The sequence below is a fragment of the Meleagris gallopavo genome, chromosome 3, assembly GCF_000146605.3.
Source record: "Meleagris gallopavo isolate NT-WF06-2002-E0010 breed Aviagen turkey brand Nicholas breeding stock chromosome 3, Turkey_5.1, whole genome shotgun sequence".
Classification (NCBI taxonomy): Eukaryota; Metazoa; Chordata; class Aves; order Galliformes; family Phasianidae; genus Meleagris; species Meleagris gallopavo.
Window position 1 is genome coordinate 62,490,226 of NC_015013.2, and position 53,981 is coordinate 62,544,206.

At 37.1% G+C, this 53,981-nt stretch overlaps 1 protein-coding gene across 2 annotated transcripts; it reads left to right on the top strand.

Moving 5' to 3' along the window:
* The first annotated feature begins 3,419 nt into the window (after window positions 1–3,419).
* On the top strand, window positions 3,420–53,367 carry LOC100544232 (uncharacterized protein C8orf34-like). 2 transcript variants are annotated; one of them, XM_019614104.2, is made up of 7 exons: window positions 3,420–3,497; window positions 20,251–20,398; window positions 21,357–21,488; window positions 27,455–27,583; window positions 44,717–44,745; window positions 50,930–51,099; window positions 53,056–53,366. In XM_019614104.2, exons 2-7 carry the CDS (start codon window positions 20,257–20,259, stop codon window positions 53,255–53,257), a joined length of 804 nt encoding a protein of 267 aa, XP_019469649.1. In that variant the 5' UTR covers window positions 3,420–3,497; window positions 20,251–20,256; the 3' UTR covers window positions 53,258–53,366. The 2 variants fall into 2 exon arrangements, with proteins under 2 accessions (XP_019469649.1, XP_031408744.1); XM_031552884.1 differs by lacking the exon at window positions 27,455–27,583 and having other exon boundaries at window positions 53,056–53,367.
* Window positions 53,368–53,981: the final 614 nt, after the last annotated feature.

Genomic DNA, 53,981 nt, shown 5'->3' on the forward strand with positions numbered 1-53,981 from the left:
AAAAAAAAAAAAAGAAAATTAGATTAATTATGCTTTGACTGTTATTAAAAATAGCTCTGCAATCCAAACCTGAGCATGTCTTCTGAAATTACCCAGGTCTCAGCTTTGAGAAGTGAAGTACTTTTTTGTGCTTGCCTAAGCTGTTGCAGTCTTGATGGTAGAAGTCTCTGGTGAGAAAAGATGAACTGAACTACGGTTAAAAGTACAATTCAGATACATTCCCTTAAAAATTACATTTACTACCAACTGAAAGTTCTCAACCAGCATGGTAATAGTATCCTGACTTCAGCAGGAACAGAGTTGATTTTCTGCATGGTGTCTGGTATGATGCTGTGCTTTGGCTTTAGGAGAAAAAGAGTGTCAGTAATATAGCTATGTTTTAGCTGCTGAGCAGTGCTGCATGGAGCCAAGGGTGTTTCAGCTCCTCCTACTGCCCCTCAGCCTCTTTGCTGACATGGCAGAAGTAGCTGGAAGGGAACAGAACAAGGACAGCTCATCCAGACTGACCAAAGGAGTGTTCCATATCCTATGGCATCACGTGGAAACTATAAAACTGGAGGGAATTGGTAGGGGGGCAGCCACTGCTTGGGGCCTGGCTGGGTATCTGTCAGCAGGTGCTGAGCAGTTGTATTGCACATGACATTTTTTGTAAATATATATTTATAATGTTTACTATTACTTCCCTCTTCCTTTTCTGTATTATTAAATAGTTTTATCTCAACCTAAGAGTTCTACCTCTTCTTTTTTTTTTTTTTACTTTTACGTCCCCCTTATTCCCTTCTTTCCCCTATTCCCTTGTTTTTTGCCCCCTATTCTCTTCCCCATCCTGCTAGGATGAGTGGATGTCAGTGAATGGCCGTATGGTGCTGAGCTGCCTGACAAATTAAACCACAACAAATATTTATTTAAATACACTGCAAAGACATTCCCAGGTTTCTTGTAAGACAAGCTCCTCTCATCTTTTGTTTGTAAACTTAACCCAAAGGTCAGCTTGTGGATATAGCAGTTAGTGTCCTGTGTAGGTTAGCGAGAGCGCACTGACTAAATGGTCTGTGACAGGAGATACTCAAGACACAAATGGAGATTTCTGGAAATAAACTGATTTGCTTTATATGCTGAAATTACCTTGTTTGAGCCAGAAAGTTATTTCAGTAAGCTGATCCATGTAATGTAATTATTAGAACTCATAATTTCTTACGACTTTTTAAAAATATATTTTCCCCTTTTTACTGCCTATTTTTCTTGTAAAAATATTTACTCAGTAGTTTCTATATTTTTTTACTGCAGAGCCTTAAAGTTATATTCATAACTTCTTTCATGTTTATGTTCTGCATAATGTAAAAATTGCTTCACTATTGTGATCATATGTATAGCTTATTTAACCTATAACTCAGGCTGAAAAGAGCATCCTGATTCTGTAAGCTGATATTTATTTAGCTGTCCCCATTATCTCATGCCTGCTTTATGTGTGTGCATGCTATGATAAGTGTCAACTTTAAGCCTCTGCAACCAGTGCACTTGTCCTCCCAGAGGCCAAACAGAAGTATCTAACATCCCGTCGTTTCAGGCACATTTTTGGCTCAATATTGACATAGCTTGCAGTTCTCAGCTGCTTTTGATAGCTCGTGTGAGGGAGGTTGTTAGCATTTCTTACTTTAGTGAAGTCGCCATAAAGATTTGAGCATTCCAGGATCTTTTTAATGGAATGAATCATGAATAACCCATGAAAAAAATCACGAAGATAAAACTATATGACTGTTTCAGCTTTTTTCCCAATTACCCAATTTTCCCTTTACATATGAATCTGAATTTGAATGATTTTCATTTTCAGCTGTAAGTGCTGGTGTTATACTGTGAGGTACAAAAAAGAAGGATTCAGTAATACCATTAGCAGTAGTTGGGACCTTCATACTTCAGCTTATGTCTTCATGCATCATTTTTCACGTGTATCCTTAAAATGTAAGGTATGCTGTTTTAAAATCTTTCATAATGATGTGATGATGAGCAGGTGTAAGTAGATCTGAGAATGTAAAATGTATAGGCAACATTTTGGAAGACAGCAATTGACGACTTGCAACTTAAAGCTGGCTAGATATCTTTTTCTATTTTTGTTCTTGTTCTTGTTGAAAAGTGCTGATCCTTTACATCTTTCAATTTACTGGTCTGAAATGTTTTGTTAAAGCCAGCTGCAGTGTTTTTGTGATAGGCTGACTTTCAGCTATACTTCCTAATTTGGCTGAACTGATACTCTTGTTGTCTCTTTAAGCTCCTACAGGCTGTCTCAGCCATCAATATCAATGGCATTTCACCCATCCTCTCTCTTCATGGCTCTCTTTTGAATTGACCAGTAGTGTTTGCAAGCTCTAGGCCATGGCTGTCCAACGTCTTGGCTTGCTTGAGCTGCACTGAGTGAAGAATCGTCTTGGGCCACATGTAAAATACAGCGGTCCTTCCAAAAGTAATGCCTCGTTTTATTTCCATGGGAACTGCAACAGATGCAAAGAGCACATATTTGATAGAGCACATTATCAGCTTCAAGACACTCATTTTCAGTGTAGCCACTACTACTTGCTATGCATTTTTGCCAGCAATGAACAAGAGCCTGCATGCTATGCTTATAAAATTCTGCACCAGAGAGGTGACAGTGACTGGTCACCTCCAGCTGAAACACACCACCCACCACCTCACTCTGCTCTCATCTGCTCTTTGTCTCTGTAAATGTTCACCAAGCAACAATGAATGTCAATGATGCAATTATTTTCACACAGAGGACTTCAATAATCACCTTTTGCTTCAGATGCGCTCCTGGGTCTCATATTTGAACGTATGAAAATTTACCATATTATTACAGAAAATGGAATCTGTAAATCCCTGTAATTATAGGGTCTACTATAATAATCAAAAAGTTCTCTTTGTATCTTTTTACTCCACATTCAATGGAACACTGAGGATTTTGGTGTTTTTTTTTCTTCTGATTCTCTAACATCAAAGTAATTGTGAGATCCATACTTCTAAAGTACTTCCAAATTTCTGTAGTACTTGAGCATATTGTTTAAATCTGAAGCAGTAGTAACAGCTCTGTTGACTGATGCTGACACGGAAGAAACTTTGTTTAGGTGCCTGATAAAGTTAATTTATGGGAGAGAATTGGGATCAACCCTTCTTGGCGGGTTTTAGACAACCCACAATTTGTTTGTCATTTGAGTTCTGAATTATTCAATGATCCTGGTGTATATCAGTAATACAGTGTATGGTAACTGTTGAGTCACAGCCTGAGCCACTGTTTGCCTGAGCCACTGTTTGATCACCTGAGGCAAGCACTGAATCAGCCATGGGAGCACAGGTGTAGGTAATTCAGCTGTGTGACTGGAAGGGGTGGAGCCTGGCTGCACCCCTCCTAGACCCATTTAGAGGCTGACTGCCTCTAGGGAAGGATCTCTTTCTGGAGATCCCTCCTCTGTGGTGTCTTCCCTGTGAACCTAGATCTTTGGATACAGGTGAGCATTCCTTACCTGTTTGTTTTCCCATTTTCATCATGATAATCTTCCCAGCTGTAACACCAACATATGTATGTATATTTATGGAATAAAGGAATGCTTTTATGTGCCTTCTACCAGATGGCTGGTTTTTTGTTTTTTTTTTTAATTTATGCCAGTACTTAAGCATTTATTATATGCCTTACACAAAAACTATTCAAATAATGATGTTCCAGTTGAAAGACAATCTTTATGAGAGTTAGGGGATATGCTTTAAGAACACTTGATTACTGTGATTTATATAAAGCATACTGCAAGTGTGCTTCCGCAATTCAAGGTGTGGTACTTCTTTCAACTTTGACTATTTTAACATAGGAAGTGAGATTTGCAGAAGGAAAGCAAACAGGAAATGTACCTATTTAAAAATGGATAGGAGAGAATCCAGTTATTTGCTTTATAAGTTATAGCTTTTAGTTATAATTAAGGGACAGGTACAAGCCCAATCTGAAGAAAGGTCTGCAACAACCATGCAACTGCAGAGCTGTAGAGAATGTGCATTTGGCAGTGGACCATCTCTGCTGTTAAATCATGTCCAATATCTACTGTATGTCATCTGCAATGTTAAATATTTTTCCAGCGTGGAGTGCGACAGACACAGTATTCTTTTACTTCTGATGAACAGTTTTGCTAAAGAGAGATGTTATTTTCTGGGCATAATTTTAGGACATTTCACTTGCAAGGAAGGAAGTGTCCTGTCTGAGGTAAGTGCACCAGTGCCTCTTTCTATGTAGAAAGTGTATAGGAATGTGTTCTTCTCATACATAGTACTTCAGAGGAAGGAACTTGCTTTGTAATGAGCTGAGTCTGGAAGGTATGGGGGTAGGGGAAGAGGCTGCTGTTTTTTCTGATAGTGATTAGACCTCTTTTTGATTAGTAATGCCACCCGTGTAAATGCAATTTTGTGTTGGTTACAGGAATATTTTTTTTTTTGCTCTGATTCCAGTAGGCGAACCTAAGTGAAAAAGACAGTCAAATAATAATTCTGTGTGAGATGATGTAAATGTGTCTTTACTTAGGGAATTGATGTTTGGATGTGGAAATAATTAATGTACTGTCCTGATACAGTGTTCAAAATAATTTTTTTACATCCTTCAGAGTTAGTATAAAATTTGTAATTTCTTCTATGAACAGAGCTAAATGTTATTTCGGTAAGTGTTATTATGACAACTGAGTCATGGTTGCCATCTTCTGTCCTTCTGTGCCTTTTACTTCTTTATTTCCTGGTGGCTTTTTCTGGGTGTGTATCAAGATGTGCAAAAGGAAGGTAACAGGTTATCCTTCCTATATGTAATTTAATCTACATCAGCTGAAAAACTCCATTATCACTGTATTTTTATCTGCTGGGTGCAACAGTAGAAAGGTACCATACAGTGCTAGAAATTGTCCAGACATGTTGTGCATGTGATTTCTGGTAGATCAGGTAAGCAAATGGGGGAATCTAGGGGGATTGGCAGTATGAGCATGCCTTTTCAGAAGGTAAGCTGGGTGCCTGCTCTGCAAGTACGGATTTTAGTTCATAAGACCAGACTGTTGGATAGCTTACTGTTTGTCTTCAGTAGGCCTTGAGGATTGTTCTGTCAGCTTGGACCATTTGCAGATGGAGACAGGTAATGACTCTACTTTCTCAGGACTCAGGCAGAGCAAAGAACTTGGCAGTGCTAGCAGGAGACAGCCTGGGAAGCCCAGAAGGTGGCCCATGGGCAGCTCTGCACTCTGTTAATTTACCCTTCCCTTGATTCTACTTCTCTCATACTTGATTCTTCACTGTTCACGTTACACTCTACACCTCAATCCTTCTAGCTTGCACTACTTAGATCAAAACCACGATGTGTGTGGTTGGTTTTTTTTGTTGTTGTTGTTTTTTTTTTATGAGCCTCATCTTTAGTTTGTTTTGTAGTTTGACTGTGATATTCATATTTCTGAGATATTCATTCTCAGAAGTTTCTCAGCTTTAAGCATGGAAATATCCATTTTAATTTGACTCCAAATGAAGTGATTATCCATGAAGGCTAAGCATGTTATAAATCTGTCAGAACTTTAAAAATAATATTAAGGGGAAAAAAGATATAATTAAGGCAATTTCTCCATCGTCTTGCTCGCTAATGAGGAAAGTCATACAAGTAATTGTGGCTGAACTGATGGATGATAAATGTGAATATGGAAGCAATCAGAGGTGTATTTTACTTCCAACTGAACTAGAATTACTAATGTGTCTTCCAAAATGGAGCTGAAGTCATATTCAGCTACACTGATACTATTGCAGTTTCCAGTATCAAGTGGTAGCATGTAATAGATGATAGTACATAAAAAGATGAAAGATCCACTGGGGTATAGAAAAAATAAAAGGGTAAATAGTGAGTTTTTTATTGGTTATTACTTAGTAAACAAGGAGAATTTTATAATCTTCATTTGCAGTGAGCGCAGTGTATGAACTGTGTGGAACCAAACTGAACAGGGTTGTGCATTCTCAAATGAGAGCGCTCAGATATCAGCTTGCAGGTAATTATTCTGTTAAGATGCATAGTATCTTGTGTTACCTGTAGAAGGCAAACCAGGGTGACCTTTCCTGTAAGGGGGAAAAGGATACACTTAGCTTCAAATCAAGTAATTGTTTTTATGTGAAATGATTTCCTGTATTTTTAACATGTGATATTAAAATATCCTTGTCATTACTCATTAGCCTTATTTAAGAAGCTTCAGCCCCATGTACAGTGCATAAATTCTGCAGATGTGTAAAGGAAACGTCTGTGTTCTGCTGTGATGAGACTGAATTTCCAGATTCTTCTATGGCAACAAATTCTGACCTTTCCAGTTCAGACATCTCCGTTGTATTGGCACGTAATAAGCATTTAGTTCTATTTAAAAAACTGATTCCAATATTGGTATGAAGTCTTATGAGACCAAGTCAATCTCTCTCAGGTAAATAAAAGGAAATTAAGATGCATGTCTTGAATAGATATTCATCTATTCAAAGACTATAAACAAAACTTGTAATTGGACTGAGTATTACCAATAATAACCAACAAGAGTTGGTAATACTCCTCATAACATAATTTAAGGAAGTTCTGAGCAGCATGGAGCATCTGTTACCATTGGGGTTAAGCTACGTTGACAGCAAAATTTGGGATGATCACATCTGTGTTGGAATTCCTAATCCAGGACCCTAGTAAGTCCCATTCTCTATCTTGTGCTTCCATACTTGTTGGCTATTACTCAGACTTCTCTGTGAATTACTTAAATATTTTTGGTCAAGATCAAAAATAAAATTGTTTTAATGCATAGAAATAGCTGATAACTCTGGCTATACAACTGGAAAGCAGAATTCAAGCATTATTTTGTATTTATCTTTTTATACACCTTGAGTAAAGTAGATGTTGTATAAATGCAGTGGTACTTGTAGAACACATGTGGAAAACATTCAGTTGGCAGTTTCCAGAGGCAAAGTTCTTATTTTGGAATTATCATCAGGTCAGAGCTCCACTGAAAATAAGGCTTTAATGTCTGAATGCAATGCAACCTTTTTTGTGCGAGTGGCACTAACTTAAAAATATGCTGTAGCGTCCATGCTTCTGTGATTGCAGTTATGTTATTTCAAACAGGTCTTGAGAAAGACAGCAATGCAACAGTCATGGAGGGTGTCATCCAAAAAAGGATGTGTTTTTAATAACAAAATGGAGAAATGTCTATGGCATCCTGTCGGTGGCATTGTTAGACCCTAGTGCTATGTTGCTAGTACTTGTATGATGATCCGGAAACTCCACAAACAGAATAGAGCAGTGAGAACTAAACACAAACAAACAAAAAAAAACCTTCCACCCATCTACTCTCTTCTACCTTCTCTCCCTGAGCAGTGCAGGGGATTGGGGATATATCCATAATATTTTGTCTCTGCTGCTTCTCCACAGTCACTCTCTGCTCCTGCTCCATATGGGTCCCTCCCACGGGATGCCATCCTTTCCCAGCTGATCTCACGTGGGCTTTCCACAGGCTGCAGCTCTCCAAGCACTGCTCCAACATGAGTCCATACCACAGGGCCCACCTTTCAGGGCTGTGTGGGTCTCCATGGATAGCAGCTCCACCAGTCCTCCTGTGGGCTCCTCTCTGCTGCAGCACCATCCTGGGACCTGCTCCTGTGGGAGTTCTTCATGAGCTGTGGCTTCTTCAGCCACATCCACTGCTGCCCCATGGGCTCCTCCATGGCTTCGTGTGGAGCTCTGCTTCACAGCAGGCCTCTCCTGAGCTGCAGGGAACTTCTACTCCACCTCTGGACCGCCTCCTGCCCTCCTTCTGTACTGCCCTTGATGGCTGCAGGGCTGTTTCTCTCACAGAGCACACCCAGAATCACTTATGGCTCACGTCTGGCAACAGAAGGTCCCTTTTGGAGCAGCTAGAGCTGGCTCTTCTCTAACATGGGGCAGTGCTGGGCTGTGTTTGTGGGAGGGACCTCTGCAGCCCACCCTGCCTCCAAAACATTGCCACATCAATGCTCTACACTTTATCACCTCTCCTTCCTACATCTGAGGCTGCTTGCCACAACTTTGTATGCAGGCCAAGTACAGGCTTTGTTCTTGCTAATCTAAAACTCAAAGGTACTTTCCACCTATAATCCACGCTATCTATTCACAGTTTTTATTTTCATTATAATTCATAGCATTCTGCCCTGTGCCATTGTATTTGTGTGAAAGCATGAGTTGAAGCTTTCTAGGAAGGCAAAAAAAGCTTTTTACTTAGGGTTTGTGTTTTTATGTGGATTTCCTTTAAAATATTTTTTATTTATTTTCAAAGCACTCTTTAGAAGATTAGGATCTGCTGTCATTTAAAAGAAATGCTGATCAGTGCTTGCTTTTTGAGTTTACAAGGCAGTCAGAAGTGGTCAGAGGATCCTTCTGTTTTTCACTTGCTTGGAGACTGTGAGATCCTGTATTCAGTGTCCTGTTCAGCCTGTAGATCAGACTTGAATCTCCTTGCAGGAGAGTGTTGGCAGACTGTAGCATAGTTATTCAGGCACCTACCTTGAAAAAGCAATCTTGGATTCTGGTCACTTCCCTGTGATTGGCTTTGTTTGATCCTGAAGTGTTTGGATAAAATAAGTGTATTCCAAAGGTACATCAGATTACAAAAGTTCACTTACAGTTTATGTACCTGGAGTATTTTCAAGTCATACTAATGTTATCAGTATACCACAGAAATTGTCAAGATCCAATTTTAGCTTTGGATAGCTAAGTTTTTCTTTACTCTTTGTTTTGATTCTGTAATCTTTTATTGATCCATAGTGTTCCTAGTACAATCATGTATAAGCCCGGAAGTCTTAAAATTGTTATTTGAAATCTGGTAATAAAAACTTTAATTTTAAATGATTGAACTGAAAATTAAAAAGATTAACTCACTCTCTAATAAACTATGCTCCAAAAAAAAATAAATCCAAACCCATTAGATAAAAATTACCCATTAGGTTGTGCTTAAGCTTCTGAAATTTATATAAGCACACTGATTAAATAAAGTGGATATGTAAGTGAACAAACATTATTTTTAATTTTAAATTTATAGGCAGTGTATGATTGGTTTAATGAATAATTTCAAAACTTTATATATTAAAGGCACCACCTAATTACTGCAATTGATGTGATTTCAACTTTTGTTGAAAGCGTGAATTGGGTGACATCCTCAAGATGGCCCAAGAAGTCTGAAATGGAACACTGAAATTTGAGCATTCTGATCAAACCATAATTTATTTTTCTAGACCTGCAAGTTCTAGTACAAGTTCCTTGTACTACTGCTACACGCTCTTGTAAAAAGCCCTTCTCTGGTGGGGCAAAGAGCCTGGCTCTGTTTTCTTGACATTCTCCCTTCAAATGTGTATGAGGTCCCCTTGAGCTTCCTTTTCTACACACTGAGCAGTCCTAGCTCTCTCAGCTTTTTCTTGTAGGAGAGGTGCTCCTATCCCTCTGTCATTTCTGTGGCCCTTTGCTGGATTCTTCCTAGTGTGTCCATGTCTCTCTTGTACTGGGGTGGCCAGAACTGGACACATCACTCCAGGCATGGTCTCACCAATGCTCAGTAGAGGGGAAAGATCACCTCCCTCAACCTGCTGGTGATACCTTGCCTAATGCAGCCAAGAGTACATTCGGCCTTTATAACAGCAAGATCATACTGCTGATACCTGTTTAACCTGCTGTCTACCAAGACTTCCAGGTCTTTTTACACAGAACAGCTTTCCAGCTGGGTTCCTCCGTAGTTGCAGAACTTTTTCTCCTTCTTGATGTTCTTAAAATCCTTGTCAACCCAACCTGTCAAGATCGCTCTGGATGATAGCATGGTCATTTGGTAAACTAACCACTCCCCTTAGTTTCACATCATCCACAAATCATCCACAAATCCACATATTGAGACTACGATCTGCCCCATTGTCCAGACTGTTCAGATGTTAAATGAGACTGGATCTAGTACTGATCCCTGGGGTACTATGCTTATTACTGGCCTCCAACTGGACTTTCCACTACAAACTATGACCCTCTAGGCTTGTCTGTTCAGCTGGTTTTTGATCTACCTTACTGTCTGTTCATCTAGCTCATACTTCAGCTTCTTTCTGATAGTCTTACGGAGGACAAAGTCAAAGACCTTACTGAAGTCCAGGAAGACAATATCCACTTGTCTCTGCTCATCTATCAAGCTGGTCATTTCATTATAAAAACTTATTGGGTTGGTCAGGCATGACTTTCTCTTGACTGAATTCATGTTAACTATTCTGGATTATTCTCTTTCATGTACCTGGAAATGAATTTTAGGATTAGTTATTTCCTTACCTTGTTAGGGAGGGGTGAAGCTGAAGAACAAGTTCCCTGGGTCCTCCTTCTTGAAGATATGACCAACAGTTTTCCTTCCTCTAGCTTTTGTGCACTCCTCGCAGCTGATACAGTTGAGTACGTGTTATGTAGAGTGTCTACCCAGTCACATCAGCCAGCTCCCACAGCACTTGTAGGTGCATCTCTCCAGGGCCCATGGATTTAGGAATGCTCAGTTTGCTTAAGTATTTCCTGACTGATCCTCTTCCGTAAGGAATATGTTGTCTTTGTTCAAATTTATGCTTACTTAAAAGTGGAAATATCTGCATATATGAGAGATGGCTGGCAGGCAAGATTCAATGTATTAGAGCTTTAGGTATGTGACCCTGCAGTTTAGATTTTTTTTCTTTCATTTCCAATTATTTATATTCATGTATATATATTTATGCTAGGTACATTATTACTGATTTCATTTTCTGTTTGTTTTTTTCCTCCTTCATTCATTTATGACATCTGCCACAGAAATCTTCCTCATGCCTGCTGGTAGTAAATTATTTGGATAAACAAGCATTAGGTGGTTTGTTGTGTACCTTCTATGGTATGGATGACCAAGCTGAGTGCAGGGCCTAGGGTTCTGATACACATGTCCAGAACTCACCCAATAATCCTGTGTGTTTTTTCTTTCCTTCTTCATTGCTGGATGGGTGACTGCAAAACAATTTCCAGTGAGATATTCCTCTGGTGGTACGTGCCATTAACATACAGTAATTTATTCAGGAAATCTTTGTTTGGAAGAGTGGAAGGGTTCTACCCAGTGCTGGTGTTCTGCCTTAAGTGCTGAGGGTTTGCATACAGTTAGTAGCTTTTAAAATAAAAATGATAAAAAAAACTAAGCAAAACTCACAGAAAATCTCTTTTTAAGCTAAATTTTCAATACGAACAGATGATATGTAAATGTCATAAATGTTACATTGTCACTTTTTCTTTACTCTAGTACCGTTATCCACGAAGGAAATGGTCCAAGTAAAATATCAGGCCTTTCTGATGTGACTGTTCATCACCAGTTTTGTTATACAGCTAGCAAAATTTTAACAAGTTTTTAAGATGAAATATGAAGTGGAGAAAATTTAGCTTGTTCATTTTGAAGGCCAATATTTCACATATATGAAAAGCCATATGAAAAGCCATATTTTTTTAAATGTGTAAAGAATATTGACTTGACTGGCTTACATGGAAAATTCATGTACACGTTTGTTACTCTAAGATACATCGCAGCCTGTAATATCAAATATGTGTCAAAGTAATTTTACAGCAAATAAATGTCATCGACGAACAGAAGGAATTATTCTTGTATGTTTTATGTGGGATTTGGATTGCATATTATGAATACATTCATGAATATACGCTGGAGAGGATATATACTTCAATACTTGAAGGGAGCGTATAAACAGGAGGGAGAATGGCTGTTTACGAGAGTGGGTAGTGATAGGACAAGGGGCAATGGTTTTAAATTGAGACAAGGGACATTTAGGTTAGATATTAGGTGGAAGTTCTTCACTCAGAAGGTGTTGACACACAGGAACTGGTTGCCCAAGGAGGTTGTGGATGTCCCATCCCTGGAGGGGTTCAAGGCCAGGCTGGATGTGGCTCTGGGCAGCCTGTTCTGGTGGTTGGTGACCCTGAACATAGCAGGGGGATTGAAACTCGATGATCATTGTGGTGCTTTTGTGGACCATTCTCCCTTGTCTTATTGCTGTCAACCCATGTAAACAGTTGTTCACAGAGCAAAGAAAGTACCTGGAGCTCTTCCAGCCCCCACCCCATTGCAAAGAGGGTGTATCATATTACAGGGGCTTTCATATTGGGAAAACATTTTAATGTAGGAAACAAGTCAATTTACCTCTCACATAGTTTGGGCATTGAATGGGATTGGTATGTGCCTTGCCCAGAAGCTTGGGTATGACTTTTACTAGCTTTATGCTGTTGCCCGACTCTGGACTTTGGTAGTGCTTCTGCCAGAAAAATTTAAGAGTAGCTGTATTGAGAACTGGGATTTTAAATAATGTGAAATTAGAACTCTTAATTTTTAGACCAAGTTTGTCAATGTCATATTTCTGGTATTGTGAGTAGACATTATAATGAGATTCTCACTGAAACAAGTATTAAGTCATGTCCTGCATACTAATTTTCTTTAAGCACTGGTGTCAATCAGTTTAATTCCCCTGAATATTGAAAATAAGAACCAGAAAATTGCATTAGAAGTGATAAATGGGATGCATGTGTTTCTGATGATTTTTTTTCTTTGATAATTTATCAGCGCATATCCAATGTGTGATTTAATTTCAAAACATACATTTGCATTTTTTAAACTTTACTGGGATAAGTAGTACAGTTTAAAACAAAACCAAAACAAAATAAAAAGAGAAAAGCAGCCAACGTGTGGTTTGTAGTTGCATTACTTTATTGATTTTCAAAATGTTTGTATAGATAAATTCTAAAACAGACCTACGTTTGGGGGGTAGGCTTCTGGAAGGTAGGAAATGCTTAAAATTCTTCAGTCCTAAAGCACTGATCTAATTCTTTTATTATTATTATTTTATGCATGCACCTGACTTTATAGTTATTTACTTCCCATGCATCAAAACGATCTAAGCCTAAATCCTTTTCCAATTCAGTCTCTTAATGTACCATTATTATTATTATTTTTTTCAACTACTGCCTTTATCTAATCTTCAGTTATAAACTCTTAATAACCATTACTGTGTGGAACTGTACTGGGCCTGGCTGGGATGGAGTTGATTTTCTTCACAGCAAACCATGTGGTGCTCTGTTTTAGACTTCTGACTGAGGAGTGGTTGTAGCACGTTGATGCTGTAGCAGTTGCTGACTGGTGCTGGCACAGCATTAGGGCTGTCTCTGCTCCCTGCTCTGCCCCCTCAATGTATGAGATGGAGTAGGTAAGAAACTGGGAAAGAACACTGTAAGAACAGCTGACCTGAGCTGGCTAAGGGGATATTCCACAATGTATAATGTCATGCTCAGTAGTAGAAGCTAATGGATAAACAATCTTTATCTTGACCCACAAGTTTTTCTTGCTTTTGTTCTTCCAGTTCTCTCCACCATTCAGTAAGGGAATGAGTAAGTGGTACTGGATGCTTATTTTCTGTATGGGGTTTGACCTGAGGCAGCCATGAAAATATCTAGAGTTTTAATTCCTAGTATCACCCTCCCTCAAAAGATAATAATAATAAAAAAAAATTAAAAAAAATCTAGGTAGGTGTGAACTGTCAGTGACGTTTAAGCTGGAAATATGATATAATTTTTTAACAGTTACAGAATCATTGCACACTAAGGAAGAAATAACTTCACCTTACTCCTTGAAATTGGATTAAGATTACTTCAGTTGATCAGAGAAAGTCAACTATGACTTACTGAGTATTACAACGGTCAGTTTTAATTAATGCTCTAATTTAAGGAAATCAGCCCAGGTTGTGGTACTCTTTCCTAGCCCTGATCTGTGTGTTCCTCTCAATACACATCCTTCAAATCTTTCAGACGACCAGGAGTTTTTATTTTCTCTTGGTTGAATCATGAAGTGTTTTGTCTGATTGATAGAGTGGGTGGAAAGTGATGAATATTTCTGAATTACACTTGAGATAAACCTAACAGTATGTCTACTGTAATAGGAACTACTCTTGTTTGATAAATCCTCGTTGAGTCCAGATAATGATACGGTAGGCTTCCACAAGTGTGAGATTGTTATGCAGAGATAGAGGGCTGTGGAAAGAAATATAAGCTACTATTGAAAATTGTTGTGATTGAAAACTGGGAGAGAAAAAGTGGCACTGTTGACACGTGGCATGTGAGAGGTAATACCTTTACCTTTCATTCTGCTGCTGTGAAGTAGTCAATGTTTTGGAGTAACCTGATGCTGGTTACCTCCCTGTAAACAGCATTCTTGTCTAGAGTGATTGAAAGGAGGGGAAACTTTCAGAAATAAAGCCAGAGTAAAGGTATTTGAAGCTATTTTGTGGGGTTGAAAGTGATAGTGTTGATTAGGGACAAAGATATTTGAAATGTGAAGAATAAGATAAGTAGAAAGAAACTCTCAAAGGGAAAAATATAGTAAGAATTTCAGATAGATACTGCACATGCACATTTGCAGTGGTTTTGGTAAACTATTATGAGGTTACTCAGTGGAACTTCAGAATTGTCTACCAGAGCTCATATATGCTAAAGGTTTTTGTTTCTGCATCGGTAGGATCAGTGATGCATATTTTATTGGTCATTATGTGCGTGAGTTGGATTTGTATCAGACAGCACTGGTTCATCCAACTCAAGGAACTGACTGCATGATTTGCAGTGGGTTTGTAGTGGATACAATATGTTCTCTCTGTTTTGCTCTCCAGAGGCTCTCCATAGGTATGATTAGTAACAGTCCCAGAAATTGATCTTTTAGTATTGAATTGGTAAAGGTAACTAATAGTTGTGTGTCTAAGGAGGACTTTTAGTTATTTGGTGATGTTTGTTTTCTGAATCTCTCTTCTTTTCCTCATTATATTGAACTAATACTTTAACAAATTTGTGTATCAGGACTTGATTTGAGAGATGAAAAAAGCAGCTTGAGACATAGATATCTAAGTCCAAGGCTGTCCAAGACATCTGAAGTCTGAGAATGTTAGCTGCTTCACTTGTCCATATTGCAGTTTTCCTTCCCAGTAACACCTTCAGGGAAAATTTGTTTGTACCAGTTGAGGGCTATGATACCAGCGTAACACTTTCTGTTCTATTGTATTTCATCGTGTGCCATAGTGTGTAATGCAATTTTGTGGCATTAAATATACCTAGGACTGAAGTGGCCAAAATGAGTCGCATTTGGATACAGAAAGAACTGGTTGAAGATTTTTAAAATCAGTTCCAAGTAAATATCCTGGAAAAACCTTTCTCCGGTTGTTAGTGCACAAATCAGAAAGAGATTTTAGGGAATAAATGCGTCGATCACTAAAAGCCTCTATTAAAATTAGGTTTTCACTTGGTTTTAGAGTTTGTGTTCACTGATAGCCGAATGAAGTGGCTTCCAAATCTACATACAGATATCTGCCTGTCTTTTAGGTGTCTGAGCTCTGTTGTGGGCAATGCAGTCAATAGGCAGTGGAGCCTGAAGAGCAATTCTTATTGTAAGTGGACATACGCTGCCTGGTTAGCTGAGCAGCTCTCTGGACTCTCTTGGCTTCTTCAATGACTGACAACTGTGTGAATACTACTGTATTTAATTAATAATGTAATTATTTAATTTTGAACTGAATACTCTCCAAACCTTGTATTTTAAGCTGAGCCTTCTTGTCTTTTTATTTGGTCAGAAGAGAGAGAACAGACATCTTTTGAGGGTAATTTACTCTGCCAACTTTAAGCATTTGATTTAAAACATGAAGTGAGGACTTAGTACTGCCAAAATCTGTGCATGCTCTACCATACTCTGTAGGTGTCTATATAGTTAAAACCTGTGATTGTTGTCTACTTACTGTTATCAATTACAGGGTAAAATGGAATGTTTCTTAATTAACTTTATAACCTGGTAGGTACGTTTAGACACAGCTAATTAGAGCTTTTCTGTAATTGGGGCTATGATTAATAGACTATGAAGACTTCAATTTGTATTAAGTGCATGGACAGTCACAGGGAAATTGAATTTTGAGACTACGTTGAATAACAAGTAGAGGACCTCAAGACAGCACAACAGTGAACAATTATTCTCTTTGTAAAGAATTAATACATTCAGTCACTAGTTATGTCCTGACATACAGGTGTGTTTTTTTTCAGGTGACCCCCTCCTGCACTGCTCCTCCCTTCCCAGAATCTTTCATGCTATTATTAATGTGTGCATGAATCTTTGTTTTGGAAACATTGATAACTTTTTAAAACAGTCTAGCAATGTAGTTTAGTAAAATTAATGATAATGTGAATTATACTGGAGCTTATTTCACCTTTCTGCCCCTCTTCACCCCCCCCTTTTTTTTCCCCCCTTCACTCAGGGTGTCCCACTTATGGGTGGGACAGAACCTAACTTGGAGCAATTCAGTGAGAAAGCAGTAGAAATGAACTTATTTACCCAAGTGTTAGAATCATAGAATTGCTCAGGTTGGAAAAGACCTTAAAGATAATCAAGTCCAACCACAACCTAACCATACCCTAACTCTAACAACCCTCTGCTAAATCGTGTCCCTGAGCACCACATCCAAATGGTTTTTTAACACATCCAGGGATGGTGACTCAACCATCTCCCTGGGGAGCCTATTCCAATGTTTAACAAGCCTTTCTGTAAAGAAGTTTTTCCTGATATCCAACCTAAACTTATTCTGGTGCAACTGCAGGCTATTTCCCCTTGTCCTGTCACCTGTCACCAGTGAGAAGAGACCAACCCTGCTCTCGCTGTCAGCAACTTTCAGATATTGGAAAAGAGCAATAAGGTCTCCCCTCAGACTCCTTTTCCCCACACTGAACAGCTCCAGTTCCTTCAGTCTCTCCTCATAGGGCATATTGTCTGAGTCCTTTACCAGCCTTGTTGGGGGGTCTGTAGTAGTCTTGCAAGTTCCCTTTCACCTCTTTTCTGTGCATCTCTCATGACTGCAAAGGGAATTAATATGTACTGACCTTTGGACATGCTTCTTCACCTGTTAGGCAGCTGGAGGGGGAAGTCTGAGGGACTGCCACTGATAGAGAAGGCAAAAGGATGGAGGAAGGGACACGGAGTGAGAAGTTGTAGCAGTGGAAATAAGATAGGAGGAAAAGATTATGTGTTATGAGTTCATCTGGCATCCTGGAGACTCAGTCTGTCATGACTTTTTATTCACTATCATTAAGATACAGTGTACATGGAAAAACATACTGTAAAGACAGGCAACACCTTTGTTTTTTGAATTAGGTGAAATTGGGGAAAAGGGCAAAAAACGTAATTAATGTTTTTAGAGGCATGTAAACATTTTGCAGTGCTTTTTTCATGCATAGTCAAAACTTCTCTCTTGAATTTTTCATAAGAAATGAATCCCAGCTTTAGTTATCTTGTGTTATTTTTATTCTACTGTTAGTGCAGAGGCGGCTTCATTGAGAATAGTTGGTCTGTTTTCTTATTTTTTGGTGAAAACTTCTCTACTTAACATATTGTGAGTCAGATCAGACTGCTGCTATCCAGAAAGGAGTTTTATTTTTGTAACTTGTACATTTCAGTTTTTCATTTAATACCTTTGCCATCTCTGACATTATTTTTGAACTATTTCAAACTTGTAAGAATATATTTTAGAGTACTATGGAGTACGTTTATCCTGCTGTCTATTAGGCTGAGCAAAAAATGAGAGCATCAAGTGAGCTTCGGATAGTTCAAATGGAAGTTTAAGACCGTTTCTCTTTTAATAAGAAATGGTGCTGTAGTGAGAAATGTCTTTACAGTAGGCATTCCTTAACTACAGTATACACTTAACTGGAGAAAAAACAGGGTTTTTACCTAAAACGTGAGCGGAGTGCCAAGTACAGTTATTGCCTTTGTGAAGTTTTTGCTTTCCCTCCCTGCTGTGTCTTAACCAAACAACCAAAGACAGGCGAATAACCTATTTCCTGTGAACTGCCTACTTGCTAGGGAAGACAGGAGTCTCATCTTTACAATTGTCATGGGCATCAACAGCATAGGTTGGAGCCTGGGTGAGTGGAGGTAGACGCTTTGACACCACGTAAAGTAGCAGTAATGTTTTAGAATTGTATCCTAATTTCATTTTATGAGAATTCCTCATAAAGAAAAAACTTATCTTTCCTTCGTGTGTACAATATTGGCTCCATTAATTTGTGACTCCAGCTAGATAAAAATAACCTCTACCTAAAGGTCTTTTAATCTTATCAAGTTTGCTGTCGCAGAATGGCACTGATTAGCTGATGATGCTCTGGGACACCATTGATCTGTAGGTCACTGAGGTCCCTTTTTCAATATAACAGTGAAATAAAAAACTGGTCCTGAGTAGTAGCTGATGTCATATCACCTTTCTGTACAACTGTGTTTTTAAGTTTCATTGGTATATCTCAGTTTTAATTTATTAAATGCTTTTTTAAAAAAAAAGTACCTTTTTTTTTCCCCTATAAAAAGTAGGTTAGTGATAGCAACAATCAAGTAGCCTTGATCATACACTGATGTATAGATCTCCTTATCTTTTCTCAAGCTATATTTAATTTTGTAGTGTATTACCAACACCCACACATCTCTAAAGAAAATTAGTAGTATCAATGCATGTCTCTCAGTTCTTATCTAGTTTTTATTAGTCTACAACAGAAAAATTAATTTTTCAGACCATAATTCAAATAAATGATTTAAATTGCATCTTACAGGTTACAGATTGACACTTTTTCTTTGGTAATAGAATCCTCTGCAGTGGAATTCCTACTGCTATTGTGGTCCATTACAAGCACAAAATTGCATCTTTCCACTTGTCACTAATTTTGCATTTTGACAGGGAAAAGAAGAAGGTTTGCTGTTACTGTTGCTAAGCAACAAAAAGATGAATTATTCCAACTTCTGGATTTTTCTTATATGATGTGTGTTAGAAGGATTTTCCTACATTGGTGAAAGATAGTCTAGATGGGGTTATACGTTTTTGTTCCTTGTGCATGGTTGGTGTAAATCACACTGTTTTGTTTTCTGAAGCTTAATTTCTCTTTCTGAAATGGCAAGCTTGTTTCTCTTTAATTTTTCACTTATACATTATTTATATACTTATATATTTATACTATATATTTATTTATTTATAATATATATTACTATATATTTATATATCACTACTTGAATTAAAAAAAAACAGAAAGCATTGTAACACAGTAAGTTATAGTCCAAGTATTGCATACTATTACTTTTATTTACAAGTAAGTAAAATAATATAGTCCAGTTGGAAGTGACTTACAAATGGTATTGAGTCCAACTACCTGATCACTTAAGGGCTAATGAAACATTAAAGTACATTATTAAGGTATTAGAATTAGAATTGAAGATTAATAGGCATTTTTGTTGCAGTCATTCTAAACTGTCTTCTTCCAACACAGCTGATTTTAATATCAAGTAACTACTAGTATTTGAAGAAAATTATTCATCAAGTGATGTGTGAAAAAGATAGAGACTTAAGTGTATGGAAGTTCTGGTAAGATTTGTGCTTGAGGGTAGATTAGAGAATCAGAATGATTTTGAGTTGTAAGAAATCCTTGAAGATTGTCTAGTCTGTGAATAGGATGATCTTTCATGAGATTGGCTTTCTCTAAGCCCCATCCAACTCAACTTGAAACTCTTCAAATGATGGAGCATCCACAGCTTCTTTGGACAAGCTGTTGCAGCTTTGTAATGCTCTTAGTAACTTGATCATTTTGTTCTTAATAGCCTAATTTTTATTTTTATTTTTATTTTTGTCCTGGTTTTATTGTAGGTTGATATGATATATTGGCCCACACTAGTAATTGATTTTCACTCAAGATACGAGCCAATACATTACCACATCTTCCTTCAAAATTCCTTATATGTAAGAAGCCAGGAGAGATCTTCAACAATAAGGAGACTGCTTCTCTTTGTGCAGTGATTTGAGGCCACTGTGTACAGCAACAATAAGAAAGTGTCAATAAATACATGGGAGATTGGGTTTTGTATCCATGTCTGCAACAGTGTAATAACATAATTGCTTTTGTGTAAATTATATCAGATGAGTAGTGATAAAAAAGATGGAGATAATTTCAGATGTTAACACTTCTTTGGGCAAATAATAGTATTAGTTTGAAGATGGGTATTTCCAGCTGTTTGTTTAAAAGCTGAAAAGAAGCTTTTTATTAATGGTTCTTTATGTCGCTAAGTATAACATTACGTACAATATTCCTCTAATTTTATTTTTTTATTGTTTTCTCTAAATTTTCTAAAGGAGTTGATGACCAAGCTGATAACAGAGACACCTGACCAGCCAATCCCATTTTTAATTGATCATCTCCAGTCTAAACAAGGGAACCGTGGTCAGCTTCAGAGAACACTGTCTGGCTCTGCTGCCCTTTGGGCAGAGAGTGAAGCATCAGGTATGTTCTGTAAGATGGGAAAGGCTATGCTAATATCTTCCCACAGTTTTTGTGGGTTGTTTCTTGGATGCTCGTGTACTTACTGTGGAAGTGCTACTCTGTGGTTTTGAGCGTACAAATCCTGTTTGTCCATGAGAAACTGAATTTAATGTGCATAGACTGAGCTAATAGAATCATAGAATGAATCATAGAACGTCATGGATTGGAAGGGACCTTAACAAATATCCGGTTCCAAACCCAATGGATCAGGTCCATCCAAGCTAGCCTTGAATGCTTCTCTTTTAGTTTAAAACCATTCCTCATTGTCCTATCACTACTTACCTGTATAAAAACTCAGTCTCCATCTTGTTTATAACTCTCTTTTAATACTGAGAGGTGTTGGGTTTTGTTGGATTTTTTTGTTTTGTTTTGTTTTACTACAGTCATTTTTAAGAAGCCATCATTCTAACATTTAATATGCTATTACAACTTTGTGACCTCCACTGCAGATAATTTCTGATTGTAGATTTAAAATAATAATAATAATTTGTGATTCCAAAGCATTTCTGAGAATGTTGGTTTTGCATGTAGAAATTGACTGATTATCTCTTTCAGACTATAAGCGATCTCCAGCAGTTGTTTGTAGTCAACTGCCTGACAAATTAACTATTTATATCAATTTTAATGTTTTAGACATAGATTGTTAAATGTTATGATACAGAGGCTAATGACCTCTTCATTTAAAAAAAAGAGAAAAGTATGTTTTGAAATAAAAGGACGTTAAGGAATTTCTCAGTTTTAGTGTTTAGGAAAAATAAAAAAATATATGAAATTTAGCAAAAATCAGGAAAAGTAGTGCTAAAAGAGCTGTCTGTGATTTCCATTGATAAGACTGGGAATTTCTGAATTAATTGTTTATGACGTCTTTGAAAAATGACCCTGTGAAGATTATAATTACTGGATTTTATTCTTCAAACAGAAAATAAAGGAACAAGGAGAGATTTCAGAAGTTATGATAAGCCTTGGCAGGTAAATGCAAAGAAGCCTAAAAAGTCAAAGAGTGACCTTGCCGTGTCCAATATCTCTCCACCGTCACCGGAGTCCAAGTCATGTAAGGTTCACTACATTATAAACTTGTGCACATTTCTAAACCCATAGTCTGAGTTTCATCTCATTAGGTTTTTCTTTTCATTAGGTTAAGAAAGGAAAGTTGAAATGACTAGAGAGACATATTAGAAGAGTTTGAATCTTGCTTCACTGTCGTATGCATTATGAATTTATAATTATATCCTATATTTTCATCTAGCTTCAAAATTATATTTTATTCTAGCTTTTTATAGTTTTTTATTTATAATGTCCAAAGCTTTTAAGTATCTTTGAGTTTAATGAAGTGTCCCAGATGATAAATGTATTTAGTAATAGAAAGCTTGCTGATTTCCTTCTGAAGAGCAAGATGTGGAAGTCTAGATTTCAGTGGACTTCATGGAAAATATCCCAATGGCCACAGAATGTCAAAATCAAAGATAAAGAGATATTCAAGAAGTGGACAGTCACTCGTAATCTGCAGTCTTTGCAGGATAACAACAGTTTCTAGAAGCAATGGCCAAGAGTGTTCTTCTGTCATTTTTTTAAATTACCCTGCAAATATATGTGTGACTTTTTAAATATGTTAAGCACATCATTAATTTTCTTGTGCATTTGAACTACATTTTAAGTGCTATCGCAGAGGGTAGTTTCAGCAATGTGCCTTCTTGTGATATCTTGCTTCTCTTATTTTCTGCCAACAAACAAATTAATACTGACCTTTTTTTCTGGGTTTATGCCAAAATTAGTGAGTACTGTGTGCTCCTTCAACCACTCGGATCAGTGGAAAGCAAACATGTTCAGCAGCAATTCATTACTCTATCCAGACTTCCCACCTGCTGTGTGCCTTCAGCTTGTAATTTAAGACATTTTTTGGTGTCATTGTAAGTTGTTTTTTGCTTTTTTTTTTTTCAAAAGCCTCTTCAAAGAGGTAGTAAGGACTTTAAATAAGAAATAATATAGGGGCCTATTGAAAGCTAGAGATTTACTTTCAGATTTGTGTAAAATACCGAAAAACCTCTCAGCCATCTCCTCACTTTCCCTACAAGAACACACCTTACAATATACCTTTCCTGTCCCCAAATAAAATCAACCCAAAATTAAATGGAATCCATCAAGATATTCTCTTTCAGAACTTTTGTCTAAGGACTGTCTTTTTCAGATGATCTAGAACTTCTAACTTGATGAAATGATAATCATAGAATGACTTGGATTGGAAGAGACCTTAAAGACTGTCTAGTTCCAACACCCTGTCATGGGCAGGATTCCCAGCCTGTAGGTGAGGCAACCCAGGGCCCCATCCAACCTGGCTTTGAACATCTCTAATGGCAGCCTATCACTATCTGTCCATGCAAGAAGTTGATCTCGCTTCTGTTCATAAGCTCCCATTTAATACTGGAAGGCTATAGTGAGATCTCCCTAGGGCCTTCTCTTCCCCAGACAAAACAAGCCCAGCTCTTTCAGCCTCCTTTCATAGGAAAGGTGTTCCAGCCCTCTCATCTTCATGGCCCTCCTTTTAACCCGCTCCAGAAGTACCACATCTTTCTTGTGCTCAGGCCCCAAGTCTGGACTTAGTATTCCAAATGGGACCTTATGAGAGCAGAGTAGAGGGGGATATTCACCTCTCTTGCCTCTTTTGATGCAACCCAGGATATAGTTGTCCTTCCAGGCTGCAAATGTACTGAGGGTGCAGTTCATGGTAATCTTTGGAAGCATCAGGAGATTATGTTTAGTTAATTAGAGAGAACATCGTTTCTTTCTGGAAAGCTGATATTGAATTCAGAGTTCATGTTATTCTTGCACAGATCTCTCTTTCTTAAGCTTTCAATTTTTTTTTTACTAGAAAAGTTCTTTGAGTTCTTCTTTCTGGCTGTCAACAATCTCTGTCATACCTGAAACAAACACACAAATGGGAAACTGTGGTGCCATAGTGGTCTGAGTACTTGTTTGCAAAAATGTACCTGGGCTTCTGTTGTTGTCTGGCAAGGGAAGAGGTTTGAAGCTAGGCCTCAGTGTGTGTGTGTGCATGCATGCCTGTCCAATGAAATATCTGGATGATCACATCCAATATTTGAAGAATAATCAATTTTGAAGTTTCTAAGTAGTTTGTGAAACAGACTTCTTGCTATCCAGTTAGCTAGTGTTAGGCAAAGTAGGTTGATGTCTTTGCCAACTTCATATTAAATCAGTTCACAAGTCATTCTTTCCCTCTATTTCAGTTCACTGTTCTCTTTCCAGGTTTCTGTTGGTGTTGGTGTTATATACTTCTAATCACCAATTTTCTGTCTAGTACTACAGGCCTTTATGCTCTTAGCCTTCTGGTATCCAGATACTGTAAGAACCGTAATCTGAAACATCTTGTGAGATTTTAATACCTGAGCAATTTTATGTTCAATAATATCTGCATTTTTGTTCTTTCGGATGCAAAAATAATATACAATGTGTTAATGAAATGTAGCTCCTACATTTTTTTCCTACGATGAACAGTTGTGTGCATGAATATGTGACGTGGTGCCTTGTGATAGGTATAACTTTCCCATGAACCTACTGCTAGAGAATTTAATGAGCAACTAGTCTAATTTCATCTGCAAATTATGTTTTGAAATTACAAGTATATGTAGGTAAAAACAGTACCGAAACAATACTGATCTACTACAGTGAAAATGGTCAGGTGATATGACAGAACTTATAGCAAATTTAGAAATGAATCTGTTGTTGATGTGCATTTGTTGGGGGATTTGTATGTGGGGAGGAGGTGAATGGAGGACAACACCAGAGAAGCAGAAATACAAGGAAGCATGTTTTTGCTGTCTCCTTAGATGAGATGGGAAAAGGGAAACAGAAAGGGAAAAGCTAAATATTTCTACACAAATGCTATAAGTAGATGTCATAGATCTTCTACACGATAATCAAATAATCTCGAGAGTAAGTATATAAATGTCTCAAGGCAAATGAGTTGAGGCAGGTAATGTGATGAACGATTTAAAATTACTGACATGAATTTGAGGAATTAGTAAGTATAATAAAGGAAGAAAGTTGGAATGTAATGAATGGATTTTGATAAATGTGAAATGAGATACAAGTGAAATATGATGAACTTTGTAGAGGAAAAGATGCATTTCAAATGATCTTAGGGAAGGGTCGTTATAGTGTTTATGTGGTTCTGTATGCTTCACATAAAGTCATTTGCTTTGAAAAGGCTGGTTTTGTTTATCATGTTGTTGGGATGGTACAAGTTCAGATTTTCAAAGTATTTATAAGTTAGCAGAACATGAGCCTTGAAAGGAGAGATATTTGTCACATAATGTAACAAAGGAGTTTTTAATTTTAGTATTCAATCATTTCTTGGATAAGTAAGTAGGTAAAAAGAATTAAGTCTTCTAGAAGTAATAGAAATTTTTAATTCTGCATGTCTTCTTCCTCAGTTTTGTCTTAATAAAGTAAGTTATTGAAACAGAAGTGTTCCATAACGTGTCTGTTTTGGATGCATTTTCACCAAAGTACTGACAGTGGTTCGTTAATATACAGACTGTGCTAACCAACAGAGAAAATTTCTGCCAGGTTTTTGTTTGCTTTCCCAGTATCCCTCTAGTGAGATACAAAACAATCAAAGATTCTGGTGTTTGTAGGACATTTCCCTGAAACTGGAGACCAGACCAAACTAGGAACTGATTCACTCTTTCCAAGGCAAAAGTCTTGAAACTCTCGTGTTCCTGATGCAGGTCGTCCACATACCAAACGACTGCTGATCTTGGAAGCTTCACAGCTGTTGAGTGGAAATGGTTTTTGTTTCTTTCAGCACCTCTTTTGGATCTCATGACAGATTTTATTTGGAAATTATATTGTTTCTCAAAAAATTCTGCCCTTATGGATTTTGAAAAATATGATTTGTTTGAAAATGGCATGATAGCATATTCCAACCTGTTGCAATTTCCTGCAGCCTGGAAGCTCTAAGCCTTGGATATCTTTGTTCATGGTTTTACAATATGAAATTGTTCTCCATTGTATTTTGGTGGTAACGTGAGGTTTCTGTGCTACGATGAGTTCTTTGTAGTGTTGTAAATGGAAAGAAAAATCTGTCAATCTGGTAGTAGGTTAGTAAGTGATGCTATAGAATATGTTGTTGGTACAATGAAGGGTGATGGGAAAAAGCAGGCAATTAAAGTTCATTAGATCTCAATGTGAACCTAAGGAGTAAAAATGGAGATAACTTGTAGAATTTCTGTGAAAGTTTACTAGATATTTCTATTTGGTGTTAACAGAACTACAGAAAATTTAGAAAAAATATCAGAAGTAACATTTTGTTTTCTGCAAAATAAAGAAAAATGAGAAACACTGAAATTGTGATACTTAGTTGAAGTTATTTATGAATAGAGGAAAATTTTTATCGCAAAAAAAATTACATGAATTCTAATGTGCATGGTCCCTTCTAAAACAGGAAGTAAAGAATTAGCTTTTGAAAGTAGTAGCAAAAACTGTAAGCTGTCCATCTGACAGGCCGCTATTTGTTACTAGAAATGACCATAGTTCATTAATTCCCTTTCTCAAAATTCCTTTTCAGAAATACGTGACTCTTTGAACACAAAGGAGAATGAGGCTGACATTTTTCACTCCAACTTTCCACTTTCCTCCCTTCTTCTTGAGACTTCCCGTGTTTCTGTTTTTCTAGTCTGTTTTTTCTATGTCTTCTCTCTTTGAGAATGTCTGTAATTGCAGATATTAGTATCTGTAAGACTTAACCAGGTTCCTGAGTGGGAGTTACAGATCAGAACAAACCCTGGATTTTCAGACTCTGTTTAGATGTCCAGTTTATAGATAATTTCATGTATGCCTGTGGGAGATAGAATTATATTTAAAAAAATATTTTATTTTTGTGACATCGGGGGGACATCGTGCCATTTCTTTACCTGGCATTTGACTTAACCTCAACTTTACCTTGTGGAGTTGATCCAGAGTGGAGCACATTCTGTATACATCCAGAGAGCAGTTAGCACTAAGGCAAATTTGAATAGCATCAGTTATTTAAAACATTTTGTACTAGCTACCAAAGCTTAAAGTCTGAGATAAATTTCCCCATACCGTTATCAAAGCACTTTGAAATTGCAAATGATCATGAGGTACCTTTGGTGTTTTTTTTTTTTTTCACACAGTCTTTAGGAGTCTGCAAGTTTTCTTTGTAGTGTTTAATGAAAATGATGTTTGTAATCATAAATTAGTTAACAGCTATCAAAATTGAAAATTAATATTTCAAAGCTGGCCAGCAGGCATTGAGTGTATCTTTGTACGCTCTGTTTTTGAAGTTATTCTTAGGGGAGTAGTAATCAACCACTGATAAATGCAGCTGGTTCTTTCTGTTGCGAATGTGAACTAAACGTAATCATCTTCACAGCAGTGTGTGTGCTTCTCAGCATGGCAATGCTGTGTTTGGAAACAACCCGACAATTGCTTTTAGTTCAGAAGTCAGTAGATCCAGAGACATTATTTTTGTTCTCATTTCTAAAAGTTGTTCAGAATGTTCATGTTCATTGATGCAGCGTTAAGTATTGTGAGTCCTAAATACCTCAGGAACTCCTCTTTATTTCTGCATTTGGACATGAGGTTAGCTTAGCAGTGAAAAACTTGCTTTGAATTTTAGTCAAAGGTTTCAGTAGTAATTAACATGTAGAAAACTGAGTTTTGGACTGAATTTCCCAAAGACTAAGTTGATTTTCTGTAAGTATCAGAATTTTTATTATTTTTTAATTGTTAGCGTCAATTATTGCTGATTGCCAATTAATTCAGTCATAGTCATCCAGAGTATGTATTTGCTCACAGATGTTTTCATTTTTCACGGTGACCAAATAAAATATTTCCAGCTGTTAAATAAGATGATAATTAAACAATTTCCACTCAAAATTCTTGAGCTTGTAAACACATTGTACAGCTATTTTTTTTCTCCTGTAGGAGTTTGAACTACCAAATCTAAACTTCGTGTATATATCTGTGTATATTTAGTGCCAAGGTCAATAGAGCATCCTAAGTGGGATTGGAGGACAAAACCGGAGAACCATGATTTTGATGAGCTAAATCATATTCTTCAAGAGAGCAAAAAACTTGGAAAAGCCCTTGAGAATCTTTCTCGCAGTAAGTTGATTGATTTTAGTTTTTTAATGTAACCATGCAGCCTGAATTGTAATCTGGAAGTATATACCAAGAAGGTGATCTCCTATCCAATTAAAAGTAAGTTCACTCACATTTGCAGTTGGATTCTGATTGAGGAGGTTTGCAGCTTTCCTACTTCCTGAAACTACTTCACCTTCACTTTTTTTTTTGGTTGTTTTTGCATTTAATTTCTGCCAGCTTAGTGAGTTGAATTTGCTCATAAAGAGATAAGACACAAGAACCTGTTTTAAGGAAAATGGCAGGAACATGCAGCAGTGAGATGCGACTCCTGTAGAGGTTAACAGATAGGTTAACCATTTGTGAAACCTTAAACACATTGGAGATGGAGATCAGACCTGAAAAACAGTGTTTCATGGCCTTGATCGTAATTAATTCCTTATAATTTTCAGAAGTATTTTCGGTAGTTTAAATAAATACTCAACTTGGTAATCTACTACTTCACAAACGAGAACCTCAAGGATTATCCCGTAAGAGATATAGTGAAACAGAAGCAGTGTTCACAGCTAGCATGCTCATAGAAGGAATAGCTCTGAAATAAGATGTTAGATTGAAGTACCTTGATGGAAGGAAGCACTACTTATCAAAGTGTGAAATGTACTCTGCTAAGATGCGTGAGAACTATATATGATGTGATCTGGGAGACATTTGAATGATAACTGTTTAGCTTCTTCTTTCATTAAGTTTTATCCCTATCACTTCTTGATTCAATGAAAAAATTGCAGATGATGTCAGAAGAAGAGCTGAATGAAAAATAGAAAATCTGTCTTGTGGATAATTTTGAGGTTGTTTTTTTTCTATTTTGGGTCAAAAGCTAAAACTAATTTGCCCAAATGCTCTCTTCCCCTAGTGCTTTAGGTTGATCACGTGAATTATACTCTGAGAATTTTTCCTATTTATATTAACTGGAGTAGTATTGTTACAGGACTCTTCAAATACATTTCCCATTAGCTAGTCCATCTGCATTTTCTCCTCTAAGGAGCTGAAACTCTTACTGACTAGGTCTCTGATTTGCAGCCCCACCATTGCTTGACAGTATTACTGTGATGTGTCTGCCAATTTCAAACCTTTATCCTTGTAACCAGGACTAACACAGATAACACCGATTCAGAAACAACTTGTTTTCAGTTTCATAGAGGGTTATTTACTGTCCGCAGATAAAATGTGATCAGAGATGAGAATTCAGTAATAAAACATAAATCCAGTCTCAGTCCTACATCTTTTGTCTTTCCTTCTGAGTGTTTTGTAGCTTCTAATAAACTTCTGCTTTCTCATATCTGACATATAGTTAGCAGCATTCTGTGCTTCTTTTTTTCCCAAAGCATTCTCTAACAGTTTTCTAATGCTGCAGTTCTTCAGAGTCCTGTGCTTGGGCTGGAGGTCAATATTCCTGGTCAATATTGTTGGAATCAGGTTTTTGTAGTTATTTCACAGATGATACATTCTTCATTAATTCTTGCTACTACTTGATGTTATCTGATGATTTGCCAAGGTAATGCAGACTTTTAGTCTTACCCCCCAGAGTGCTTTAATTCACTTGCAACTTGATGTAACGTTCACTTTCATGAATGTGCTTTCTGTTTCTTCATCCAGATCATTACTGGAAATATTTTCAGACTTCTTCATGATTCCATTTCAGATCTGACAACCAGCCCTTGAAAGCTACTCAGTAAGTGCATTTTTTCCCACCAGATGTTTATCTACCTAGCAGTGATTACACCTAGAATGTAATTCTCTGATTTGACTATCATCTAGGATAGCAAAAAAGTCTTATAATAGCTTAAGTATTTTACTACTTCTTCTTCTTATCCACTAGGCAAGTTTCCGAGTTGAGAAGGCACTTAGATTGATTTGACATGACTTGTTCTTGATTAATTCGTGTGAGCTGGTTCTTATCACCTTTCCTGTTCATTAGAGGTCCATAAACTGTTTATTTAACATTTTTGTCAAATATTTTTGCTGCTGTCACCTATAGGCTGGCTGATTAGTAATTCCTCTTGTCTTTCCTTTTTGTTTTCTAAATAAAGATGTGGTATTTCCCCTTTCCTGTCCTCGATTCCTGAAAGACAGTTACTAATAGTTCTGGGATTTCTTTAGCTAGTTTGGTAGGTACTCTAGCATGAACATCACAAGATTCTGCCAACTTGAATGTACCTGAACTACCAAAATATCTTTCAGCTTTCCATCATCTGGCCTGTAATTCACCCATCTTAGAATCACTACTGTTAGGAACCTGTGACTATGATCTTTTTTTGTAAGGATTGAAGCAGTAGAAGTATTAAATATTGAGATTTCTTTGTATCATCCGTTATTTGTTTCCCTTATCTTTGATGTAGTAGTTCTGCATTTTACTTTGTCCTCCTTTCCTAATGTATTTACAGTACCTTTTCTTGTGAATTTATTTTTGTTCTTTAATAGTTGTTATTCATTTTCACTTTAGGCTTTCTGGCTGTATCATTTAAACACTTGTCAGATTAATTCTCAACTATATGTCCTGTTTCCAATATCTGTGCTTCTCATTTTCACATCATTTCAGGAAATAACTCTGCTCTGTGTTTTGACTTCTTCCATATTAGGATGATACAAAATAAAAATTCAAAATGAAATATATGACATTTTTGGAAAAAAAGAAGAGAGATAATTTTAAAAATGAATCTGATCTTATGGTTTCCGTAAGGAGAACGAAGATATTTGCTAAATGTAATTTCAGAAGGATTCAATGAAGAGACGTATCTAGAGCATTAAAAGTTAAAGATGTGAAACTCATCCTGGTCTGGGCTCAATTATTCCTTATGGTGAATTCTGTAAAAGCTGGGAGAGGTTCCTACAGCTACTTTCTTCAGTGTTACTGCTTGCTTTGCACATGCTACTCAATGCTTTTGATTGTTACAAACGTCCATAAAGTCTGTAAATCTAATGCTATGTTTGATACTAACCTTGTTTCCAAGCAGTATGTGGCAGGCAGCGGAGTGGGCTCAGTAAATAGCTAGTTGAGTGTGCAAATGGATCAAAACATACCATTGTTGGCTTTTTACAACGCATTTAATTCTTCAGTACTTCTAACAGGGAAAAGCACCACATGAAGTTGAACATGTGAAGTTAAATGATTTTTCCATCAAGTTCTGGAATTTATTTCAGGTTTTAAAGAAATGCTTTGGATCTTATAGTGTATTCTAGGACTCTACAGACTTCATTGCCTCCTATACAACTGACACAGGCTATGAATTAAACTCTAGTTTCTAATGCTTTATTTATTGTTAAATCTTAGCTTTGAGAGAAACCTGTACATTTCACACAAAATGTACATCCTCCCAAATGCTCTCAAGACAATATATGAGTAATTTTGTGTTCCAGTACATCCGAAAAAACCCAAAACAGTGAATTCACACCTAATGCTAAAGATACGTTGAGAGACTGGAAGATAGTATTGCCACAGTTCTATATACATTGGAACTTGGTGACTGAAATATACCATCTTCCTGTGGTCAATTGTGAGTCAGCACAGAAGGGCAACAGGAAAGCCACAAACCCATGGCTGAAGCACAAAGAGTAAATTTATTTTTGTTGTTTCTCCAACTGAGGGTATCCCCAAGCAGTACTTGGGCAGAGGCGCACATGCGGGGGACACAGGCAGTGTCAATCTTGATCCATGCAAAAGGATACCTGGCCTGCTGTTTATACCTGCTTATCAAGGGTTTGTCACAGTGCTGTGATCTTCAATGTTTTGATCTTCGCTTTACCAAGCAGGTAGCTCAGGTGTGTTTGATAGAGTACTTCCAACTCTACCAAATACCTACATTATTTATACAGAGATGTTATACTTGTGAAACACACAGAGGGCAAACAGCAGTAGCTATAATATATGTATTTTTCCACAGTACTACTCTATAGATCTTGCATATTCCTAGCTGCAAAGTCACTTGAACATATTTACAGTCCTCCTTGCGAGACTTCTGTCCTCATGACCACTTCCCTCTTCCTTGCCAATCTTCCACTTTCAATCTGTTCCTCCCAACATCAACCCATTTGGAAAATCTGGGTTTTGTTTGCTTCTCCGATGACCTGTGTGTTACAGAGGTGCATTTTGAACTATCAAGTTAATTATTTAGGAGAGTCTTTGGTTAATGAAACAGCATACAGGTATATACTGCATTTCCCTTATGCATATTTCATTTTCTTTCATCAAGAGATTCCTCTTTACTGTCATTATCTTTCTTCCTCTGCAGATCATTAATAAGAATTATTATAAGATATATACTTTTCTATTTCCATTTCTGGCCTTTTTTCCTTTTAAATAGAGTTAAAATCTCCTGCATAGCTGAGGCTCTTGCTTGTAAATAGACCTGTCTTAATCCTTAGTCTTCCAAGGTCAGAAAAGTACATAAACAAAGATGGAAAACAGTGAATTGTGTGTTATAAGTGGAAGAAAATAAGGATTAAATCAGTAAGAGCTTGCTTCAAAGTAGATATGTCTGACTGCTTTGTGAACACCTTTACATTTTTTGTATGAACAGTTAGAGTACATAATGAAAATACGTACATATTTCAGTTTACACATAGTAACAGCATTTGATGATGCTTAAAGTATTCTACTTTGAGATAGGTATGTTTTCAGAGTTGCAAATAGGCATTTATCAGAGTTAACTAAAGTTTTATTAATGTATGGATTCTTGCTGAGTCCACATGTATACTAGAAATTAGAGGGCAGGAAACAAATTTATCTTGCTTTGAACTTGACAGACATTTAAGGTCAGAAAAAAAGGGTAGTAAGTTAACATTAATCGAATCTATTTGGGAACCCATGTAATTCTGTTTGAGGGAAACCCAGAAATAATGATGTTTAGATATAACCAACAGAAAAAAAAATAAGTATTCTTTATCACTTGATTTAGAGGGGGAGTAATCAGTTAATAAACAATCAATAAATTAGAAAGCCAACTGCAGTCCAGTAGGAAATATTGTTGTAAGGGTACCATGAGGAATCACAGAATTGCAGACTGGTTGAGATTGGAATAGACCTCTGGACGTTATTGATCCAGCCCCCTGCTCAAGCAGGCATGCTTAGCACCAGTTTACCAGGAGCGTGTCCAGAGGCCTTCTGAATATCTTCAAGAATGAAAGAGCTCTGAATCCCTCCAGTGTACCTCCAGCTGATATATATCTCATAATATCAGAATTAGTTGCTGTTTATGTCTATAACAGCCTTAGAAGGAGAAATGTGTAAAGATACGCAGCAAGAATCAAAATCGTAACAATAAGGGTACAGCTAGTTTAAAAAAAATGATTAGGATATTGTTAACAAAATACTAAAATATATTCTCTGTTTCTGGGTGAACCTGTGAGTATGTGGGATGTGAGATGATGGATATGCACCATGAACTACTTCAGTATATTTAGCAGTCTCTGAAACACATTAAAATGGGTTTTCACTAGTTCACTTCTACACTATAGCAGTTTATTAATGATGTACAGATTGGTTATGGAAAATTTACTTGAATGGAATGCTGCTAACATCTATTGAAGACTTCTAAATTTTCCCATTGAAACCAGATATTTCTGATGCTGATTGAACTGTAAATACAACTTGACTTTTATCAATCACCTCTTTCAGATGGCATTGTTTTAGGATGTAGTACTTTAATATTTTTTTTAGTCATACATGCTAAATGCGCTATGGTCTGTTAGAATGACTTACATATAAGTGCATGTAGTCCTAAATGTGTTCTTTTAGTTGAACCACAAAACTAGTCATCAGTCTTCTGTAGAGATTTTTTCCTTCTGTTCAGGCTGAACTTTAAAATTGCGTTATTTTTGTGTGAGATCAATGTTTGTGATTTATTGTGAGATCGACATTTTTAGATAAGCTCAATCAAACCTTTAAGGAAGATAATGTTATCTCAGTACTGTAGCTGTTATCCAGTACTACTTTTGCTTATAAAATCCATTTGCTTTTAGTGTGATTTATGAGTAGTAATACTAAATAATGATATCTTTTGAGATTGAAACAGGAAGAATGTGAACATAATTATTGCAGCTCAATTATAAAATGGGGCTTATATGGCAGGGAGATCCTAGTGATTTCAGTTATAATTATATTTTTTCCTACAGATGTTGCATTTTAAATTACTGTTATTGAGGCACGTGCCATTCTGATCCAGCATGCTTGAAATTTCAGAACTAGAGTCTCTTTTTGAGTTATAGTGTCCTTTTCTGGAGCAGTATTAGACTTGCTAAAAATTTCCTGGAGAACTGGGCTTTGTGTGACTTCAGTCTTATATGTGGTACTTTCTAATCCTAACAAGAAGATAGTTGGCATTCAGAGAGTAGCAGGAACGTGGGCTATGACTTTATGATAGAATGAAGCATGGAATGGCTTGGGTTGGAAGGGACCCTGAAGATCAACCCTGAAGTTCCAACTGCTCTGCCACCCACCAGATCAGGTTGTCCAGGGCCCCATCCAACCTGGCCTTAAATGACTCCAGGAATGGAGTATCCACAACTTCTCTGGGTAGCCTGTGTCAGTGCCTCACCACTCTGAGTAAAAAATATTGTCCTAATACCTCATCCAAATCTCCTCTCTTTTAGTTTCAAACTATTCCTCATCCTGTTGTTATCCTTAGCTAACCTAAGTTAAGGTTAGTAAGGTTAGCTATCCTTAGCTAACCTTAACACACCTTAACTAACCTAGTGTAGTGTACACCTTTCTTTAAAACTAAGAGTTGTGAAAAGTTATTCAGCGCTGATTATTTTTTCTGAGAGAGCTTGACCTAGGAAAGTGTCTGGGACTCAGTGTTTGGTGCTTTATTTGCATTTTGTATCTCTTTCATTTCATTTCATTCTCTAATTCATTGCTCACCTAATCGTGGAACCATTGGATCTACTCAGAAGTTTGTATATGAAATTACTGCAAGTCAAAAGCACAAATTCTTTTTCTGGAAATTTAATTATTACTGTATTATTATTATTATTTTTTAAGTCACCACTGGGAGAAGAGTTCAAATCAGTGTTTCTTAGATATAGTGACTGTACTGATGTAAATTGTGCTGCTTTGCTGGCGTGTGGTGCCTGTGGATTACCCTGTTTTACTTTTCCTTGCATGGATAGATGTTGGGAGGAATATTACCCAACTCAAGATGGGTTCCTCTACCAAAACTTTATGTATGCTTGTCTAATAGTATAGGGATATATGGCCTCACTGGCAACAAATAGCACTGAATTGTTACTGGAGAAAATAGGGCTAATTTGGAAAGCTGTAAAATGACTCGCTGTAAATAAATAACATAAGAATGTTTATTATGCCAGTCAGTGACAAATCTGTTACAGTGTTCCAGCACAGAAGTGACTGAGCTGGTTTGGTCCCTGTGTATGTATAGTTGAAATCAGGGGAAACATTTTTTTAGCTGCAATTGGAACATCCATTTTCTATCATTTGTAATCCAGATTTGATGTGAAATAGGCAATCTCCATCTACCTCATGTTTACTACATGATGCATGCAGGCAGTAATTTACCATTTTGCCAACAGTAGTATGGCAACCATCCTGTGCATGTGGTTTTGCTGTGAGAAATGCAAGTACATCTGAGATAGCCTTGCCCACTAGTAGGGAAACATGCTTCCTCTCATTTACAGTGGAGAGAATGCCGTGTGGCAGTTTACTACTGGACAGTTGATATATGTATGTTAAGGTATTTCTGTTTTCATACTCAAAGCAACAGTATGGTAGAAGAATATGGTAGAATAATAATGCTGTTTCTCTCCTGGTATTTGTTAACGGAACCTGTGAAACACTAGGAGTTTGGCAGGCCAGCCATCCAGAAGTTCCCTGGCCTAGACCAATCTTAAGAATGAATTTTGTCGAGTTAAGTCACAGTTGCCTTGGGCGGATTTAAGTTCTAAACACTGTGTGTGAAAACCAGATTAACCAGAATGCTTTGAATAATATGAAGGAAAACTGGCTGTTGGGATCTCTGTGGCCATCTTCTGGACGTTTAGGAAAATGCCTTCTCTGTTTGCAACTCCCATTGGGCTGAATAATGGTGTATGGTATATATTTTAGTAGTAGCTTTTTTTTTTTTCTTATGACTAGGAACACACTAGACTGGTAAGATACATGTTGTGCATTTGGAAAAAAAAAAATAAATAATATATATATATATATTAATTCAACTTATTTTTATTTTGTGTTATTTCTTCCTGCAATTATTTAAGGAACACAAAAGTAAAAATGTTAGAGGTCTCTGAAGCTTCACACCTTATTTTTTCTCATCAGAATACCTATTCTACAATTCAGGTATGTATAGAATGTGAAAATATTGGAAGTTTTTAGGCAAGCATAAAAATCCTCTGGAATAATGCAGCACTCAGGTAATTCAGGACTTGCCATTTCAACAAGACCCAAACTCATACAGTATGTGCTGTTTTGAAAATGAATTTTTTTGTTGTTGAATTTTGAGCATCAAAATATTAAAATCGCTTTCCACAGAAGAATACTACGGAGTGGAGAAGTGTTTTGTACTGCATTAATTGCATTTGTCATATGAGAGCAACAGCAAATGCAACTGTTCTACTGAGAACTGCATATGAAAAAGAGAGGCATTTTTAAAATTCAGTGAATTTTTAGCAGTGTTTTTTTTATTTTGTAAACAAAGTTAAATTTCCTGATAAACTAGAAATTAAGCCGAATGTCATAAGCAGAAGTTCTTTACTGTGGTAGATATCCTTTATAGACCAAAAAGCAAGATTTAATTTCATTACAGCATGGTGTAGATACATTTTGGGAGGTGGCTTTTTCATCAAAGGAGGTGCTATAATGCTTAGATTGTCATTTCCATTTCTCATTTCTTACTGTTTAACTATTGCAAAGTATCCAGAGGGATGGATGATGGGCATCAGAAATCTAAGATGACTGTGTAAAGAACAAGAAAAGGTTTTGTATATATACAGGTAATTAAAAAATGCCTTTTTTTTTTATATAAACAATTTAATATTTTAGATACATAAAAGCCATAAGGTGTAAGCCAAGTAAAGTATGATATGCTTTGGGGGAATCTGCTTTTAATGCAGCCATGATAATACTAATTAAAATAAGTATAAAGTTGTATTATTATGTTGTATTGGCTTGTGTGTGTATTTCATTTAATCCTAGCATGCCAGAACTTTCTTGCAATTAGAAGGTTCTTTGTTCTTCCAATTTTCTTCAGAAACTAAGCTGTTGACAGAATAAGTGTTTCAGCTGAGACTGGCTGTACCAGCACAAACAACTCCGCTCTAGATTTGCTGCAGATCAGAGATGGCAGTAGTTGTGGCTGTGGAGAGTTTCTGAAGGACTGTGAAAGCGTGTTCAGACCAATTACTTTGTTGTTTCAGCACCCTGATGGCACGGAGAGTCATTACATTTAAAAGTAGAAGCAAGTGCCCTGAATCTGTCTGTGTAATTCACTGGACAGCTGAGTGGGCTGTGTACTTGTGATGCCTGATCAAAATTCAACAACCTTAATTAATTGCCAGAGGGAGGATTTTTAAAGACATCAAATTGGTAGTTAGAGAGCTAGCTAAATACCCACAGTAAACCTTGCCTGTGAACCTTAGCTGGTCGTGGCAAACAAAAGCTCTCATCCCTTTAGTCAGAATCATAGGATCATAGAACCGCAGAATGGCCTGGGTTGAAAAGCACCACAGTGATCATCGAGTTTCAAGCCCACTGCTATGTGCAGGGTCACCAACCACCAGACCAGGCTGCCCAGAGCCACTTCCAGCCTGGCCTTGAACCCCTCCAGGGATGAGGCATCCACAGCCTCCTTGGGCAACCTGTTCCAGTGTGTCACCACTGTGTTGTAACAGTGCTTTTTTTTTAAATTTTTTTTCCAAAAAGAATTGTAGGATTACTGTGTTGCTGTCAGTCATATTATGACATAAAACTGTAGCAAATGTTGTCAGTGAGGAAGAGCTGCTCTGAGAAAAAGAGCACTTTCTCTACTTTTCTCTACTTTGAGTATCGTGCAGAGTCTGGCTTCAAATGCTTTAAATTCGGGGAAGTCAGAAACAGTTGTCCCTAGTAATTTATATTCTAGGAATATAAAAGCTATTGGATTTAAGCTTGAACAAACTGAGTATGCTAGTCTTTCTGGTATTAGCGCTTTGATGATTAGTATTAAGTTGTGATGAGAAAGAGGCAACAGTTTGAAGGAGCTGAAATACTAGGTATGAAGTTTTTTAGTGTTGACATTTTGGCTAATCCTGAAGGAGTCTGTGATCTTTATGATATTCTCATATTTAGAATATATAAAAAGCAATTTTCTTTCCTTTCTGCTGTTGTATGAAAGGTGCGTAGAAACTTTAGAAATAACTATAACGAGGTACAGAGAGCAAAACCAATAATTTGCTGTCAGATATACAAAATCAAATGAAAAAAGATTTATTTGAAAAACAAGATATTAACAGTTATAGGAATCAGAGATAACATTTTTACCATTGCTTTGTAGGATTTAATGCTTTTTTTTTAAATTGTCACTGTACTGCTTGAAAACAATGTAGTTGACAGTACCAAAAAACCACGAGTGTGCTAAGAGTTAAGAGAATGATGAAAATCCTGATTATCCTTGAATAATAATTATGGATTTCAGTTTATCCAGTTGCATTTTCAGGTTTTTTTTCAGTGTTGTAGTGGTATATGCAAGGGGATTGATTCTGTTTCATCACATTACATTCTTTTCTGCAGTCTTCTGAGTTTTTACTTGAAGAACCACTTTTTGAAAACTAGAGTCCATATTACTGACCTAAATCTGGAAAATCACTTATGTCTTAGGATTTTTTTGTCTAGTGTGCACAGGGTGCCAGTGCCGCCGCCTCTCATTTTCAGCAATGCATTTTTATTTTGCAGCTGTAGAAGAGAATTGATAGTAGGGGCAAACTTAGTGCAAGCTTAGTGCAGTAGTGTCTTGGGATGAAGTGAGCACCTTTTTATGGCTTGATTTATCCTGTTTTCTGCTGGTGGAGTTGTATTATCAGTAGCTAATGTTTCTTAATGTTAGAATCATTGAATCATTTGAGTTGGATGGGACCTTTGAAGGCCATCTTGTCCAACGTCCCTGCAGTGAACAGGAACGCCTACAGCATTATCAGGTTCCTCAGTGCCCTGTCCAGCCTGCCCTTGAGTGTCTTTAAGGACAGGACATCCGCCACCTCTCTGGCCATCTTGTTTTGTTCCAGTGTCTCACCACCATTATTGTAAAAACAAAATAACAAGAACTTCCTTATATTCAGTCTAAATTTTTCTTTCTTTAGTTTGAAAGCATTTCCCCTTGTCATATCACAGCAGACCCTGCTAAAGAATCCTTCCCCTTCCTTTTCATAGCCCCCATTTAGACAGGCTGCTCTTAGGTCTCCCTAGAGCCTTCTCTTCTGCAGGCTGAACAGTCCAAGCTCTTTCAGCCTTTTCTTGTAGGGAAGATGTTCCATTGTTTGGATCATTTTTATGTCCCTCTTCTGGACATATTCCAGCAGGTCCATATTTCTCCTGTACTGAGGACTCCACATGTGAACACAGTACTTCACGTGACGTCTCACCAGCACAGAGGGGCAGGTTCATCTTCCTTGGTCTGCTGACTATGCTTGTTTTGATGTAGCCCAGGGTATGGTTGTCTTTCTGGGCTGCAAGGACACATTGCTTGCTCATGTCCAGCTTGCCAATACCCCAGGTACTGTGCTCTATCCTTACATCCTTCAGTTTGTACCAATACTATGACCCAGTTGGAAGATGATGCACTTGTTTTTGTTGAACTTCCTGACGTTCACCTGGGTCCACTGCTAGAGCCTGTCTAGGTCTCCCTGGATGGCATCGCATACCTCAGGCATGTTGACTACACCACACAACTTGGTGTCATCTGCTGAGGATGCACTCGATCCCACAGTCAATACATTGATGAAGATGTTAAAGAGCATTTGTCCCAGTACTGACTTCTGAGGGACACTACTTGTCACTGATCTCCATCCAGACATTGAGCCATTGACCACTGCTTTGTGAGTACGATCTCACAACCAGTTCCTCATCCATTGGACAGTCCACTTATCAAACCTGTGGAGAGAAGGATGTTGTGGGGGACTGTGTCTAAGGCCTTACTGAATTCCACATAGATGACATCAGTAACTCTTTCTTTGTCCACTGATGATATTATGCCATCATAAAAAGCAATAAGATTGGTCAGGCAGGACCTGCTCTTGATGAAGCCGTGCTAGTTATCCCATATCACCTCCCTGTCTTCCATATACAAAGGCAAAGCTTCTAGGAGATTGTGTTCCATGATCTTCCCCAGCACAGTGGTGAAGCTGACAGGTTGGTAGTCCACTGTGTCATATTTATACTCATTTGAGTACTGTGTTGTCTTTTTTTAGTCATCAGGAATTTCAGCTGACCACCATGACTTTTTGAATATAATCAAGAATTGTGCGGCAACTACCAGTTGGCTTCAGCCAAATTCCCTCAGGTCTTTGGGGTGCATCTCATTGTGACCCATAGACTTATGGATGTTCAGGTTTCTCAGATGGCTGTGAACCTGATCTTCACTTAATCAAGAGGAGCATCATTCCCCAATTCCCACCTTCTGAACCATCTGCTTGAAGGCTGTGTGTTGCAAGGGCAGTTGCTAGTGAAGACTCAGGCAAAAAAGTTGTTGAATATCTCAGCCTTCTCCTTGTCTGTTGTTACCAGCCTACCTATATTGCTCACCAGGAGGGGTACGCCCTCCTGAACGTTAGTTTTCCAATTGATGTACCCATAGAAGCCTTTTTTATCCTTCTTTGTGCTTCCTGCTAAGTCCAATTCTAGTTGGGCTTTGGCCTTCCTGGTCCCATCTCAACATAGCTTAACAGCATCCCATGTTACCTGTTTTCTCTGCCTGTGCATTTTCTTCTTGCTCTCCAGTTTGACCAGCAGGCCCTGTTCAGCCATGCCGATCTCTTAACCTCCTTTCCTGTCTTCCTCCACCTGGAGTTGGACAACTCTTGTGCCCTAAGGAAAGCTGTCTCAAAGATCTCCAATCTCTGCTCTGCTCCCTTGTCCTTGAGGACAGATTCCCAGGGAGTTTTGTTGATTAACTCACTGAAAACTTGAAAGTTGGCTTTCCTAAAATTAAGCTTTCTGACCCCTCAGGAGTGGGACTTCCACCATTGCATGGTCACTACAGCCCAGGCAGCCTCTGATCCTGATATTACCAATCAGTTCACTCACATTAGTGAGCAACAAGTGCAGCATTGCATTCCTCCACTGGTACTATTACCTGGCTTGGGAAATTATTCTTAGTACATTGCAGGAGTCTACTGGATCGCTTACAACTTGCTGTGCTACTTTTCCAGCAGTTGTCTGGGAGGTTGCAGTCTTCCACTTGAAAGAGAGCCTGCGGATGTGACTCCTGTATCTGGAGGAAAAAGGCTTCATAAACATGCTCCACTTATTGGGTGGCCTGTGGTAGACCCCAATCACAAGGCTCCCATTGTTGTCTCAATCTCTCTTGCTCAGAGCCTTTTGACTTACTCATGGCCATTCTTCAGGGGCAACTGGTTTATTACAAATTCTAAGAAGCTAAGGAATGTGGAGAAGGTGGAAAATTTAGTGATAGTAAAGAGAGAAGTCCTGGTAACAGTTTATAAAGTGAGGATAGTCACCACTAGGGATCCAGTGACATCTTGTTGGTTTGCAGGGAGCTGCAGGTCAGTCAGTGACTTCTCATGCCTGCTCAACCGGCATGGCTGCAATTCATGGAGGGGGTACCCATTCTATCTTGGAACATTTTGGGTTTTTGTCCTCCACATACTGTCATTTTTGTTGCCAGTGGGAGCAGTTGGTTGTCAGGGGCACTTCTATTTGGTTTGTCAGGAGCTACGACATCGCTTGCTTTAGTTATCAGGGGCAACAGCATGTTCATTGTATGTGCTCCTCCTGTTGGGTGATGGGCAGTTGATCACAGAATTGTCACATGGTGTGCACGTTGAATGTATGATGGCCCACTCCTCTGAGACAACCCCCTTAAGTCAGCCTGGATGCCCAAAAGGAGCAACAACCAAAAATGGTTTCTCCTAGTTGCCTAGCCGCATGCGTTTCTCTTACTACTGTGATCATGGTAACCATTAACCACAAAAGCTTGCCAAGCAGGTTATGTCTCAGACGGGTGCTACTGAACAAGTTTTGAGCCAAAAATTGTTCTACCTTCTCCCAACCGCTCTGTGGTTGAAAATGCCAAAATTCCTGTGATGGTACCAACCTCCTAGCCATGTACTTATCAGATGAGTTTTTCCAGGCTTCTCAGTATACCTTTCTGCCACTGAAGGGATAGAGGAAAACACTGCCTAAGCTCCTGCACCATTCATTAACAGACTAGTCTTCTGAAGTCCCTTTTGATTGCCTATAGCCTTCTTTCAGTGACTTCATCACTGCCATCTTGACTATCAGGCTGTTTTTTATGGGCCTTAAGCCATAACTTAAAGATCTTCATGAGTGACAGTATGGTAAATCCCCCACCTCCAGAAGAATCACTATACTGAGATTACCGTAACAATCTCTGTATGGACTTTTTTCTTAGAATCCACTTTCTTTTCTCTTGATTCCATGTGATAGAGAGAGAGATGAGAAGATTTTCAGGCTTGGTTCTGTGATTGCAAATATAAGTTTCCTAATCTTTAAATCTTGTTTTAGTAAGATGTCTTCAGATACTGCTATACATCTACTTGCTTATCTAAGAAATATAGTTAGCTTGATGTCAAGCTACTGTTTGCAGTTTGGCAGGAGGGAATCACAAGGTACTCTGATCAGTTGGATTACCGATCTTTATTCTCTTCTGAATTCAGAGTAAATTTTGGGAAAACAGTGGAACTTCACGAAAACACATTGCAATAAGAACACTCCTTTAAAAACCTTGATTTTTTTTTTTTTTCTATTTTATTTGTCTGAATGTAGCAATGAGATGAGTTGGTAGATCTTTTTTGGGTGGAGTGCATCCTTGTACACAGTTTCTCCCATTTGCCATTTTGTATTTCCAGTATTGATTTTCAGTTACCAGCATAAGCATTTCAATAGTGAAAGCATTTAGCATTTTTTGTGATGGAGTCTTGCAAATGACAGGATTACCTTTTGTAGTTTCTTTTACCATACTTGAAAATAAATATTCTTAATCAGTGGGCCAACACAGTGAAAAATTGCTCTTACTTATTCATGCTTTAATTTCTGACAGCCATTCTGTGTTCTGTAACGATCTGCTTATTTTCCGACTCCTGGCTTTGCTCCCAGGTTTCAACATAGAATTCTGCTTTTCACAGAGAAAAGCATGTGAAAGCACATGGAAAGGGGACCAGCCTTTAATCTGAAGAAATAAACCTGTATCAAAACAAAATGAACTTTCTTAAAAATATAGGAACTTGCTGAGGAAAGATAATTTGTCTGTTTGAAGAGATCATTTGTGGCTGTAAAGTGGTTTGATCTTGGTTGTGCAAAATAAACCAGATGTGATGGAGAGCTGGTTTTCAGCAATCAGGGTTTCAGGGCAGATATAAAGAGAACTTTAAATTGCATTTTTTACTACTTCCATTTATCTGCGCTCCAATAAATGCCCAGCAACTTTGGGGATTGAAGAAATGAGATTTCATAACACATCGAACTCCTCTTGCACATTCGTGCAACCTGCTGCTTATACTCTATGGATCTTAGTGTGGTGCCTGGACTGAATAAAAGTGTTAAGCTACCAAAGTATGTTAATAGCTGTGAGGAGTAGAAGTATTAGACAAATGGATCTTCTTCAGTATAATTTACCTTGCTGCTGTTGAATGACTGAAAATATTTTGTTAGCTCTTTGCATATTTCTTATGGATCGATCAAGTCTTAAAATTCTAATTGCTTTAGAAATATAAATATGCATGAGAAAGAAGCAATCTAAATTAGGGATTAGCCACATAGAGTTAATGATTAAATGTACACTATTAAAAAAAAAAACGTAATTAATGTTTACCAAATAGTGAGAAATGAAAACATTATGGAAAAAGGCTTTTACTGCTTCAGTTTTTAGCATGATTTTAGAAAGAATAGTTCTCTGTTCAGCTGAAACTACATATTTTGGTATATCACTCATTGTAATCCTTAGAAGATGTCTTGATTATACTAAATGAATTAGGAAATAACTTTTAAGTATGCATTCTTCTTATGCATGGATACTTCCCCACTTTCTTCTGAACACCAGGAGATGGCTTTTCTTCATTTTTTGACTGGAAGTTCTGAGTTCAGTATCTCTCTTATCAAACCTAATAGGAACCTGGAAGTGCTTTGCTTTTATTGAGACAGAATTTTCAGTGTAATGGCATTAAACATGAGTAGTTGATCTCACAGTGTGATGTGACTGGGGCATGTAGATATGTCATAAATTCTCTGTGCACATTATTGTGCAACAGGCTAGACGTAGTTAAAGGAGTTTTACAACATGACGAAAGCAAACATAGGAAAGGCTCAAGCACTGGTAGAAAGGCCAAAAACAAGTTCGTTCTTATTTAGAGGAATTGGAAAAAAAACCAAACACTGTTTTCCATTGTACTATGAAATTTTGCAATCAGATTTTACTCCCTGTATGTTTCTTTGGTTTTCATAAAAATACTTTTATATTGAACTATGGAAAAGGAGGGGGAAGTCATACTCATTTTCCCCTGTAATTGCAGTATGGTACTGTGCTTATTGATCAAGGAGAGGTCTGCATGAGAATGTGTCCATTTGTACTTATTAAGCTGATGTTTTAATTTTAGAAAACATGTAGAAGAAGTATACTTAAGCTCACTGTCACTTTACTAGTGCATCTACTGTATGGATTCATAATGCTTTTGAAACTCATTTTGGTAATATTGCAGTTTGAGAAAGTTAAGAGTATATTTGTTTCTGGACAGTTTCACTAGTGGAACAAAATATGATACATTGTATGATACAGATGTGTTCAGAGAACAATATAGAAACTTTTCAGAGTGAGCCTTATTTCTATTTACTGTAGTAAAATACATTTCTGGAAAGGATGTTTCTAAATTCTTTTTTTAAAAAATCTGTTTTGTTGTGTTTTGTTGTTTTTTTTTTTTCAGGTATTGCTATTTCTGATGAACTTGATAAGGTAAGATTTAATGCATGCCTAATGAACAGTACAAACAGGTATATGATCATGATAAATGTAGGCAATATGAGCTAAATGTTCCTGTCGAGTTTAGAAGAAGCTTGGGTATAAAAAACTATATGGGTAAGTATGTTCTTCTTGATACATTAAGAGCTTGATTCAGGTTGGGCTGTCAGTTATACTACTGAGATTTAAGGCACTCTTAATGAGGCTGTGATGCTTCTGATCTTGGTACCATCTTTGCTTAATGCAGTCTGTTGGGTTATTTTAATGGCGTACTTTTAGAAACATTTCGTTTTGAATATCTTTTATTCATGAAGTTATATCATTGGGTAGCTTTTATACTATTAGATATTACAATTTGAGGAAATAATCAGGAGAGTTTTTACTCTGATTGGGAACGCACAAGCCATAAAGATCAGTCTTCACTTCCTTACAGAACACATCATACAGTGCTTCCTCATATGTTGCCATTTTGATAAATTACATCATTTAAAAATTCATTAACATGAGTTTTTATCTCAGCTGTAATGAACTCTATGCTGAAGCAGTGTTCCTGCTACTTTATAAATGTTCAAAAGGAAACAGTCCACTTTTCTTCCCTATTCGCACCCCTGAACAGCAGTGCACTTACAGTGCTGAGACTAATGAGTTGTATTCTTGGTGTCAAAAAGTAACTGCAATCATGGAGATAAGATAAGGGTATGTAAGACGCAGGATTGAAGTGATATAATAGACAATCTTCAAAATATGTTACTTTCTCTTGATAAAATGGAGGCATAATCCCTTTAAAAAAAAAAAAAATGCATAAGGAATTCCTTGGCATGTGGAGCTGCCATTTCAAAACTATCACTTTTATTTATCATTTAGGCCTTATTTTTGCTGGATCTCAGTCTTGCTGGATCACAGTTTTGCTGTATCTAAGTCTTCCATCCTACCATTTCCTTATCTCTGCTCAGAAATGCTGAGAAATACAATTAGCAAAGCCCTTCCATTACAACCCTTACCATTAAGAGTACTTGTGAAGAACTGGTATTTGTTTAGCTTTGTTTAAAAAAAAAAAAAAGGAGAAAGAAAAAGAAAAAAAAAAGAAAAAACTGTTTTGGTGTAGGGGGAAGACATTTTGAGTTAGAGCCTATAATCGCATACTTTTCTCCATATATAAGCTAAATTTTTGTGGGTTTTTGTTTTTTTTGTTTTTTTTTTTTCCCCAAGGCAATTGATTATTGCTCAAAAAACATTCATGTTCTGGAATGTAGTAATTTAATGAAAATTGAGGTGGAGAGCACCGTTATTGAATTTCCTCCTGTTGCAATCTGAATGAACAGTTAATTTTCCTTTCATTACCAAATGCTTTATTGTTTATGATTTAAAATAGGAAATGTTTTCATGTATTGCTAGGTGATACACTAAATACAGTTAAAAGCATGCATTGCCCAATCCTTACTCTAATTTGACAGTATTGCATCAGATTTCACATGTGATGAGGACAGGTGAAGTGAATGCTCTTGGAATAAAAAAAAAAAATTGAATAATTAAAACATTAAATATTTCAATATTTTAAAATATAAAAATATTTAGAATATTTAAACTCTTAACATGCTTCCTTTGTACAGCCATGTTCAAAGGAAAAGAGTATCTGTAGTGTTTGTCTCCATGAGCATAAGTGGACATGAGTATTCTTTCTTGTTTTGTCCTTTAAAGGTTTTTAATGGATTTAAACACTACACTTGTATGAGGAAGATACGCATGGCTAGGAGCGCTGTATGAAGTGTAACAGTGTAAATTCATGTTGTTAAACTCACTTTCCTCTACCACAGGGTGGCTACATGCATACAATGTAGCCAAGTTCATTGAAATTCCCTTCCCAGAAGTCCATGCTGATACTACAGCTTCCTCATCTAGCTTGCAGCAGCACTGAATATTTTTTCAAACCACGGTCAGGTCTGGGTTTTGAAGCAGGTGCATGTGTTAGGTCCCATGCTTCACACTGGAGTCCTTTATAAAAATGACATTACTTAGATGTCACGGGAGGTATAAAATTAAACATCATTATAAATTCTTCTGTATGCTTTTCCTTGCCTTTTTTTTTTCCTGACAGTTGGAAGCAACCATTGGAATTAGTACAGAGACCATAATTCTCCTATTTTCATTTCTCCTGGTAATTTAGCCCAGTTCTCTATCTAAGCTGTGGAAGAGACATAAAATCAGCAACTGATGCTGCAGGTACAGTGTGTAAGGAAAGAAAGTGAGAAGGGATGCCTTGTGACTCACAGATTTTAAGACTAACATGCAGTGTTAATATGATTCAAATTCTTTACTGCTGAACAGAAACTGTGCATGAAAGCATGCATTTTCCAAAGCTCTTCATAAAAGTCAAGAATTTTCTGTAAACATAAAGAAGTTGAGCCAGAATGTTGCCCTTTCTGTGAAATTTGTGGAATTTCAGTTTGGTTTTAAAAAAATAAATAAATAAAAGCTAGAGAAAAACATTAGAGTTCACTGTGAGGACATGTCCCTGGAAGGTGAGAGCTGAGATGCACACAGATGTATATGTAGAGCATCCATGGACTAGCCCTACATCTGAAGCTCCCATATGGTAGGTGAAGGCTATAACTGTGGTGCTGCTGAATAAGGGCACTCATGGTGATTCTGTATTCTGTAGAATTTGCAGCCCCTAGAAGATGCTATTTACCTGAAAGCCACAAACTGAACTGTAGTATGTGTTCCATTGTAGTATGTGTACATTGTAAGGTACACTGAGGTAAAACATAGCCAGAATGTTACAGTGCAGAAATGTTTCAAATGGGCTTGTACCCCTTGCAGCAATGTTTCTGAACCAGACCAAGCCCCAAACAGGGACTCACACACTTTTCCTCTTGCCAGTTAGAAAGCAACTGAAATAACATTATAAAGCAATTTAAAAGGGCTTAAGGAAAGGTTTTACTCATCTTTTGGCTTTTGATTCTTTAAACACTTTACAATTGTTTTTCAAGTGTTATTTATTTACTTAATTACTACAAAGACCAAAAATATTTTCTTTTTAAATAGGAGATAAGATTTTCACATAATCCTAGTATTCCATCATGGATTGATGCTTTACTTGAGCTTCATATTGAAGAGCTCTCACAAATTATATGAGGCCTGCTATATAATGGTGATATTTGTCTGGGACTTCAAACAGTTTTGTTCAGTCAGCTTAAATTTTAAGAATGGGAAGTCAGCTATGAGTCAGAGATCCAGAATCAGACAGGAGTAAACATGATTTATTAGATAAATCATACTGGATTTCGACTCTCAAGGTTATTCAAACATTTTTTTCTGTGCTCTGTCTAGGGTGCACTTTCTTCTTACGTGGAATATTACTGCAATGAGTATAGGTTATAATTAATAAAAGAGAGGACATAACTAGGTCATGAAAACAAATTTGTTCTCACCCAAAAGTCTTTGTAACTGTGGAGGTTTCCTCAAAATCTGTTTGGCAATAAAGAATACAGAGTTTTTTAAGCTATGCTTACATAAGTGGATACACAAATGTTGCTGTGCTCCGTGATAGGGGCTACATATTGCAGCCACATCTCAAGTCAATCTGAGGATGAGATTTAGCTGTCCTTTAGCTTTCCTCTTCTTCACCTGGTTTCTACATAAAGGAGGTATGAGTCTGTTAAGTGGGTAGAAGCTGATAGGGGTGATTGGAAGATGATTCTGGACTGCACCATAGAACAATCCTCTAGGTTAATTTATTTAAATATCTACCTGTGCTTCTGTGCACACTGATGTCACTATCAGTCTCTTCATTTATTTATGGAGGACTATAAATTGAAAATCAATTAAGATTCTAAGGTTTATAGTTTAAAATATATATATATGAGAACTTGTCTGAGGACAGAGTACTTCAAGTAAATTTATTAAATCTTTTGAAATAATGTGCCAAATAAATGCCTCAGTGTTCTCAGTAGAGCTGTCTCTGATACTCATTTACTGTTTTCACTGTCACTGCTTATGTAGTTGAAAAAAGGAAAATAAATTAGGTCACTGAAACTGTGGTGCACTAATTAACAAGATTCAAAAATGGAAGCAAGGTAATAAAGTGAGGCAAAGCATGACTATGTAATGTAAATTACGTTTCTGCTAAGCAGAGTATGAAAGTACTACTTTAGTCCCTGAGATGCATATAGAAGAAATCAGCATAACAAGGGCAGACATGGCATTTGTTTTTTACTTATTCATGGACTGGTGTAGTGCAGTGTCTGAAAAAAGCTTCAGTACTGAAAAAAAGACAAATTTTTAAGTGCACTTCCTCTTTCAAGTAGGTAACTGGCAGCTTTTAGCAAGATTGACACTGCTGGTTGTAGCAAGTTTAACTAGCAGCAACAACCCTTTACAGTTCATTATTGGAAATTACACAGGGAGAAGGGGAAGAGAGAAAATGACTAAAGTAACAGAATTTTCAAATGGGGCCCAAATAATTCTTATTTAAATAAACTAATGAGGGCACCTTGTAGTGTGGGCTGTGGAATAATCTTTTTTCCTAGCTTATTGGCTTTATAATGATAAGCCACCTGTGGTAGCTATCACCTGGCAAGTGACAAGAGACTGCATTACAAGACTGCAATAGACAGAAACATAAAACATATTTTTAAGTACATAAAAGAAAATCACCAGTGTTTAGATATTCCAAAACTTTTGCAGTCACGGTGTTTTCCTCAGATTTCTCTCTTCTCTGTTGGCTGCATTTAATTTTCAGTGGCCATACCTTGCAGAAAGTAGACATTGTGTGAAAAGTGAATTTAGTTGTCTGGATGCGTGTATATATAGACTGGAGTGGGATAATGCACTTGTAGGCACACTGGAGAAAACAGAATAACAAGAGTGGATGAATCTAATCCAGGGCCTATTTTGTATTTGGCTCATTCGGATGGAAGCTCTTGAAATTTGTCTGAGCAAAATTACAGCTTCTAGCCAAGGTTTTAGAAATATATTCATACAGGAGCAGCTTACACATAGGTTTTATTTTTTTCTTTGTTTCAGTAGACCTCTAGTTGCTGGACTTTTACCATATCTGTATCAATTAGAATGGGAATTTAAAATTGTTTTCAGGAAGGTAGGAAAATGTGGTTGCTTGGCTAAGTAATCACTGTATAGTAGTTTTTCCAGAAGCTCCTTGTTTATAAATTGTTGTTTTATGGAATGAACATTTGTTCAGACATTGAGATCCAGACGGGTTTGTTTCCCTAAATTTTTCTCTTTTTAAAGGATAGGAATGCCATATCTCTGTTAGTGAGAAAAACTGTATTTGAAATGTCTTTGTTTTCCCACTGAAGCAAAATGAATATTCCTGCTCCATTGTTTCTGTATCTACTTGTATCTCTGCTTTTTTTGTAGTTTCATTGCACTATAATATATGACCCTTTCTCTACAACCTTCCTCATAACACTGATAAAAGAGACTGCTTTGCAGCAGCTTTTTCCTATAATTTCTAGGTTCATTTTGTTTCCTTAACCTAAATTCCTAATCTAACGATGCAAATCACCACTATTGTGTTGAATATTCTAGTTATTTTGCATCCTTCTTGTAATCCTCTTCAGTTGTCTTCTTCCTGTAAGCTGTTAAAAATATGAGTGCTAGTTTCAGAAATGCATTTTATTAAAATGTTAATACCATTTTTGGAATTGAAGGATACATTATGTAAATCCCAGCAGGGTTATTTTTAAAATGCCAAATGCAGATGTATTTATTAGTCTTGCATTAATTCATAATGCAAATAGGAGAGATGCTATTAATCTACAACAGTCTTTTGGTGGTGGTGATGTTCATTATGCGAGTGACCTCATCTGTTGCTTAGCCTGACACCGAATGGATTCCAAATGTTGCATTTTTATTTAAAAAATAATTTTTTATGAAAAATGATAAATTCCAGCTTTATACAGTTGATAATGAGAAGCAAGAAGAGATTTGAGACACCAGGGTGGGGAAATCTCTCTTGAAATTTCATTAATGGAAAATGTCTTTTCATTAGTCTGTGATTCTTTCTGGATGCTACTTAGACCTCTGACATTTTAACATGTAGTATAATTTTTCTTTACTTTCTTGAATAATTTTATTGTCTTATTTTCAGATCTACATTTGTAGTTGAGAACTAGTAGTACGGTGCTTTGTTTTTCCTGTTCTTATTTCTCTTTAGGAGACAGCAGGTTTTAATACCCCTCTTCTCAGACCTCGCGTGATTGGAGAATGGATTGGTCGTGAAGAGAATGATGCTGATCCCCTGGCTGCTGAGATGCTGCAGCCACCAATTCCAAGAAGTAAAAATGAGCAGTGGGACAGTGAAGACAGCAGCAGTCCTGGTGGAAGGTAGGATTTTCATTCTGTCTAGAAAACTGATAATTTGTTAAGAAGAGCTTTCTTTGTAATGCCCTGCTTCTGTGGGTGAAACACAGGACTTTTAAATTCCCATACAGTGGTGTAGTATAACACACAATAAATGGTAGACACTGCTATGTGATTAGCTTCCTCTAATGCTTCTGCATATGACTGACTTTACACTCATTAGCAATCCCATGGTTTGATCCTCATACATAAAGCTGTGTGTGTGTGTGTGTGTGTGTGTTAAAAGCTTGTGCACTGCCTCCATTAATCATCTAAATCCCTACTGTGCTCTATCAGCTCTATAACTTTTCGGTTATAATCAGCACAGTGACTGTAGTAGACACCTTCTTATTGCTCTTTTAAGAATGAAGAAACTCTTTGATTACCTTTTGAAAAGATCTAAAGTATGCCTTCACTATTTATATCACGTCCTCTCCACTGAAATTCAATTCCTTGTCACAGGGAAACTAGTGTATCATTTGCTGTACTCTTAGAGGCTATATTTATTAAGTTTCCATTCATGTTGGAAGTGTTTGTTATCTAAGAACACTTCTTACTTCTTCTAATTAGTTTATTGTGGGGGAAGGTGTAAATACTAGTTTCAGAGTGTAAATACTACATTTCCATAGTAGCAGCAGCAGGTAGTAATGATCCCTTAGCCAGACTTTGGACTGGAACCAAAAGAGTACAATACAGTCTCTGTGCTGCAGTTCCTGGAAAAGTAATGGAGTCAGCACCTGACATTACATTCTGATTGTGCGGGCCTGGATCTCTGTGTTTTCTTATTCAGCCGTCCAATAAGGACACTGGATAAAGATTTGTTACATGTTGTAGAGGAACTTAAGGATATTGTATCCCTTCTCTCAATAGGAAGGAGCAGAACTAAGCTGATTTCTAGATGGAAGCAAAGAGATTTAGTTCTGAGCACTTCTCTCTGTTGCTGCTGTAGGGGAATAAGACAAGGTATTAACATGTGATAAAGGACTATATAGAAGTGCTGATGGCGACCCTGCTGATACTGAGCTCCTTTTTCAGAAATTCAGAAACCAAAAGATAGGATTATACTCCATGTCACTGTTAGTAGTTTTTTTACATTAAAAAAAAAAATATTGTGGATATTCTAAGAAGAATGGCCTTAGGAAACTTCCTTAAGGGATAACATGTCTACGCAATGGAGAATTTGGGTGATTTTTAATACGATGTTCTTGTTTCTCAAAGGCTGTAATAAACTAAAGCTCACAGAGGCTCCATCCATAGCCACATTCTATACTCAAAGCTTGTTCTTCATCTCCAAAGTCCACTCTATCTTATTAGGGTTTATCTTTGCAGGGGAAAAATGAACTACTGATTATACTACATTTCATACTTTTGCAAAAGATCCATCTTCCTGCAACAGGCTATAAAAACAGTCTAAGGTGTTCCCATGTTTTTATCTAAGACTGGAAGGAATCATAAATTGGTAACTACAGCAATTCCTGCCTTAGACCTTCCTGCTAACTTCTCTGCAGTTGCAGGTGTCTTTTATTTAGATTAGGGACACATGAAACCACAAGGAAGATTGTTGTAACTATGTGGTCCTTAATGCTGTATGATTGTTATAACTTCTCAGTATTGTTGTTGTGTGACCAGTGAGTAGTGAGTCTTAAAAATAAGTAATTGATATCTTGTTGTTTTTATGTAACTTGTTTAAACTTTATCAAATGACCATAAAGTCAGTAGGTATTTCCTATCATCATTCAATCAAAACTTCAGATAGGAATTGAAAGCAAAAACTGATTTATAAAATCAAGTGATCAGTGAGTGTTAGCTAGCAGGTTTATGTGTGATCTGATGGTGTTAATCAGACGTAGATGGCATCATGGGCTGCAGTAATTTGAAAAATGTGTGGCATGGTTTGTAGAGAGTGTCAATAAGAGAAAGTTGTGCTTTCCTCCCTCGCAGCTTAAAAATGGAGCCAAAGACTAAAGGACTGAAACAGCAACAGCAGCAACATAAGAAACTGCTGGCTGCCATGCTTTCTCAGGACTCCTTTGATTCTGCTCACAGCACAGCTCCATCTGTAACTGAAGAAGATATTGACAATGAAGATGATGCAATGGAACTTCTGGGTAACCAGAAAAAATATTTTTTCTCTAAAATCTAATTTTTTTCTAAATCTAAATTGATTAAGATAAGAAGTGTAATATTCCATCAAGCATAGATTAGTTTGAGTCTGCTTCCTATTTTTAAAATCTAAGTATCCAGTAGCTGTGCAAAAACAGTAATTTTCAGGAGTTGGTGTCATGAGGATCATATGTTTGTGTGAGGAAACTGCTAGCTGCTTCAAAATCCCATGTTTCAGGTGATTTAAGTAATTAAATTCAATTTTCTACATGAGCAGTCAACTGGAGTAGATTGTTCTAGATGTGGCACAGTTTCGAGAGTATGCAAAGGTGGTTGTTGGATGTGTCTGGGCAGTGTGTTCCAGTGTTTGACCATGCTGCTGATCAGAGAAAGAAAAAATACTTATTATTTTGTTCAAACAACTGTGAATTAATACAACCATGTTCTGTGTTGTTTTTCTTTTGTTTGTTGGTTGGTGTTTTTTGTTTTTGTTTTTTTCAGTAATTTTAAATTTGATGCATGCATTTGTTTACAAGGTAAAAGACATAATAGGCTGGATCTCTTCTGTGTCTTAGGAGGGCAAGTAGTTCCTCTTATAGAAAGCCACACTGTTTGTGGCTGAGGACTTACTATCTCTGCAGAATCAGTTGTTATTCCAAAGTTAATCCATGGATCCCAGTGAACTGTAACTAGCCTGTAGCTGCGTTCTCTTTATTTTCTCCCGTAATTTAGTAATCTTTCCAACTTTGTCAGCATGGGGAAAA

Excerpts from the sequence above, each read along its gene's own strand:
- LOC100544232 (XM_019614104.2), top strand. The coding sequence starts at position 20,257 with ATGACCAAGCTGATAACAGAGACACCTGACCAGCCAATCCCATTTTTA. Across the intron at positions 20,399-21,356 it reads GGCAGAGAGTGAAGCATCAG|AAAATAAAGGAACAAGGAGA; the intron begins GTATGTTCTGTA and ends TTCTTCAAACAG. Across the intron at positions 27,584-44,716 it reads CCTTGAGAATCTTTCTCGCA|GTATTGCTATTTCTGATGAA; the intron begins GTAAGTTGATTG and ends TTTTTTTTTCAG.